At 38.9% G+C, this 72,089-nt stretch overlaps 1 protein-coding gene and 1 non-coding gene across 2 annotated transcripts; one reads left to right on the forward strand and one right to left on the reverse strand.

Annotated features, from left to right (window-relative positions):
• Positions 1-30,391: 30,391 nt before the first annotated feature.
• Positions 30,392-32,341, forward strand: LOC133798405 (expansin-A4). The gene is made up of 3 exons (XM_062236675.1): positions 30,392-30,635; positions 30,796-31,114; positions 31,682-32,341. Exons 1-3 carry the CDS (start codon positions 30,488-30,490, stop codon positions 31,989-31,991), a joined length of 777 nt encoding a protein of 258 aa, XP_062092659.1. The 5' UTR covers positions 30,392-30,487; the 3' UTR covers positions 31,992-32,341.
• Positions 32,342-48,235: 15,894 nt separating this feature from the next.
• On the reverse strand, positions 48,236-48,353 carry LOC133799192 (small nucleolar RNA snoR143). The gene has a single exon (XR_009876387.1). It is a non-coding gene; the product is annotated as a small nucleolar RNA snoR143 (small nucleolar RNA).
• Positions 48,354-72,089: the final 23,736 nt, after the last annotated feature.

The raw sequence follows: 72,089 nt of genomic DNA on the forward strand, positions 1-72,089 counted from the left end.
GTTTCAGTAAGGTATCAGTGATAGAATGAACTCAGGACAGACAGACATGTCAGCTGGCCAGAGTGATCCAGGCCAGAATAATAACAGTCAGGGTCAAGAGTATGACCAATCTCAGATTCCACAGCCAGCACCTGCAAACTGGCAACAGATGTTTGAGGAATTGCAGGCTACAGTGTTAAAACAGGGAGAGGAGCTTCGTCTCCTAAGACAGCAGCAAGTGCCTGTGGTGGCCAGTGTTGTAGAGGCACCTTCTGTGTCGGTGCCAGTTATTGGGCAGCTGCCTGGGGTTGAAAACAGGTTGGAACGTCTTTATGAGCGGTTCAGGAAACAACAACCTCCTATGTTTGAAGGCAGTGCCGATCCTACCAAAGTTGAACAATGGATGAGCATGATTACCACTATTCTGAGGGTAGTTGGTACTGAGAGGATGGCCTGTGTTGCCTATATGTTTCGGGATGATGCCTGGATTTGGTGGTAAGTTGTTGGCCAGACCAAGAATGTTAATCTCCTGAGCTGGGAGGAATTTCAGACTTTGTTCAATGAAAAGTACTATAATGACGCCATTAGAGCGGCGAAGGCTGATGAATTTATGAGGCTACTTCAGGGAAGCTTATCAGTAACTGAGTATGCCTTAAAGTTTGACCGTTTGGCAAAGTTTGCCAAGGAGTTGGTGCCCACTGATGGGACCAGGAGAGAGCATTTCTTACAGGGGCTATAGCCCAGGTTAGCCCGAGATGTGCGCATCACCACTGTGGCAGGAGTTACTACTTATGCATAGGTGGTGGAGAAGGCACTTACAGCTGAAACTGCAGAGACTAAGATCTGGCGTGATAATGCGGCCAGAAGGGATTTCAGGAGGCCATGTCCTCCATTTGTGGGTTCTGGTAGGGGTGTTGGCCCCAGTGATCAGAAGAGGAAGGTTCCTAACACCTTCCCAGTTCTAGGTCCTGACAGACGGCCCCGTGGTATTACTGTGGGTCGTCCAGGTGGTAATGAAGCCTGGAAGTCTTATCCCGAGTGTCCTAGATGCAAGAGGCATCACTTGGGAGAGTGTAAGGCAAGGGCCTGCTTCTCTTGTGGAGCAGTGGGTCATCTCAAAAAGTATTGCCCTAAGGCAAGAAAGGAAGAGCCCAGGAAGGCAGACAGCTCGGCCCCAGCGCGAGTGTTTGCATTGACTCAGGCAGAAGCTGAGGCTTCCCCCTCAGTTGTTACAGGTCAGCTTCTTAGTGCTGGAACCGCTTATAATGTATTGATTGACTCTGGTGCTACACATTCCTTTGTTGCTAGTAGTGTTATTGATAGGTTGTGTAGACCTTGTGATTTCTATGCTGTGGGGTTTGGTACTTTGTTACCCACTAGGGAGTTGGTTGTATCCAGGAGATGGGTCAGATCTCTACCAATGATAGTGGAAGGCAGAGATTTGTCAGTGGATCTTATAGAGTTGGTTATGAATGACTTCGATATGATACTGGGTATGGACTGGTTAGCTAGGTATGGGGCAGCCATTGACTGCAGAAGGAAGATGGTCACCTTTGAGCCTGAAGGTGAGGATCATTTTGTGTTTGTTGGTGCTGTGCATGGACCCCGTATTCCTATGATTTCTGCATTGAGGGCTAGGGATTTATTGCAAGGGGGTTGCATTGGATTCTTAGCCAGTGTGGTTGATACCACCCAGGTCGTGCCAGTGAGTCCAGAGGATACTAGACTTGTGTGTGAGTTTCTGGATGTGTTTCCAGAAGATTTTCCAGGGTTGCCGCCACACAGGGAGATTGAGTTCGTTATAGAACTGGCCCCAGGGACGGAGCCAGTGTCTAGAGCACCATACAGAATGGCCCTAGGTGAGTTGAAAGAATTAAAGGTACAGCTGCAAGAGCTGTTGGATTTGGGTTTTATCAGACCTAGATTTTCACCTTGGGGTGCGCCAGTTCTGTTTGTGAAGAAGAAAGATGGTTCTCTGAGGATGTGTATAGATTACAGAGAACTGAATAAGTTGACAATTAAGAACCGGTATCCTTTGCCAAGGATAGATGATCTGTTTGATCAATTGCAGGGTAAGACGGTATTCTCTAAGATCGACCTTCGTTCTGGTTATCATCAGTTGAGGATCAAGGAGGGAGATATACCGAAGACCGCTTTTCGTACTAGGTATGGGCATTATGAGTTTCTAGTTATGTCATTTGGGTTGACTAATGCCCCTGCTGCTTTTATGGACATGATGAACAGAGTGTTCAAATATTATTTAGACCAATTTGTGATCGTCTTTATCGATGATATTCTGGTATATTCTCAGACTGAGTCAGAGCATGAACATCATCTAAGGTTGGTTCTACAGAGATTGAGGGAACACAGATTGTTTGCAAAGTTCAAGAAGTGTGAATTCTGGTTATCTCAGGTGTCCTTTCTTGGGCACATCGTCAGTAAGGAGGGGATTAAAGTAGATCCCTCACAGATTGAAGCGGTCAGAGATTGGCCAAGGCCGAAGAATGCTTCTGAGATTAGGAGTTTTCTTGGATTGGCAGGGTATTACAGGCGTTTTGTGGAAGGGTTCTCAAAAATTACTACTTCGTTGACTGAGCTGACACGCAAGGTTCAGAAGTTTGTGTGGTCAGATAAATGTGAGAACAGCTTCCAGGAGTTGAAGCAGAGGTTGATTACAGCTCCAGTTCTGAGTCTTCCAACCGATCAAGAGAAGTTTGTGATATACTGCGATGCTTCTCATCAGGGTTTGGGCTGTGTTTTGATGCAATCAGAGAGAGTTATAGCTTATGCTTCTCGTCAGCTGAAGGAGTACGAAAAGAGATATCCTCCCCATGATTTGGAGTTAGCAGCTGTGGTCTTTGCTCTGAAGATTTGGAGGCACTATCTCTATGGAGAGAAGTGTGAGATTTATACAGACCACAAGAGCCGCACCCACCGAGTAGGGGGCAACGTCCTTCTGCTAACAGAAGGAACTCAGAGACAGGCTCTGTAGTCAGGGGCCCACCACGGCATGACAATGCATGGGGACCCACCGACCAACGCAAGCCTCCCCCTAACGCTCGGGAAGTTCCTACCCAAGGAGGCAACCGAGGAAACAGTCGGTCCCACCATAGCCAGTCGAGGTTCAAAGATGGCCACGGTTACAATGAGGCCGACTCGGAGAGAGGGAATGCTGGTCGAAGAAATGAGGAGAGAGGTGGAGGCAGAAGCCCCCCACCTAGAGAAGACTCACATGCAGGACATAATGCTGGGGGCAGCCCAAACAAAACAACGTCTTTAGCCGGCTCGGAGCCAGCAAGCAGCGGCGAAGAGACGATGACCTAAGGGATGTACTCAACGACCGCCGAGAAAGGCACGATGAGTACATTCCCCCAGCACCAAAGGCCCCGGCAATTCCTGAGGCCGTCCAAGCCCAAATAGATGCCCTGAACCAAGTAGTGCAACAGCTGGTCGGGGGAAGAACGTCTCATATCGAGTACGACAGGAGAAGGGGCACTCCTTTCATACAAAGGATCACCATGGCTGAAACCCCCAGTAAGTTTAAAATGCCCACACATCCGAACTTTGACGGGTATGGTGACTCGGTATCTCATGTCAACAAGTTTGAGATACAAATGGACATTTAGAAGGTGTCTGAAGACGCTCGATGCAGGATCTTCCCTGCAACACTTTCTGATGCTGCACATGAGTGGTTCTTTAAGTTCCCTCCTGCAAGTATAGTATCCTGGGAGATGTTCGTAAAGGAGTTCTACGGACTATTCTACGCGGGTCGTGTGCACCCGACTGAGGCAAACCAACTGGTCGAGATACGCTAGCAAGAAGGAGAACCACTGAAAGATTATGTCCAGCGTTTCATGCGAGCGGCAGCCGGGGCCAAAACAGTGGGAGACGAAGGCAAAATGATGGCCCTAACTGCAGGAGTTAGGCGCCGTACGCCCGTTTGGAGTAGCCTTAGGAAGCATGGGGTTAAAACTACCCAAGAGTTCTTGGATCGAGCTGATCGATACATCAAGCTCGAGGATGCAATTGCCAACGAGGGAAAGACCCCCAATAAGGATAAAGGGACTGAAGACCCCACCAAAGCCGCCAATGGGTCAAAGCCCTACGGCAACGGCAAGAATGGGAGAAAACGGCCCCATAACGATCCCTCTACCTCCGAGAGCAAGCGCCCTATGGGCAACTGTTATGAGCCAAGGTTCACCAACTATACCGCCCTTGTTGAGTCTCGAGCAGAGGTGTATCAGGCCACAAGTTTCAATGTACCCTACAAAAGACCCACTCCCATTCGAAAGGATATTTCGAAAAGGGATACAACCAAGTTCTGTTGCTTTCACAATGACTATGGACACGATACGAATGAATATAATCAGTTGAAGGACGAAATCGAGCTCCTTATTAGACAAGGACACTTGAGAAAATACATGCGAGCCGCGGGAGCTTCCCAACGAGAGGCTCTGGGTGGCAACGAGCAGGCGCCTGCACGCCAACGCTCGCCACCTTTACAGCCTGATCCCGTGGCAGGTACCTTACTCACCATCTGAGGAGGCCCGCACCTCGCGGGGAACAGCGGAAAGGCAAGGGAACGATACGCTGAGACCCTGCGCCATGACCAGGACATCGAGATGATGACTGTGGAGGATCGAGCAACGAAAACGGCTCGAACAGAGGACGATGTAATAACTTTCTCTGATAATGATGCCCAGCATGTCCGATTCCCACATTCCGATCTGCTGGTCGTGGATGTTCAGATTGCCAATATGATGGTGAAAAGGGTACTGGTCGATACAGGAAGTTTAGTTAACATCCTGTATAAATCTTCGTTGAAACGAATGAAGTTGTCCACAAAGGACTTGGAGCCTTGCAACCAAACAATTTATGGTTTCTCTGAAGAGGGACTCGCTCCAACGGGGTCAATCAGGCTTCCAGTGACCGCAGGTACTGCGCCCGCCAACAGGACATCACTCACTACTTTTATAGTAGTTGATTGTCCTTTGGCCTACAATGCAGTGATTGGAAGGCCAATACTGGTCGACCTTCGGGCCGTCACCTCTATATGGCGCTTGGACATGAAATTCCCAATAGACGCAGGGGTAGGACGCATATTGGGAAACTAGAGGGAAGCAAGGGAGTACTACAATGCCTTAATCACTAAGGCCAAGAAGGGTATGTCGAGGAGTGCTCCCCCAAAAGAGTTGCAAATGGCCATTGATGTACAAGCCCAATCAGGTGATGAAGTCACCAAATAGGGTGTTGCCCAAAGGGAGGATAGAGACTTAGATCCTCGCTTTGGGGGTTTTGAAGAAGATATAGGACCTATCGAGGACCTTGAAGAGGTCCAACTCGACGAAGAGTATCCGACCAGAGTTATGAAGGTCGGCAAAAACTTAGAGACAACAACCAAATGCGCACTAGTGGAATTTTTGAGGAAGAACCAGGAAGTTTTCACCTGGTCGCATAAAGACATGGTTGGGATAGATCCTGCAGTCATCAGCCATGTCCTGAACGTTGACAAAAGCTTTCCACCTGTGCAACAGAAAAGAAGGTTGCTCGATAAGGACAGATCAAGAGCCTTAAAGGAAGAAGTTGAAAAACTGAAGGAGAATGGGTTCATCAGGGTGGCGTTTTATCCATCATGGGTCTCTAATCCAGTGCTAGTTCCCAAGCCGAATGGCAAATGGCTGACCTGCGTGGATTTCACAAACCTTAACAAAGCCTGCACTAAAGATTGCTTCCCACTCCCGAGGATCGATCAGCTGGTCAATGCAACTGCAGGACATGAGATCCTCTCTTTCATGGATGCATACTCAGGGTACAATCAGATTAGTATGCATCCCCCTGATGAGGATCACACTAGCTTTTGGACCGATACAGGGCTATACTATTACAAAGTAATGCCCTTCAGATTGAAAAACGCTGGTGCGACTTACTAGCGACTAGTTAACAACATGTTTAAGGAGTTGATCGGGATAAACATGGAGGTATACGTTGATGACATGCTGGTGAAGTCAAAAAAGGCAAAAGGACATGTGAAGGATTTACAAGAGTGTTTCAATGTTCTGAACAAATACCAGATGAAGCTAAATCCTCTCAAATGTTCCTTTGGAGTAGGATCAGGGAAGTTCTTGGGGTTCATTGTCAATTCGAGAGGAATCGAAGCTAATCCCGAGAAGATCAAGGCCCTGATCGATATGAAATCGCCAATGAAGATCAAAGATGTGCAAAGTTTAACTGGAAGGATTGCCGCACTCAGTAGGTTTATTTCAAAATCAACAGATAAGTGTGTTCCTTTCTTCAATCGACATAGAGGCAACAAGAAGTTCGAGTGGACTGAAAACTATGAACAGGCTTTCCAAGCCTTAAAAGCCCACATAGCGCAGCCTCCCACCTTATCAAAGCCTGTAGATGGGGAAACTTTATTCATATACCTGGCGATCACCGAATATGCTGCTAGTGCAGTGTTGGTAAGAGAAGAAGAAGGTGTACGAAAGGCGGTATACTATGTGAGAAAGAGGTTGATCGGAGCTGAATTGAGGTATCCTCCCATTGAAAGATTAGCCTATTGTCTAATTTTGGCCTCAAGGAAGTTACGTCCTTACTTCCAAGCCCATCCAATCACAGTCTTGACTGACCAGCCCCTTCGGCAAGTTTTGCAAAAGCCAGAGGCTGCAGGTCGTTTGTTGAAATGGGCAGTCGAACTCGGGCAGTTCGATATAACATACTCACCACGAGCAGCAATAAAAGGACAAGTCTTGACTGACTTCATTGCTGAATTCACTAAACTCCTAGATAACAAGCAGGGTGAAAAACCTAATGCACCTGAGCCTCAAGTTGAAGTTCCTTCTTGGAAACTAGTCACAGACGGATCATCCAACGAATCCCACGCAGGAGCAGGAGTGATATTGATAACGCCAGAAGGGCATCAATTTCACTACACAATTAGGTTTGATTTCACCACTTCCAACAACGAAGCTGAATATGAAGCCCTACTCTCTGGATTAAGGTTAGCCAAAGACATGAACATATAAGTGCTGGATATTTACACCGGTTCACAGTTGGTAGTGAATCAGGTCTTAGGGGAGTACCAAGCACGAGGCCTAAAAATGGTGGCTTATCTGAACAAAACAAAGGATTTATTGGCACAATTTGAAGAATATACCCTCCAGCAAATTCCTCGAGATCAGAATTCAAATGCGAATGCCTTAGCCAAACTCGCAAGTACAAAAGATGCTGACACTTTAAATATAGTGTCAGTTATGCGGCTATGCGCACCTAGCATACGACCATACAAAACCAGTATGGTGATCCAGTTATTAGATACGTGGATGACACCATACTTAGAGTATCTCACGAACGACACACTACCAGCAGATAGAAACAAAGCCAGGACCCTTCAGATACAATCTGCAAGGTTTATTCTGGTCGATGGTATTTTATACCGAATAGGATATTCAATGCCACTGCTTAGATGTGTTACACCTGAAAAGGCTAAAGAGCTTATGAAGGAGGTACATGAAGGCTTCTGCGGAGACCACGCTGGGGGTCAAGCCTATCGAAAAAGATCCTAAGGCAAGGATATTTCTTGCCAACGATGAATGAGGACTCGATGGAGTTCGTGCGAAAGTGTGATAAGTGTCAGCGGTTTTCCAAGATCCCATGAGCAGCTCCCAATGAGTTAAAGCAAATGAAAAGTCCATGGCCCTTCGCAGTATGGGGTATAGATTTAATCGGGTCCTTGCCTACAGGGAAAGGTGGTGTGAAATATGCAGTGGTAGCTGTCGACTACTTCACAAAATGGGCCGAGGCGGAACCGCTAGCAACCATAACGACAAAGAAAGTACTTGATTTTGTTATCAAAAACATTGTTTGTCGATATGGATTTCCAAGAAAGATTGTATCGGACAATGGCATCCAGTTTGATAGTGACTTGTTCACAGACTTCTGCGAAAGACATGGCATCATCAAGAGCTTTTCTTTAGTTGCTCACCCCCAAGCAAATGGGCAAGTCGAAGCAATTAATAAAACATTGAAAGATACACTGAAGAAAAGGCTCGAGGAAGCTAAAGGAGCATGGCCAGAACAGTTGCCTGAAGTCCTTTGATCGTACAGAACATCCCACCGAACAGCAACAGGTCATACCCCATTTTCCTTAGCATACGGGTATGAGGCCATGTTGCCTGTCGAGTTAGATCTACCCTCGCATCGCAGAATAACATACGACCAAGACCAAAATAGTCAATTGTTGATGGAGTCCCTAGACCTAGTCGAGGAGAAACGAGAAAAAGCCCAGCTCCGAGTAGCTGCGTACCAGCAAAAAGTTGCTCGGTATTTTAACTCCAAAGTAAAAGAAAGAAAGTTCAACGTCGGGGACTTAGTACTTCGAAGAGTTTTCTTAAGCACCCGCGACCAAGCTGCTGGAGTACACGGACCAAACTGGGAAGGACTTTACTAGATTGAAGAAGTCCTTCATCCACGCACTTACAAACTTGCACACTTGAATGGAGATCTCGTTCCACGTTATTGGAATGGAGAACACCTGCGTAAGTATTATCAGTAAACAATCTTTCTTAAAAGACTGGCTTGTATTTATTTTTACTTTTTACAAGTTTTTGAAAAAGGGTTGGTCATGAGATATGGCTAATCACTTATAAGTGTAAGATCTTTTTTAAGATCACTCGTAAAGACATGTTTAGTCCATTTAATATGAGAATTATAAGGGACTGTCCGCAGTCAGTCATTCTTGCCAAACTTTGTAATTTTTTACAAGTATTTTCTCATTACGTGTGTTGTTTTGCTGTATTACAATTTTCATGTTATATACCGAGCAGTAATGTTCGTACAGGTTTTGGTCAAGGAAAGTGACCAAGGACCTAAAGCTCCTCGATCACTTGGGGGGCATATAAGGTACATAGGAAGCAAAGCATACCAAAAATTATGTAAACACATGAGCAAAATAAGTGAAAGCATGCTACGATACTTAGAGTATTTTTCAAAATTTTATATATTTTGTTAAGTCAAACCAAAGTACTATGCTAAGTTCGGTCATGCAAACAGATGTTATAATAAAGTAAAAATATTATAATATCAAAAGAATTCTTTTACACCGCGAGCAGTACTGCTCGGATGTAAATGTTAAGTTTAAAAGAAAAAGCTGCCCGTGTAGCAATAAAAGAAAATAAATATTGTCTTAACTTCATGAATCGTGAGTCATGTAAGAAAAATAAAACAAGGAAAAATTAGCTAAGGGGCAGCAAGAGGATCTTGGGGAACATCTTGGTTGACCGTGTCTTCTATAGCTTCCCCTCCATCCATCCCCATGGCCAACGAAATTTCAGGGGAAGCAGGAACTCTGACCCTTTCTTCGGCAGCCAGTCGAGCAGTGCAGCAAGCCAACTCAGAAATTTTAGGGGAAGCAGGAACTCTGGCCCTTTCTGGAAGGTAGTCTAAGTTGGCACTTTGGTTATGCTTCTAGAAATCGTAGAAGCATCGAAGTGTCGTGTTCTTGTACCTTTCCAGGTCTTTGGCATTCGCGAGCTTGAGTTGCTCCACTTGGCTCTTTAGGCTGGCTATGCTCTTATCTTTTGCAAGATTTTCCCCCTCGAGCCTTTTGACTTCACGCCAGTGGATTCGGATGGCCTCCTGGTACTCCTATCTCTGTTTTCTAGCACTTTCCAGGGAGGCATGTTTCTCCACCAGATCCGCGACCAAAGAGTCCTTCTGCTGGGTCACCACTTCCAGCTCCCCTGCATGCCTTGCCTCCGTGGCTTGAAGCTCCTCCATCAACTTCAACTCCCGAACACGGGACTGCTCGATGCTGGCACCCGAGCGCAGAAGGGCAGTCGTTAAAGTCAACATGGCCTGCACAAAAAACAAGTGTTAGATAGACTTCAGGAAAATCAAATTGTAAATAAAGAAAAGTAAGATGCTTACACTGGCTGTCTCGTTCAGGGCCCTGTTGATGATCTGGTCGACCACCATTTCCTCTATCCCTGCCATGGCCTCTTTGCAGCGGTCATGTTTAAGGATTTTGGCCAGGTGGTCTTTGGCAGACCTCAGGGCACGGTGTGACAGTTCCTTCCCAAGAGAAGCCCCCCTAGCCTGTTGTGTTTGTTCGGTAGGGGCTGGGGGTGATGGAGCTTTGGCAGCTGGAGCGTTTGAAGGTGGAACCTCCTGCTCGAGAGGACGCTGGTCGGCATCTGGGGCAGGAGACCCGTCTGCCGAAGGGCCCGAGGCTCGATTCCTCTTAGCCGGGGGCATTTGGCTAGACTCCCCATTATGTCGCCTGGACGACTTCCTCCTGCGAACCAGGGGGACTTCTTCTTCCTCCTGAGTGTTGTAGATATCGAAGACATTTGTAGAGGCCATTTCTGCAAAAGAGGAAAACATGCGAACAGTAAGCCAAAAATAGATAACAAATTATGTTGTATCACAAAAGAAATAAAGAAAAATTGTAAAGTCCAATACCCGAGCTATGACTACTGGTCTCTATACTATTGACTCTACTAGTCATACACTCACTCTCTAGCATGAAGAAGTCTGGCCCTAGGTTTGGAGTATATGTAAAATTGTCGTCCCTGTCAAATAAGTGACAGGGAATTGGCAAGCTATCTAAGAATGAAATAACTGTACCATTTTCGTCAGAGGACTCGTCTAAGTCTATGATGGGCTCCGTCGCCTTTTGTTTTCCCTTTCCTTTGAGGGCAGAAGACCTTTCTGCTAAGTGGGTGCCAACGGGTTCCCTGATTATAACCCCAATTGGTCTCCGTCGAGGAGGAGACACTGGCGGTTGCGGCTCGAGATTTTCCTCGGCAGTGGCATTTCCTGCCGCGGATTCCCTCACATCCTAGTGAGGGGCCAGGAGGCCAACTAGCCTCAAGTTGGCCTCGATGACCAGATATTTGACGATCTTCTCAACGTCCGTCATGCTGGCCAACATGGAAGACCTCAACACCATGTCTGGTGTTGGGTCTGGTCGCAACCATGGGCCTGAAAAACACAAGAAGTTTCAGAAAAATGCAAGGAAAAATGCTAAGTAAAAACAGCGACCAGTGGAAAAAGACTTTTACCTCCTCGAGTGAAGGCCAGGTTATTCGCAACCGTGTCAGTCGTGAGGAAATACTCCTGACTGTATTTCCCTACGTTTGAAATGTGGGTTGTGTCACTCAGAAAGGTTCGGCTAGTCTCCTGGTGACAAAAGTGAAAGAACCCTGTACCAGACTGTTAGGGGTTGGACTTAAGGTCAAAAAGGTAATTGACCTCGTGAGGGGTAGGCTCTGGCCATTTTTTTTTTATTATAAAGGATATAGAGTGCAGCAAGCATTCTATATCCATTTGGTGTGATTTGAAAAGGGGCGACTCCAAAATAGTTCGCCACCCCCTGTAAGAATGGATGAAGAGGAAGAGTAGCCCCAGCCTCTATGTGATATCTCGACCAGGCGCTAAAAATGCCTCCAGGAAAATTCGCCCGCTCGTCCGCAATAGGAAGTTTGAGGGTTACCCCAGAAAGGCCGTATTTTCTGAAGTAGTTGGCTAACATCCTAGGGGTTACATGACTGAGTGGGGCTAGATACCACTTGACGTCGGGAATAACTGAATACCAAGGATGGGCTCTAACTTGGATGTGAGGGTCAGCAACATTATTATCCCGACCACTGGTCGAGGGAAACCCAGCCTGTGAGCCAGGCTAGGCTGGTGGATTTGAAGGGTTTTTCTTCTTTTTGGCGGTAGACTTGGTACGAACCATGCTGATGGGAGTTGGTTGAGGTCTTGGAGGAGAAATTCGCAAAAAGGGAATCTCTTGAATTCGCTGAACTGGTTGCTCTTCACCCTCGAGCAGCAGTGCAAGCAAGTCGTCGTCTATCGGCCTCTCACCTTCCCACAAGTCTGCATTAAAAGCTGCGAACAGAAAAAGGGGGAGGCGAGGAGGAAGAACCTAAGAAGATGGTTAGAATAACGATGTTCGTGTATAAAAGTCTAACTTTTATACAGTTGCATTCTAACGAAAAATTGAAATTTGTATACGAACAATTTGAAAAACAGATCAAAAAGTGAAAGTAAAAAGTTTTTTCTGAAAAAGCTTTTTCAACTCCAGTAAGGGCTGGAAAAACCAAGTTTTTCAACTAGCCTAAAAATCGAATTTTTACTTCGATTTTACATCCTAAACCTATGATCTCGACTATCAAACTAATTCATAACCCCTACAAAGCAAGTATGCTCTATCATATCTAACATCAATAGGCAAACATCCAATTTTCCTATATTTTTACCCAGGAACACGACACTGTTTCAGAGCCTAAAAAGCTAGCATTAATAGACATGCACAGCACAATAAAGGGTGCGAAAGTTCTGAAAGTTACCTATACGAAGATTGAGAAGTCCTGGAGAAACTTCGATTCTAGGCGTGCGAACAGCAAATTCCTGGAACAACAAAGGATGAACTTCGGAGAAAATTCTGGGCTCTGTCTTGGGGGTTCTTGGAGTATTCTTGACAAAGAGATAGCTAGTAAAAGGTGAAAAAGTAATTTTGAAGGCTATATATATTGTCTGAGATATGTTAAACAAGAGACAATCATAAGTTCTCCTTTTTCGAAGCATGGGGAAGTGTGATAGCCGTCAAAAGTTTGCTTGGGAACCAAAAAGGCATGATTGAACGTGAGTAGGTCACTTTTTCCGAGGCACGAACTACTCTGACAGATTTGGTGGGGTAATCGAAGGATCATTTTCCTAAACTTTATTTATTGCTAGTCGTAATAAATAAACTTGGGGGCAAATGTTATCCAAAAAGCAGGTGTGGATGATGTGGCAAATATTTTCAATACGTGGCTGACACCTGGCAGAGGTTCTGTTCGACCATCGATCAGGGATGTTCCCCTGACACATCATTTGAGTTTTATATACGACCAGACTGCTCGTATAATCCGTATATTTATGAGTAATCTTGTAACAGTTGTAATCATATCCGAGATTATTTCCTTTTATACCTGATTATCCGATTAATTAGGTAAAATATCTTTGATTGATTCATGTAACTCACCTTGAGCCTATAAATAGAGAAAAATAGCTCAAGCGGGGGACTTTTGGCTAATTTTTGTTTATGCTTTAGAAGAGAATTTTGGCTATTATCTTTCGATTGTATGACTCATCTCTCTAAGGCTTGTGAAACTCATAGAACCCTAGTTCTTTGATCACCCCTTGGAGAATCCAATATCAATAATAGTCTAAGTGGACTAGGTCATTACCAATTCTTGGGGCCGAACCACTATAAATTGTTGTGTTGTTTATTTTCCTTTCCATTAGATCTTACTCAATATTTTCCATCACATCAAGCATTTGACTCCGTATCAGTTGGCCAAAACGAGGGTCAACACACGGCAATACATATATATGTACTTATAAAAAAAAATATATTAATATATACACATTGCACACACAATATATTTATATATTTATACACAAATAAAAAACTAAATTAATATATAAATACACAAAAATATATATAACGGAAAGAGAAAAAAATTACCGGTGGTGGTCCGACGGATCCAAGAGAATTACAGTGATCTCCTTCTCGTGGTGGTAGTGGTGATGGTGATTCGACTAGCTCTTGGCTGCAGTCGTGGTGGTCGGACAGACCCAATGGTGGTGGTGGTGGTTGTGGTGGTGAAGTGGAGAGAGAGAGAGAGAGAGTGGTTTAGAGATTTGGGGAAGAAAGAGTTTTTGCATTTTTTTTTCTATTTCAAGTGCAAATGATGGAGAAGATAAGAGAATTGGTGTGTGTGTGTGTATATATATATATCAGGGGCGACATTGTCAGTATTAGGGGCGACGCACCCCTGATAATTTTCACTTTAAAAAGTCCACCGCCTAAATTTCCCACCAGCTTTTGGTCAAAAAATCTATTTATCACGAGCGAATTTTTTCTATATTAGTAGCGACACGTCGCCCCGAATATTGTTTCAGAATATTAAGGGCGACTACTCACCTATCGCCCCTAATTTTTTGTATATTAGGGGCGACTCTATGTCGCCTCTAAAATTGATTTTTCTTGTAGTACTACAAATATAAGCTCTATGTGCTTTTTTTTCAACCTTAAATAAAAGTGTAGAGAAAATGTTTGAATGATTCTGAAATATCACATTTAATACACGCCTAAAGAAAAATACTATGATATTACAGTTTTTTTTTTTTTAAATTGCAGTGTAAAGTTTTAATTGAGGTGTGGGGAGCACTTTTCTCTGTGGTTTTAAAAAAAAACGCGGAGAAAAGTCCTCCAACTCTGTAAAACCAAACCCAACCCTTCATTTCCTCACTTCAGCCATTTGCACAGTCCCGCCAAATGGAGGAAACCCTCTTTTCCAGCCACGGTAAGCCATATTTTCACCTTTTTAAGTGTTTTTTTTTTCTTCATTTTCTTCCACATTAACGCTTTAAATCATGTAAATATACATAATATTGATTTATTTTAAAGTTTTAGGGAAAAATAAAGAAATATTGAGTATGTTTAATAGGGTGTTAATGTATGTTTATAGGGTGGTTTTCAAGCATTTTTTAACGTTTTTGGACATTTGTGGAGGATTAGAAGATATTTTCATTGTTCAAAACATGTATTGATCACTTAAACTTAATTTTTTTTATATTTCAGTTTTTTGGAATTTTTTATATTACTTTCCTAACGTATTTATTTTTTAATAATGTTAATTATTAAAAATGTATTGTTTTTTACATAATTTTTCATATTATAATATTATTTTTTACATGCTTTTTTTTATATTATTTACATAATTAATTTTTTGAGTTTATTTTTGTTAATTATTTTAGGAATCCAATAACCATATTTACTAATCATTGTTTAAAATTTTATTGTAGGAAATACTTGTTTGAATTTAAAGTGTGTTGAAATTGTTTAAGATTAATTTTGAAGGTGAGTAATAATTACTAATTAATTTTTTATTTTTCTTTGTGATATTTATAAACTATTGTCAAAGGAGTTTGAATACATTAGATATTCATCTGTAGTGAAGTAGGTTCTGAGAAAAAATTATGTGTTGCAGAGATAATAGAAGGTTGGGAACATGTGTATCTTAGTGAAGTAGGTTCGACGAATTTCGTGTGCTGTGGTGGTTTATGGACGAAATTATGCATGTTAATTGTTGTGTTTTATTTGAATTGAATTTATAGGTAGTAATAATTTGAGATATGCTATAGAAACAAAGGAAACTCTGCCCAATTTTTTTAACGATATAGTAATTGAACATGTTTTATAGGTTAATATATGTAATAATTATGTTTGTTTATGTTGAAATTATAAATACATATGAATTTTGGATATGTTATAAAAATAGAGGAAATTTTGCCCATTTTATTTCAGAATTTATTAATTGAACATTTTTTTGTTTAATTATAATATTAGTTTTATTTTCAATATTGACTTAGGAATTAGGTAGATATTAGTTTTCTTTTCAATATTGACTTACCAATCACCAATAGTGAGAAATGAAAAACAGCTAGAGGATATCGCTAGTTCTAGTCATAACATGACTAGAACATGACTAGTCATAACTTCGTCGTGGTGGGAGGGTTGGTAAGCAACCAGTTTGCTATGAACATGAAGTTCAGATGCTTCTGTCTGACACAAACAAAGATAATCCATTGACATATAGAGATGCAATGGAAGATCCAGACAAAGAAAAATAGCTAAACGCCATGGACCTTGAAATGGAATCAATGTATTCCAATTCTGTCTGGACTCTTGAAGATCCACCTGAAAATGTTAAACTTATTGGTTGCAAATGGATATTCAAGAAGAAGAGAAGAGCAGATGGGAAAATAGAGGTTTTCAAAGCAAGGCTAGTGGCAAAAGGCTACACACAGAAAGAAGGAGTTGATTATGAAGAAACTTTTTCACCTATGGCCATGCTCAAATCTACCTGCATACTCTTATCCATAGTTGCTTGCATGGATTATGAGATTTGGCAAATGGACGTTAAAACAACTTTTCTGAATGGCTATCTTGACGAAACCATTTACATGTATCAGCCAGAGGGGTTCGAAGTTAAAGGTCAAGAGCAAAAAATTTGCAAGCTTCTTAAGTATATTTATGGACTTAAACAAGCTTTGAGATCTTGGAATCTTAGATTTGATGAAACAATCAAAATGTTTGTTTTTGAACAAAATGTTGATGAACCTTGTGTTTACAAACAAATCAAAGATAAGATTGTGGTATTCCTCGTTCTTTACATTGACGATATTCTACTCATTGGGAATGACATAGAAACATTATCAAAGATAAAGAAATGGTTAGCTGAGCAATTCCAAATGGAGGATTTGGGAGAAGCCAAATATGTTTTGGGGATTCAAATTTGTAGAGATTGAAAGAACAAAGTTTTGGCACTATCTCAAGCAACTTATATTGATAAAGTCCTAGAATACTTTGACATACAAAACTCCAAGAAAGGCACTATGCCTACCCGATCAGGAGTTAAATTCTCTAAAGAACAATGTCCACAGACACCGTAGGAAGAGGAGGACATGAGACAGTATCTATATGCCTCTGCAGTAGGCAATCTAATGTATGCAATGTTATGTACTAGACCTGACATCTATTATGCAGTAGGGATAGTCAGCCGTAATCAATCCAATCTTGGATTGAGTCATTGGACATCAGTAAAGAACATTCTCAAGTATCTTAGATATACTAGAGATTACATGCTTGTGTATTTAGGTGGAGACCTGAACCCCACTGGATATATTGATTCTGACTTTCAATCAGACAAAGATAGTTGAAAGTCAACATCTGGATCAGTTTACACACTTGGAGGGGGTGTTGTAGTTTGGAGGAGTATTAAACAATCCAATATTGCAGACTCCACCATGGAAGTCGAATACATAGCAGGTTGTGAAGCAGCTAAAGAGGTTGTGTGGCTCAAGAAGTTTCATATTGATCTGGAAGTTGTTCCAGGCATGGATCAGCCACTTGTTCTGTACTGTGATAACAGTGGGGTAGTAGTTAATTCAAAGGAACCTAGAAGTCACGAGAGGGGAAAGCACATAGAGAGGAAATATCACTTTATTCGAGAGTTAGTCAACCATGGAGATGTTACTGTCTTGAAGATTGCCTCTGAAGATAATTTTGCAGATCCGTTCACAAAGACTTTTTCTATTAAATCTTTTCAGGGTCGTGTAAGAAGCACGAGGTTGAGGGAAATGCCTCATTTGCTTTAGGGAAAGTGGGAGATTGTGCCTTTAAAGCAATTGTAGTTGGCAATGGTTTTAATGAAATAAATGAATGAATTGAATTATTGTATATATATAGCTTATGTACTATATTATTGTTAATAATATTAAGTAAATATCAGAAAATTCTAAAGTTCATCTATGTGGTCTCAATCTCATATTGGTATGAGAGGATCAAGATTGAGATACTGAACTTAAATAGTTCGTAGTAAAATAAAGTTATGGGATCTTTAGATTAATTACTCCTAGTACAGTCCACTAGTATTATGAATACATGTGACCTAGATTTGGGTTACTAGTGTAGTAAGAAACTTTAGTGGAGGTACTTTGCATACTGAGAGTATGTAGAATTGGACCAGATATGATTTAATAATACTTATTTAAATTTCGTTTCGTAGTATTACAAAACACATCAACTGATGATCATATACGAACTAATCTTAATCCTAAAGTTACTATGAACTCCTATATATGTCATTTGATCCTTTGATTCATGCGTTACTGTTTGTCAGAATGATCAGGCTAAGAACTATTGTTTTAGGGATTCAAAGATGTATATGGCTGGGGACATAGCTTAACAGATATGAAATCTATACCTTCTTATAGATTGAATGATGGTTCACTATTGGGTTGGCTTTTGGAACAAAAAATGTTATTGACTTCAAATTCATAATCAGATTATGAATTAACCTTCACTAGTAAAGTCAATGGTACACTAAGAATCAAGATATAATTAAAAGGGTAAAACGGTAATTTTATTTCCACTTAATTATGAATCATCAATAGAGGATTAATTTGTATGTAATGATTATTCAATGGACACTTTATGGTTACAATAAAGTACTCCATAAATATATGTCTTTAATTCTCAAGAGTGCAGTCTAGGGAAGGGAGTCTTGAACTCCATTTGAAGAACCAAGCTAGGGAAGGGAGTCTTGAGGGCTTAGGGTTGTGTTCAACCATTGAAGAGGGTTCTATACTGAGCTTGAGGTAAGTTTTTAACCATTAAAACTCTGGTTTTGCTCTGTTTTTCTATTAGTTTTCAGCTGAGATTTTGAAGTGGATAGTTGGGGATTCAATGAGGTTTTTGGCAAAGATTGACTAGGTTTTGCTGCCAAGGACTTGTATATATGGTTTTGGGGTTCTTTTGTGAGTTTGGGTGAATTTTAGAATATATTCATGAAGGTTGGAAATGGAGAAGTCGAAGGAGGAAAAAACCAGGGCTGAAAACCCTGGTTGTAGCGCTACAGCGCTAGCCAGGGGTCATTCAACTCTGCTTGTAGCGCTGGGGCGCTAGGGGGCAGCGCTAAAGTGTTACCCTGCTTTTCCAGATTTCTATTTTAGGCACTTTTGAGGGTTTTTGGCTCAGGGTTTCAATTCCTAAGGCTCGGGATCGAATCTACTAACCGTTTGGGTACGATTCGAGGTCCCGGGAGTGAGGTTTAGGTCAAGAACCTTTCATTGCTCATTTTCATTGATGGAGGTTATATTTGGTTGTGACTAGGTGGCCACTAAGGAATCTAAGGAATCGATCGTTCTCAAGGGTCGTTCTTGTATTATTTCTCGCTCGAACCAGAGGTAAGAAAACTGCACCCCATATGTGACATGCATGGTTATTAATGAGGCATGTTTACTGATGTATATGTGGACCTTGATTGCATATCAAATGCTTATCAAATCTTGCTTACTTGTGTATGGCACTGACCCATGAGTCAGAAATTGGCACGAGCCGTATGGTATTGGCTTAAGAGTCAAGAACGGCATTGATGTGTTCAACACAAGCCGAAATGATTGGATCTAATCAACATAAGCATTGAATGACTCATCATGAGCATTAATGCTTGACCGACCTCAAGTTCGATGAAAACTAAAAGCGCTTGTCTAGCCTAATGGCTAGTTACTTAGAGTCAGGGCTAGAAGGCTCAGGTGACTGCATCGTCACATGGCTAAGGGTGCGGAGCCCAAACTAGTGACTTACTCATCAGTCACTCGTCTGATTAGAGCTATACGCCCTAGCATGATTATCAGAATCTCGATATTATCTTATTAGGGCTACAAGCCCCAGCACGGTTACCAGAACCTTAAAGTGATATTCACTCATCTGTTTAGGGCTAAAGCTCTGTATGATTATCATGATCATCATTTGATATTGTATACATGGAGTAATGAGTTTTCTTGTTGACCCTTGGCTCACGGGTGCTATGTGGTGCAGGTAAAAGGAAAGAAAAGCTCACCCAGCCTTGAGTGGAGAGCTTAGGTGGCGATGTATACATATGCGGTCGCTTGACCACCACAGCCAAGGTGTTTTTCAGAGGAACTAGAAGTTAACCCTATTTTTGCCGCTTAGGTCGGCGTGTTGTAATTTTTACACTATAATAATGACCATTTAGTATTGTAAACAACTTGTAAACACTTTTATGGGCCCATGTACAGTTTTATGTTTTAAATAAAATATATTCATTCCTTTTGATCAAGTTTTTCACCTTAGCCTATTAATAACACCTAGATGCACGTTTATAACCAAATGACTCGATTAACGAGTTAAGCACGGTTCAAAGCTCACAGTAACGGTCTTGGAGTAACCAGGGCGTTACAGAAACCATCATTTCACTTCTTCATCGGAAGCTATATATGTTCATATCTATGATTAACATTCCCACTCAATTATACTACCGAGTTCCCAAGATGTAAGTATGGACTAGTCCGTAGGGTAAGCTGGTAACGAACAAGTCAAAGAACTCAAATAATACAATCAGTTAGAATACTAACCACTCAGAATTGAGATTGAATTGACCTATGGTCAATTGTATGATATGACTAGAATAGATAGTAACGATATGTTTACTTATCTTATCAACTGTCAATATCGGTCCAGTCTGATGTAACAAATACATCCGATCTTATCTACTTTGCTAATGTTCTGGAAAGAACATAACACTACAATGTGTAAGTAGATCATATCGTAGATTGGCAAGTTAGTGTAAATCATGTGCACTGACTAATCTTAGGACTAACTTATTTTGAACATATAATGATATTTATATTTTATTTTGATTACGTCACTATAAATACGATTAGCTATATGCTCGGGATTTAATAGAATTTTATATTAAACAAATAATCATGAAAATAAAACATATGAGTAAAGTGATTGACCAAGTCAAAAAATTATTTATATTCTTTTATTGATAATAAATGAGATTACAAAGAAATTGGATTTTAATTAGGGCATAAAACCCTAACATTATCATCATTTAGTTTCTTATATTCAAGATCAACATTCATATCATGAACATGTTTCTTTGATTATCGAGAATTGCATTCATACTTTGAATTTGAGTCTTGATCAACATCTAGGGTTTGAAATATTGCATTATTATCATTATTCATTGTTGATTTGCAACGAGTAAAGCCATATATTCCCAACAGAGAATACTTTTTATTCAAAAATATTGATTCTTGTTCTCTATGTGCCCACCCACATCTTGAGGTGTATAGAACGTCTTTGAAGATTTAGGTGTGAGTGCTCTAGCGAGGATAGGAAGATCGAAATATATACGAAAAGATTCAAGAATTCTTGATAGGCTACAAGAGGTAAATCATTTCGTATTAATTTTACATATACATATTATATTGATTAACATATTTCATATTAAAGGATCCTCATATAAAGTTGTTTATATGAAAAAAATTGTTGTATACAATACTACCATTACCGCAATTTCCACTGCGCACTAGGAACTGTTCCTAACACCTTCAAAATTCGATAAATTGGTTAGAGATGCGGATAAGAAATTATTCAATGGTTGTCGAAAACAAAGATTACCAGCGATGGTGAAATTTTACAACATAAAAGCATAAAATGGAGTGAGCGATAAATTTTTTAGTCAATTTTTAGCCGCTTTTAAGGAGATTTTGCCGTTAGATAATTGCTTCCCTGAATCTACGTATGAAGTGAACAAAACTTTAAATTTCATAAGGTTGAAGTATGAGAAGATTCATGCATGTTCGAACGATTGTGTGTCTTATCGTAAAGAGTATGTAGACATGGACACTTGCCGAGAATGTGATTTAGCTCGCTACAAACCTAATAAGAGTAAGGAGATTAGGAAACTTATTCCTCAGAAAGTGATATGGTACTTGCCTTTGATTCCACCACTTAAGCGGTTATATCAAAGTGTAAATGTCTGATTTTGTCGCCTAGGTCGACTGTATAATGGCTTTTGAGTTGTAAATATGTCTTAAACAACGTTTTGGGATCCCACTGTAAATTTTCTATGATTTTAATGAATGTTTAACATTTTTATGGAAATTTTATAAAATGAGTCTTTACTTTAATTTAATCACACTTTTGTGTCTACCACCTCGATTAGCGAGTCAAATATACATTTTAAAACCACATAGTAACGACTCTAGGGTAGTAGGGCGTTGCAGACATAAACGTGTAACTAGAAGTAATTAACGGATTAGGGTTAAAAAATTTGTTCCAAGGAATATTTACTTTCATTGAAAGTGTAAGTTCATACATGAGATCCTAAAATAAACATTTAAAAAGGCATTTACTATCCAAAAGGGTGATTGCAACACAAGCTGGCCTAAGCAGAAAAATTAGGGTTTAACCCTAGTTCCTCTATGAATCCCTGACCGTGGTGGTCGAGCTAATTGCATGTGTACACGCCGCCATTGAAGCTCTCCAACTCATGGCTGGTCCAACTTCCCTTTTCTCTTACCTGCACCACCTAGCACTCGTGAGCCAAGGCTCAGCAAAAAAACTTAAACATGCTCATAAGTCATTGATAACATATTACAGAATTATAATTAGCGTGTCTAACAGTAATAACCATACTCATGCATGCATTCAATCCAAATAAGTGACTATAGAGTCACACCGAGGACCATTGCCCTAGGATAAGTGACTGTAGAGTCACCCTAGGACTCATTGTCCTATCCTCTATATAACCAGCCTTAAAGCTAGCCAAGCGTACTTGACGCTTTATTTTCTAAGTGACCATAGGGTATGTCAAGCGTATACCACGCTCCTAGATAGGCCTAACCATCTCGACCAGCGTTTAGTGCTATTGTCGTCCTTGACTCATAAGTCAAGCCTTTCAATCAAGTAAAACAGATAACCATACATTATATATATTACAAGTATGCACAACACAGTTAACACGTCTAATAAAATAGTCCAAGCATGGTCATAACATGTTCAATAACAAGGCCAAGCCCCTATGACATACTCGGTGCAGTTTTCTTACCTCTGGTCCGAGCGCTGGATAGATAGAAATGACCCTCGAGCATGATCCTGCCCCGAGCCTTAGCGGTAGCCTAGTCACAACCCAAAAATAACATCCTCATTAAGATTCAATTCCATAAACGAACCCCGGTAAATCCCGTGCTCTCAGGACCTCCAATTCCACCAAACGGGGTGGAGAAATCGTCCCCCGAGCCCTGGGCCTATGCCCTAAAAAGTGAAATTTGGACCCCTGAAATTAAGCCTAGCGTTGTGGCGTCCACTGGGCTGCGCCGCGGTGTGCAGAAACTACCCATGCCAAACTTCAACCTAGCGCTGCGATGCGCTAGAACAGCGCCGCAGCGCGTCGTCGCAAACCCAGAATTTATGGGGTTTTCCACCATTTTCTCCGAGCCAAATCTATCCTAAACTCCTCCCAAAGTTGTACCAAGATCCCAAATGAGTCTAATACTCTCAATAACACATAAGCAACATAACCACCCGAGAAACCAAGTCAAATCCTTAACCCAAATCAAAACCCAACCATAAGTTTAAAACTCAACCAAAACTTTAACCATGTCAGAATTTCACCAAAACAAAGCATAGGATCTTACCTCAACTGAGAAATCATGACCCTAAGCGTCCCTTAATCCAATCCCTAGCACCAAGCTTCAAGTTCCCAAGCCTTTCTTCCTCAAAAATTTAAAAGTTTCCCCAAGTATTTTCAAGAGAGAGAGAGAGAAGGGGGGGGGGGGGGGGGGGGAGTGGGAGCTGAGTGTTTTTGATCTTTGGTTTCTTCTGAGAAATTCTAGTAAGCTTAAATCATTCCTTGGTTTCTTCTGAGAAATTCTAGTAAGCTTAAATCATTCCTTGGCATGGAAAGACCAAAGTACCCTTTGGTCAAGCCTTACTCCTTTAATGCCCTCAAGGGCAAAATCGTCATTTACCACATTTCCCACTAATCCTCAAATTACACCATAATTTCTTAATAAATTATAATATCTCCAAATAATCACCAAATAAATTATCATTACCCGATAAACCCCAGTAATGTACTAAATTACTAAAATACCCCTAAGCTCATTCCGAGTCGAGTAGTTAACCCCGTTGTGACTTTTCCGCTAATTTGCTTACTAGGATCACCATGTGCCGAATAACTCAAATATATCCACATAATAATATGTTCTCAACTATAAACACACATATATTTACAATTATACCCTTAACGGGTCAATATTACAAAAATACCATTCTAATAAGAAATTGGCCTACATGCATATTTAATACACTTAAATATGCATAAACAGTCATATCACAATACAACTCATGTAATTCACATAATCATACATATATAATCACAAGATACACATAATATTCCTTTATGCCCTCCTAACACACTAATTAAGGCACTAAGCCTGATTAGCAAATTTGGGATGTTACACCCACCACCGCTGAGCTATGAAGTGCAATTGTGTTCTGATAATATTGACAATGTAGTGGCTAAGGGTTTCATTATTGTACCAAAATTGGGTAATCAAATGACAATCCATGGAGTTATACTTGATGATTTAGTTGTTAGGATTTGGCTTATAGACTTCTTACAAGAAGAAGCTGAGATCCCAACTCCCTTTGGTAACATACGCTATGTTGGGGATGCACAAGACACATTCATTCCTTGGCCAAAACATTTAATTGTAATTGATCAGGTATAAAATTATTTGCTCAGATGTTTAAATTCTATTTTTACATGGGTACATTGTATTGATATGCTAAATGATATTATGTATGGCCCATCGACATCTAAACACAAATCCCTATCACCAAGCCCACATTTATCATCAGCTGGATCTCACGTAGTTGTCCCCGTTGAAGGATCTCAATTAGAACCTTCAAAATGGATAACTGATGACGAATTGAAGAGAATTGATGTTAGTCTAAAATTTATAATGAGGAAGTACTATTCAATTAAAGGATCAGATGGGGTTGTACAAGTACCCATTGACCCGGAGTTTATAGAAGATCTCGAGGCTATCTTTATCACACTGGAAGACGTTTATCAAGAAACCTCCATGGATAATATTGGATCCTTAGCTATGCTGTTTGCACCACCTAGTTGAGGGCATCTATCTGGGCCTGCACAGTGATAGGAATCGCTGTGGCCTCTGTTGTTGGGGGAATGTTCTCGCCATGTTGCTCACGGTGATCATTGAGCACATCTCTCAAATCCTCGTCTCTTCTCCGCTGCTCGCTAGCTCCGAGCCGGTTGAAGACGTTATTTTGCCTAGGTTGCCCCCCAGCGTCCCGTTTACCGGGTTGGTCATCTTGAGGTGGCTGGCTCCTGTTTCCACCTCTTTCGTCATTCCTCCGACCGGCATTTCCTCTGCCAGAATCGGCTTCATCATAACCATTGCCATCTCTGAATCGTGATTGGCTATGACGGGATCGACTGTTCCCTCGATTTCCTTCTCGGGCTGAAACGTCCCGAGCGTTAGAGGGTGGTTTGCGTTGGTCGTTAGGTCCCAGTGCATTATCATGCCGTGGGGGACCTCGGACCGCAGAGCCTAACTTTGAGTTCCTCCTGTTACCAGGAGGATGTTGTCCTCTGTTTGGAAGGTTCGGCTCGTCGCCCCTATGGCGTCTAGGACTGCGAGGCTGATGTCCGGTCCTATTCTGCCTCTGATGCGGGGGATTGCCGCGACCAGCTTGGGATGGAGGCTGTGCCTCAGGGTCCAGTGGGACATCGTCACGGGGCACCTGAGGTTGTTCGGGCCTTTGCGGACTCGAGGGTTGGATAGGTGGGCTAGGATTAGGACCCCTTTGTGTTGGTCCATCCGTAGGTTGATCAGGCTGCGAGGCAGGTGCAGCCTGATTCCTAGCCAATTGCAAGGCTGCCTCGAGGGCTACCATGGCTTCGCTCTGGCGACGGTCCATCTCTGCCTGCCTCTCGCTTAACTCCACGCGCTGCCGTTCAATTTCTTGCTGCTGCCGCGCCATGATTTCGGCAGCACTTTCCTGGCTGGCCCTCAGATTGGCCAGCTCTTCGTGCAACGCCCCCAGAGTACTTTTTAGCGTCGCGTCATCCATTTCTTCCTCCTCAAATTCCAAATGTGGCTCATCCTCAGCCACGTTGGGAGGGGGAGGAGGAGGCGGGTTAGATGGTGCAGCGCCAGCCGCCTGTCCAGTTTTCCTGGTAGTTTTCGCCATTGGTTTTCTCAACGGTGATATATCAAGCTCTCAATGAAAGCACCAGAATGTTGACCCAGATTTTGGCCAATTGACACAGAGTCAAAATACGCTTGATGTGGAAGGATACGTTGAAATAAATGTAATGACGAAAATAATAAGAACACTAGATTTTAGAGTGGTTCGGCCCCAGGATCTGGTAATAACCTACGTCCACTTAGATTTTTATTGATATAAGATCAAAAGGAGTGATCAAAGAACTAGGGTTCAATGAGTTTCACCAACCTCTGAAGAACAAGACAATATCTCAAATAGAATCCCTCTAGTCTCAAATAATTCGAAAGCCAAAAGTCCCTTCCTTGAGCTATCTTTCTCTATTTATAGGCTCAAGGGGGATTACATAAATTTGTTACAGATATCCTTTCCTAAATAATCGGATACTCAGGAGATTGTGGGAGTCAATTTCGGGATTTACAAAGATCTTTATAGAAACATCATGAAACATGCGGAACCCGCGACCATACTGGTCGCAGGTAAGTTTCGGCTGCCTACTGCTTATAATTTGTCTTCTGGTCGATATCCTAGCAGAGTTCCTCCAAGTGTCAGCCACGTGTCCGGGAATCACTTGCCACGTCATCCATGCCAGTTTTTTGGATAACATTAAGTAAGAACGAACTACCTAAAATATTATTACTATTATCTTTGTCTTTTAATCATATAATAATTATAATTTATTATTATTTTAGCCAACATTGAATGTTAGTTCTCGTGATGATGCGGGGGACGACCATAATTCTGGACCCATTGAAAAATCATAAAACTCCACCAATAATAAAGGAGGTTATGGAAATGTATGTTTTTCAATTTTAATATATTCAATGTTAATTTTTTGAGTTGAGAGTATACATAATATGTAGATAATTAATTTTAATTTTTATAGAGCATACACACAATGTTCACAAAATGAATACATTGGAGAATTTGCAAAACTAACAAGAGGTTTTTGTCCAAGACAGCCCGAAAGTCATGAATGTGGTTTTTATGTATTAAGGTATATTTATGATCTTGTAAATACACCAAATCCGGCAAAAGTTATCAAGAAGAAAATATGTTATATGTTATATATTTTTTTTGTTTAAGAAAAACTATATATAGTACTTAATCATCTAATCTATATTTACTTGTCAATTTTGTAGTGATTTGACAAAAAAAATTCAATATCAAGGACGATCTACTCCCACTACAAAGCGATTGGTTAGCAAGATTAATGTCATTTATTTATGAAGTCCAATTTTTCTTATGTGTAACTTACCAACTTTACTTATATGTTAAATGATATTTGTATGTTCTTATTAATTTTTCTTATATATGTATATACAAACTATTTATGTATATATAAATGACATCTTTTAATTAGTAATAATATGTGAATGTTTTTCTTAATTTTAATTTATACATTATGTTTATTTAGATAATAATTTATAAAATTAGATATATAATAATACATTATTTTATATTAAAATATATATGAAAACAAAACAAAAATATTTATATGTAAAAATAATCTGAAATCAAAATATATATGAAAACAAAACAAATAAAAATAATTATAAAAAAAATGTTTTCACTGCTTTTTTTTTTTATAAAAACCACAGTGAAAGGGATGCCTTTTCTCTCCGATTTTTTTAAACATTTATCTGCGGTCGAATACACTACGGTTCCCATTAAGGAAAAAAAACCGCGGATAAAAACCTATTTTCTAGTAGTGACATGTGAATCCCAAATTCATTAATAAATTCACGTATATATAGTAAGCTATAATATAATATATGCAGAATTACTATTCTATAGTAAGGCTACTACTTTTGCCCTTACCGGTAGGGACATCTCTGTTTTCGGCACGTAGAGAAATTATAATTCAATTTTTTTTATATGATGGTGTACATTATAGTTATAGCAAATATCCCACCAATTTTTGAGAAATTCTAAATAATTTATGGTGCAAAAAACATAGTTCAAACCATTAATAGCATGCGTACTTATTTTTCTTTTATCCGCGTACAACTTATTATTTTGAAATCTATTTTTTAGCATTGTAGATTATTCGAAATTTCTCGAAAATTGATGGGATACCTACTACTATAGAGTACATCATCATATAAAAAAATTAAAATTAAAATTTCTCCACGTGTCGAAAACAAAACAGCCCCTACTAGAAGGGCAAAAATGGCACCCCTAATGTAGAGTTTCTATGTAATGTAAGCTCCGCAATGATCATTGTTAACACTCATGCTTATTTGATATGATATATGGATAATGGATAAATAGAAGGATAGTAGAGATAATTAATAATGAAGGCATGACTTGGACTTGAGAAAGGGTGTTTAGTAAAGAAGATATAGACATAGAGATAAAGCTTGGTGTGTTCATCACATGCAATGAGATCAAAATGTAACAGGCGGGGGGTTGTTCAACTAAGAGCTACATTATTTGGATGAGCGATGACGTGTCAAATCTTCTTGATGAGATAGATTTTGTTTGCATAGCCCCCCACCCCTACACACACATGGATCCAATTAATCACTTATCCGTCTATATTAGCTACTCACCGACTACTACTCTCTCCTCCACGTACCTTTAAAAATATAATGACACCAACACTAAAGCAAACCTTCCCTAACTGTACGTCTATACAAAAACACATTATTTATTTTTATTTATATATATATTGTATAAATTGCCAAGTGAGCTTCTTTTGACTTCAAACGTTGACTTATTAAATTACTAATCCTTATTCATCAACTAGAAAATACGAAATTTCCTGTATCCCGAGTATTACTCATATATTACATACAAATATATTATTACACTAAATCTAACACTCAAATGTATTTCTATTATTTTCATGATGTATAATAATGAGGATATTCATTCATTACTCAAAATGCCAAAACCCTTGCGTACGTATATCATAGATCATATCATAATATCTAAATATAAATAATTTTGTTTTACAAATCGGGAATTGTCATTTTTTTTCTTCAACAAATGGGCTTTGATTTTCTTTAAGAACTAAATTAAGTTAAAAGAAAAAATTATTGAGAATAAAATCAACCTAATCGTCTCCCATAGTTGACATATTTTTTTTACTTAATATATATCTAACTCCATATGGGAAGGTGACGTAGTGGAATGCGCAGCATACAAGTGGATTAAGTCTACGCATAACGGTACGGCTAATGCACGGCGTAATACGTGGACCGCTAAATGCGGAGTTGTGGGTGTCCACATCGACTCTTAATTAGTTCTATCTGTCTCTATCCCTGTGTATTTGCCCTCAATTATTTTTCTTAAAGTGTTTAGCGGGTTTAATCCTTACGGCTCTATTTATAATTATAATAATAACTTTTATTACGAGAATATAATTTTAATAAATTAGATTAATTATATTAAATTATCATATTATTGTGTATAATATTTATATGTATATTTAAAGTTAACATATCATTATTCTTTATTAAGGCGTGAAATTAATTTATAGTTTTCATTTCTACATATATTTTTTTGTTCTTACTGCTAAACTTGACAAATTGATGGCTGAATTTTTCCGTTTAAACTGTAAACCATAAAATATATTACATAATTAACAAGTAGAAAATTTTAACTATGCTATTGAAGGAATACAAGCGAATCAAAAAGGACAAAACAGTACACTATTACAAGCAAGCAATCGTACATGATTAAATTTGTAGGCACATTAGATTTGCATAACACCCGTCATTATATACGGCGAGAATTGTGTGAAGAGCGTTAAGATTTAATATATCAATGCCCTGAAAGTGTGATTATTAGATATAATATTATTGGAGATTATTTAGCGAGCGAAGATTGGAGAAAACTTTTATCCGTACTATTTGAGTACAAGCTAACTACCAAAGTCTTACTTCTTATGCGGTCGACAACCCTAGTGTCCAAATTTTCAAAAGAAACGACTCAATAAAAAAAATTAAGGTTAGGAGAAGAACAAAGAACAAAGAATTTGTTGAGAGCCGCAGATAATGGCATAACTTCCAAATGAAGCAAAGCAGTTTCATATCAGCCTTGAGCTCCGACCCTTTTTTAGACACTACCATCATCATTACTTTTATTCATTAAAACTCTTAGAGCAACTCCAATTGGCAAAAGCTATTTAGCTGTTAAACTACCATCAGTACTAAAACTTTAGTACTATATTTTTTTCATTACAATTACTAAAAGTTACACCAAAAAATTATATTTTATATTAGTATAATATTTTATATATAAAATATTAATATAAAAAGAAAAAATAAAAATAAAAAAGATGATTATACAGTGTACAGTGTCCCACCGTAGCATTTCAGGAAAATAGTGGGACATTTGCAATCTGATTCAATGTGATATAGTCTGAGATCGGCACCAAAATAGTAAAATAGTGCTACGCTGTAGTTTCTCTTATTCCTAAACTTATAAAAATTCATTAAAAAAAATCCCCTAAAAAATGAAATTCATAAAAATAAAAAAAACCAATGGCATTTTCGTCTTTCTAACTCAAAAGAGAGTTTGAGGAGTTGAATGGAATTACCGCCAAACAAATAAAAAAGAGATCACGTTTAACTAACAAACGGGAGACCAAACAGCATTAATTAAGGGTGATAATTTCGTACCCCCTCTAAATTTCACTTTTTTGACAATTCTAATTTTTCTTTTCTCTCTGTTTCTCTTTGCATAAATAGCTACCATTTCTCTGCTTTCGTTCCTCACACTCTGCCCTTCGAAGAGCAAAACATAACTCTCTTCTTTTCTCTTTCATAGTGGTCAGTGAGTGAGCCAAAGCCTTAATCAATTATGGCCACTATGAGTGTCCTTCTTACACTTTCTCTCTTTGCATTTGTGTCCATCGTCGACGCCAGAATCCCCGGCATTTACGGTGGCGGGGCGTGGCAAAGCGCGCACGCTACATTTTATGGCGGGAATGACGCTTCTGGCACTATGGGTATCTCATTATAAAACCCAAAAACTCTGCTTAAAACAGATGATTCCTTGCTGCATTTTGTCAAAAATCATTCACTTTTTTGGGGGTTAATGTCGTTTATGCTGTAGTAAAAATTGTTGATCGTTTTATGTTGATAATGTTGTTGTGATAAAATGCGCAGGAGGGGCATGTGGATACGGGAATTTGTATAGCCAAGGCTACGGTGTGAACACGGCAGCGCTGAGCACGGCGCTGTTCAACAATGGGCTGAGCTGCGGTGCTTGCTTCGAGCTAAAGTGCGCAAATGACCCTCAGTGGTGCCACTCCGGCAGCCCCTCCATCTTCATCACAGCCACCAACTTTTGTCCCCCTAATTTTGCTCAAGCCAGCGACAACGGCGGTTGGTGCAACCCTCCCCGTCCCCACTTCGACCTAGCCATGCCCATGTTTCTCAAGATCGCCGAGTACCGTGCCGGCATTGTTCCCGTCTCTTATCGCCGGTAACTAAGTTACCTCCCATTTATCATATAGTTATTATCACATATTTAATTTAAACCAATTCAATTATATCATAAATAACGTCACACGACTTTATTGAAATCACATACTACTTTTTTTTATGTAAAAAGTAAAAAAAAAAACCACCGAACAAAATTTAACCATTTTTACGTGAAATTTTTGAATGATTAAAACATACTCATCAATCCAAAAGTTGTATCCCTTATCACTCTCATGTAATGAGTAATTTAGAAAGTAGTGATTGATCCACTATTATTTTTTAAGTAACAAAATTAGTTTCATAAAAGAATTGACCCATTGGATCAATAATTTCGATTTTAATAGGAAGCTAGTAATCATAACCGCTCCAAATATTTCAATGTGTGTCACTTTTTTTGTCATACACGGGAGTCAGGTCCATACCAAAAAAAAATACAAACCTCAAATATGAAATATCCCTTTCTCTACACTACTCCAAACCGCGTCACAAGTTAAAATAACCCTTCATGTGAAACTACCATAATACCTTTGTCTAATACTTGTTATATATAATTATATTTGAACAACAGCGTGCCGTGCCGAAAGCAAGGAGGAATCAGGTTCACCATCAACGGGTTCAAGTACTTTAACTTGGTCCTGATCACCAACGTCGCGGGTGCAGGGGATATCGTGAAGGTGAGCGTGAAAGGATCAAAGAGTGGTTGGATGAGCTTGAGCCGTAACTGGGGTCAGAACTGGCAGTCAAATGCTATCCTGGTTGGTCAGTCACTCTCTTTCAGGGTCACAGGCAGTGACCGACGCACCTCCACTTCTTGGAACATTGTTCCTTCCAATTGGCAATTTGGCCAGACTTTCACCGGAAAGAATTTCAGGGTCTGATCCCCAATTTCACAAGCGTTACTAATATAATGCCATTTTCGTTTATATTTTATTTCCTTTTTTTGAATATATATACATATATATATATAGGTGAATTATATTGAACTTTCTTAAAAAAAAAAAAAGAAGAGAAAGAAAGAAGTAGTGAGAAAATGAGGGGGAAAAGTTTGTTGGGATTAGTAAAAACTATTTTGACTTTGAGGGACGAGATCCGTGGTTGGTCTTATGATCCTACCAGTTACTTTGAATGTTTGAAAGGAGCTGAAGCGGCTTCAAAGATAGGTGGCCCGCAGCTTTGCTCACTAAGCACCATATGAAATATATAATATTAATTTCTATACTTGTTTTCATATTTTGGTCTATATAGATTTGTTATTTTGCTTCATGTAATTTGTTTTGTCGATTTAATCAACTGATAACAATGATCCAAATTCTAGCTCAAACTAATTTAGAAATTAATTTTTCTGTTGAAAGCACATTATTAATGCCATTTTGCTTATGTGATCCTTAAAGTGAGATCACTTAATGCTAGAGAATATATTATATTCAATAAAAATATGAAAATCAAAATATAACTTTATACTAAAAATACAATAGATAAAATAATATTGATTAAAAAAATATTATAATTCAATTGTATAAAATACAAGTAAATAGGAAAATGTAGAAGAAGAAAAATACAAACTCAAAACAATGATAATATAGTAAAATAAGAACAAAAATATCCAAATAATGAAAATAACAATAATAAGAGCATAAACTTTCACACAACCAAAGTGTAAAGTAGTAAGAATCACTACTTGAACAATGTCTAAAATTTTTGTCCAAAAGTTTTTTTCCCCTATTCTCTAAGCACTAAGAGATTTCTCGAGGAAATAGTTCTCTAGAATTATTAAGTCTCAATAGTGTATTTTCCAACTAAGTGTTTTGTGGATAGTGGTGTGTTGCAAGTGAGTAATAGACTCATATTTATAGAGTTTTGAGACATATTTTGAATTTCAAATTCCACCAGCACGCATGGTTGTTACCAATAATTAATTGATGTTTATGGAATTAAAAAAGAGATTTGAGAGTTATTTGAGTTGTTAGAGTCATTCAAGAAAATTGGAAAAACTAAAAATTGGCAGCTCTCTTGGCCACGACAATGGCATTTCTGGCTACGGTCGTGGCCCTTTGGCAGCAAGGCCACGACCACCAATGCCATTGCCGTAGGCCTTTTTTAGCACACAACTTTTTTGTATTTTCTCCAAATGATTTCAAACAACACCTAATTGATTTTGTAACCCTCAAACACAACAATCATTTCACTTATGACTTTGAGAAATTCAAATCAAATTTGCGTAACAATAAATCTACATAATAATAGGCAATATTTAAAAATTGTAAATTTATAACTAATTTTGTAACTCTAAAATATATTATACTCTCTTGTGAAATAATTTTAGTAAATTTCCTTCAATAAATGTGTACTTTATAATTATTTAAAACATTATGTAAATTTTCAAAGAAAATTCCACATTTTAGACTCATTCTCACCTGTTTTAAACTTTATATTTATTAATTTTGATAGTTATAAGAGTGGCTTTACGGCACTGTGTCCAGCTATACTTTACCGTAAAAAGCAGAGCCGAGAAGTGTAAATGAAAATAATTTAGTTTGACTTTTAGGTATTCATTTATGGTATAACATGATGAGAATCAAGGACAAAAAAAAAGAGAAGAATTTACTCTGTTCTCAAAATGTGCGCCAACACACACCGTCATCTCTCTCTCTTCTTCTTCCTTCTTTTTTTAGGAATTATAGTTGGTAGCTTCTGTTTGGTGGTCAACATTGGGTTGGTATTTTCAAAGTTAAATAAAGAAGTAAAAAGAACAAAAAGTTACGTGTTCACATTTTGCAGTCCGCAGTCCGCAGTCAGTAGTCAGTAGTCAGTGGTCGTTTTGGTGTATAATACAATAATACACAACGAATTCTTGGAAAAAAATAATTGCACACTTTTGCCGAAAGTTTAATTTGTGGATGTGGAAAATAAGATGTCTAAGACTAATTAGACTATAATTGTCGTTTTCATTAGTCTACGTTTGGTGCGAAACTTTGATAAGAGATTAACCGAGGAAAATTGAGTACAATTTATTATGAGAGGATAGGTTTTCTCTCATTGTGTTTGGAGTATGAGTAGAAGAAACAAAAATTTATTGGCACAAGTACCATATTATTTACGATTGATATTTATTTATTTGTATTGTAATTTTATGTAGGTTAATTAGTAGCTTTGCGTCTTTCTTTTTAGGCTGAATAATTATTAACTTTACTTGATTTATATTGTATTAATTTCTTTCTTGCCTACTGTCTTTCCCATTTCAAAAGACGATAAACTGTGAGTCAAATCCTTATCTTTGCCCCCCTATTTTCTACAATTTCTTTAGCTAAACGCGCATATTTAACACTTTACAAACTAAACTCTTCCTCCCCCATTATTGTTTCCTACCAAACATACCATAAACAATGTTGACCTGAATGTTTATACGATAAAATTCTTAAATCAAGTATCACAAGCTGTATGACTAAGCTTATTTCTTGGAAGGGCCAATAAGAGCCAGCAGTAAAATATGTAAATTTAATGATGGCGATCTTGTACCACAAATAAGTAGCATGGTTTGGCTCAAAGACCTTCCTTCATAAAATGGGAGGAATCCTTCTATATGGCGTGCGTTGGTCATTGTAATTCTTTGTGTATGATTTCCACGTACTATTATGGAAAAGCAAGAAGTGTAATTAATGTTGAAATTATATTACTGTGAGCATGCCAACAATACAACATTAACACATTCAATGCTTATTCTATCATCCAAGATCAAATATTTATTTTGAGCATTAATTACACAATGAAGAACATACATCTTAAGCTGTGCATTTCATCTCCTTGAGAAATTATAACCTCCTTGAGCCATGATAACCTCTTTCAATCTTTAGAATACACAAGAACAGCCACAAAGATAACAAATGCTATATAGAATGCTTATGGAGAGAAACCCCTTATCAAATACCATCACACTCCCTTATGCAACTATATGCCTTCTTCCCCTTTTATGCCCTCTTACCCTAAGGGGTATTAGTGGGTTAATTGGGTTCATTATGATAGTGGTGGTTGACTATAGTTTAATGGGCCAACAAATAGTCATTAGGTGTCACCATGTGTCTCTAATGCAATTAGTAAGTGTGAAGCATCTCATTATGCTTATTGGTAATTAATAGGTACTTTGGTTAATAGTTGTGATTATGGAATAATATTTATGATTATATTAGTCCATAATAATAATTTTAACATTCTTCCACTTGGACAATATAATCAAATCACCACAATATTGTCTAACACACACATGACAGTTAAATAAATCATACATAATATCATCGATAGTGTTATCCCCAAAAATTGGAGATCGATGACGTGGCAATAGATGTGACAAGTGGCAGTGCATGGTCAGTAAAAGACACATTAATAGTCAATAAATATATTGGCTCCTCAGAGTTGTGATAAAATTTTGACTGGCTTGAAAAGTGTCATGACCGACCAGGTATGACATTGTCCTACCAGGTATGACCTTGTCCTACCAGGTATGACTTTGTTCGATCAGGCATGAACTTGGCCGGTCGGGCATGACCATGTCCTACCAGCCAAGTACATGTCCTACCAGCCAAGTCCATGTCCTACCAGCTAAGTCCATGTCCTACCAGCAAGTGCATGACTGTCCAAGTAGAGATATGGCATGCTAGACCAGAATGCCATGTTAGACGAGGGACATGGCATGCTAGAGCGGAGTGTCATGTTAGACGTGAGACATGGCATGCTAGACCAGAGTGCTACCTTAGGCCCGAGGAGATGCATGGCCAGCCGCATGCATCCAAGTAGACGTGTACTTGGGCCAGGGGTGTGCCTGGTTGAACGCATGTCCGAGGAGAGACAAAGGCCTGGTCCGTATGCATGTCCAGCATGCATGTGTCCGATCAGCACCTGCATATGTCCAGCATGCATGTGTCCGACCAGCACTTGCATGAATGGTCAGTAGGGGTATGGTCGACCAGAAGATGATATTCATCAACCAGGTAGAGCAGACTACGTCAAGATTCCCAGAAACGGCTTCAACAAGAATCGGTCTGGGCATACGCGGGAATCTCTCATTCTTCACACAAATTGGGGGTTCTGTTGCATTTTAAATATCTTTTGTAATTTAAATATAATACGAATAATAAAATATCCCGATTCTAGGGGATATCAGATGTATGATCCTAAGCCTATAAATATATGGCTTATGGGATTAGAAGGGGGGCTTCTTCTTCTTTTTGGACTTTTGGGAAATTTTGGGTCTGAATTTTCTAGAGAGGGAAAGTGCTTGTATCTGAAAGAATTCTTGTATTCTTGTAATCTGTACTGAAGAAACTCAGTTGGCTCAGTTCATCTGATCTTGAGTACAGATCTATAATTACAACTCTAAGTGGATTAGGCTATTACCAACATATTGGGGCTGAACCACTATAAAAATTGCGCGTTTTATTTATTTTCTTTTTAAACCCGTCTGTGTCGTTTAATTTCTCTTGAAGGCTTTATCGTTTTTGACGTTCTCACGTCGTTGGCCAAAAACGCGGTCAACAAATAGGATACAAATATTACATATGACTTGGCCCTGTAGACATTAAATATCATAACAACCATTAACTATCAAACCAAACATGCATGAGGTACGACAGATTGAGACTATGCGCATTCATCTCCTTTTGTACATGTCACTTCGATGAACTAATAATATATATATATATATAAACATATATATGTAATAATAACAATAAGAAGTGACTTCAATTATCATTATGCATGTTCAGAACAAAATACAAGATATAAGCAATCCATACAAAATACTAGCATGTTCAATACATAAATAACAAAAACTCCCACTGAGCTCAACAATCTAGGTTCCTGACAATCTCATTCGGGCAACGTGCTCTAAAAACACACATATAGGTAAGCCTTTCGTTAGTGGGTCTGCTAACATGCTAGTGGTAGGCGTGTACTCAATAGAAATGAGGGACTTAGCGACTTTCTCTTTAACAAAATAGTACTTTATATCAATATGCTTTGAGCGAGAAGTACTCCTAGTGTTCTTAGAGAAAGCTATTGTTGCGGAGTTGTCACAATACAATTTCAACGGCCTCGAAATAGAGTCTACAACACTCAATGCTGAAATGAAATTTTGCAGCCATATTGCTTGACAAGTAGCCTCATAACACACCATATACTCTACCTCCATCGTAGAAGAAGCTGTGAGTGTCTGCTTGACACTTTTTCATGAAACAGCTCCTCCAGCCATCATATAAATGTAGCCTGAAGTGGACTTTTTATCATCCACGCATCTTGCATAATCGGCGTCACTGAACCCAACTATATCAAGAGTGTCAGCTCGTCGGTAAGTCAACATATGATCCTTTGTATCCTGAAGATACCTCATGACTTTCTTAGCCGCTTTCCAATGGCTAAGTCCATAATCACTCAAGTATCTGTTGGAAAAACTTATACAGGATCTTTATTTATTTTCATGTATATCTAATATTAAACAAATTAATACGAGATAGCCTAAAACATGTTTCTAAAATTGAATTCAAAGAGAAACAAAAATAGAATACTTACAGTATACGCAGCGGAATTAAGAGTCCTTCCTTCAGTTTCTCTAACCCTTGTATCCTCTCTGTCGCAGAGTATTATCAAGAAACTGAACCGATCTTCTATTTTCTTCACGATCTTCCAATGTATCCTTAGAATCACCTAGACTAGTGTGGGAAATTCTCAACACATGAGATAGATAGATATAGAGAGAAGAAGAGAAAATACAAAGAGGCTTAGAAAAGGACTTGTGTTTAGAGAGAATATAAAACTATCAGAAAATCTGACTTATCAAAAACCCTTTTTTAACTTCTCTATAAGCACTCCTTTTATAGACTCAATTAGGCCATTTAATTTAATTAAAAAATCAATAAAATAACAGCCATTTTGAAGCCCTAGGTCGAAATTATCATGGGCTATAGGCCCGTGAAATTTCCCATTTGATTATAAGCCCATTGGACTTAAAATCAAGGCCTGTGTTATTTTCTATTGATTTAATTAATTAAATAATTATTTAAATCCTTTATCAAATTAATTATTTATAATTTGAACCTTAATTTAAATTTATTTATTAATTTAGATACCAATTTATCTTAATTAATAAATCTGCCATAATTTCTCTTTTCTTCTCAAAATTACACAACTCTGTGAAACTATCCAAAATTGACCTGGTCAACTTTGATAATTCTAATTGATGATTAAATCAATTAATTGAGACTATCTAGATGATTTTATCCAAGGTACAATGGGGACCATGGGCCTATGAAACCAAGCTCCAATAAGTTATCATAAATCTAACAAATAAATTTACTAACTTATTAATTCCCCATGACTCCACTATAGACTTGGAATTGCACTCTTGAATTCATAGAACGCTCTATAACAAATATAGATACGCTATTAATTATCCATTGTTACAACCATAATTGTCACTCAATCCTCTATAGACGGTCTACAATGAGATAGGACTAAAATACCGTTTTACCCCTCATTGTATTTTATCCTTAAAACACTTAGTTCCTTGTAAATGATATTTCAGTAAACTAATTTAATTACTGAAATGAGATCTCTATCATTTAACACCTTGAACCAAACTAAAAGGAAACCATCGTTTCACTTCTTCATCAGAAGCTATAGATGTTCATATCTATGATTAACACTCCCACTCAATTATACTACCGAGTTCCCAAGATGTAAGTATGGGCTAGTCCGTAGGGTAAGCTGGTAACGAACAAGTCAAAGAACTCAAATAATACAATCAGTTAGAATACTAACCACTCAGAATTGAGATTGAATTGACCTATGGTCAACTATATGATATGACTAAAATAGATAATAACGGTATGTTTACTTATCTTATCAACTGTCAATATCGGTCCTGTCCGATGTAACAAATACATCCGATCTTATCTACTTTGCTAATGTTCTGGAAAGAACATAACACTGTAATGTGTAAGTAGATCATATCGTAGATTGGCAAGTCAGTGTAAATCCGGTGCACTGACTAATCTTAGGACTAACTTATTTTGAACATATAATCATATTTATATTCCACTGTGATTACGTCACTATAAATAAGATTAGCTATATGCTCGGGATTTAATAGAAGTTTATATTAAATAAATAATCATGAAAATAAAACATGTGAGCAAAGTGATTGACCAAGTCAAAAAATGATTTCTATTCTTTTATTGATAATAAAATGAGATTACAAAGAATTTGGGTTTTAATTAGGGCATAAAACCCCAACAGTATCTACCCAACACACCGACAACAAAAGCAATATCAGGGCGTGTGCATACATCAAGCTACCAACCAGTGACGCATAAGGAGCGACTTTCATTTCATCTCTCTCTTTATCATTTTGTGGACATTGAGTCTTTGAGAACTTGTCACCCTTCACTATTGGTGCCTTCCTAGGAGAACATGCATGCATATTGAATCTTTCCAAGATCTGATCAATGTAAGTCTTCTCAGACAAATGAAGAATACCATTAGCCCTATCCCGAAGAATCTGAATCCCAAGCACATAGGAAGCCTCACCAAGATCCTTCATATCAAAATGCCTAAACAAAAGTTGTTTTGTCTCAGACAACAGGTCAGAATTATTAGATGCAAGCAGGATGTCATCAACATACAATACTAGAAAAATAAAGCTGCTCCCACCAACCTTCATGTATTTATATTGATATACTACATTCTCCTTGAAGCCATTTGTAGTGACAATCATATCAAACTTGAGATACCATTGCCTCGATGCTTGTTTAAGCCCATAGATAGACTTCTTGAGCTTACAAACCATGTGTTCTTTCCCAGACATCTCAAAACCAACAGGTTGAGTCATGTAAACATCTTCAGACAAATATCCATTCAAGAAGGCGGTCCTCACATCCATTTGATTGAGTTCTAGATCAAAATGAGCCACTATAGCCATAATGATTCACAACGAATCTTTGGTAGAAACATGTGAAAATGTTTCTTTAAAATCAATACCTTCTCTCTGATTATAGCATTTAGCCACAAGCCAAGCCTTATACCTTTCCACTTGCCCATTCGAGTCACGTTTGATCTTATACACCCATTTGCATCCAATGGGTCTGAAACCTTTGGATAGTTCAACCAACTCCCAAACTTCATTTTGTGACATAGAACTCAATTCTTCTTTCATTGCATCCATCCACAGCACAGAATTAGGACTACTCATGGCTTCTTGATAAGTGATTGGCTGAGAAGTATCTCCCACATCAAACTCATGTTCCTGCAAATAGATAAGATAGTCATCAGGAATAGCAAACCTGCAGGTTCTTTGTGATCTTCTCACCATAACTTCATCATTCCCAACATCAAGATTTTCACCTTGTTCTTGATTTTGAGGTTCATCATGAGTTTCTACTGGAATCTATTCAATCATAGGTCATCAATAGGAGCGGAAGCGACAGGTACATGGACAAAAAAAAAATTGTAATAAAGCTTGTAATACATATCACTTTATTTTGATTTGTCTCTCTCACTAACAAACATGTCATTATTACTATTTATTTATTGATGTCATGCCACTTACGGTCCGGGCAACAATATATGTTTCACACGGTAGATAGATCAATCTCTCTCGCTAGATGGAAGTATATTTTATTAATTAATTTAGATTAGTCTATTAGTATTTGATAAAAATCTGATTTGAAGAAGTCGGCATAGATTCTGTCAAAAAAAATAGGACTTTTAAATACGAGAAATGATAAATGCACTTTTACTTTAATTTGTATACTCAATTTACACACCATGATATGTAAGCAATATCAATTATAGATATTTTTAAGTGGGTTCTACATAATTGTATAGTTGAGATATAATATATTTAATTAAATCTCAACCATAAAATTATGTAGAGCCCACTTAAAAATATCTATAGTTGAGATTGCTTACACATCATAGTGTGTAATTTGAGTATACAAATTAAAAGTACATCTATCGTTACTCTTTAAATATAGAGAATTGCTAAGGCTTCTTGATAAGTGACTAGCTCAGAAGTATCTCCCACATCAAACTCGTGTTCCTGGAAATAGATAAGGTAGTCATCAGGAATAGCAGACCTGCAGGTTCTTTGTGATCTTCTCACCATAACTTCATCATCCCCAACATCAAGATTTTCACCTTGTTCTTGATTTTTAGGTTAATCATGAGTTTCTACTGGAATCTATTCAATCATAGGGTCATCAAAAGGAGCGGAAGCGACATGTACAGGGACCCGCTGAGGGTATATATGTGATTGTATGATTGAGACCATATTATTATGTAGATATATTTGATATATTCGGCAAGAGTCAGTCCTTTGGAGCAAGATACCAGTTTAGTCACAATGGGGATTTATACTCGGCTTGGGGCGAGTGAATGGGTATTTTGGTAATTTGGTGAGTTATCGGGACTCATTGGAGTATGAGTTGTATTTTGGAAAAAAATAGTGATATTCCAGACTTGGCGGAATTAATTGGGAATTATAATAGTTGGGTGAGACAGGAGTGTAAAATGACGATTTGGCCCTTAGTGGGCTTTGAGAGGGAAGTATTGCCTTAGGGGAATTTCGGCCTTTTAGACCATTATATTTACTTGAGTTGGCTGAGTTTATTTACTCATAAGCAAATCACTCTCTCTCTCTCTCTCTCTCTCTCTCTCTCTCTCTCTCTCTCTCTCTCTCTCTCTCTCTCTCTCTCTCTCTCTCGTCTTTACACTTTGAAGCAAACTTTAGAATTCTTGATCCTAAAGCTTGGAAGCAAGTTTGCCAGGGAATTGAAGTGGTTCTAGGTAGAGTTTGGCAGCTTGGGAACTTAGTAATCAGTTGGGAAAATGTTCTTAGCTGAGGTAATTCCATGTCTCTAAGTTTTAGTTTTAGTTTTTGAAGTTTTATTGGATTTTGAGTTTTAATGGAGTTTTGATTGAGTTTTAAAGTGGGTTACTATGTTTCTCAGTTGCTAGGACCATTTTTGTGGTCGGAATTTGTTAAAATCGTTTGTTGGGGTGATTTTGGGAAGATGGGTGATTCATAAAATCTTGGAAATTTGACTTTGTAGGGTCGCGTCGTGGCCCTGTTCTTGTGGTGTTGCAGCCCAGATGAACTCCCCTGCCTCAAACCGCCTTAGCGTCGTGGTGCAGGTGCAGGGGATTTTGGGCGCTCTTTGCCTAGTTGAGCGCCACGACCCTTTTAAGGGTGCGTTGCGACTCAAATGGAGGAAAGTGACCAAATTGTATTTCAGGTTGTGAGAACCCAAACCTAAAGGCTCATGAATGATTCTACTACCCGGTTTAGTAGAGTTCAAGGTCCCGAGGTCTAGGACTCAGTCCGGAAGCCTTTATTAGTTCGTTTCTTGATATGTATTTCTTGTTATGATTGTGACTAGGTGAATCGTTAGGCTCGGGAGGAAAGGACCACACTTGAGGTCGTCATATGCTATTCACTCTAGACCTGAGGTAAGAAAACTACACCCAGTATGTGATTAAGGCTTGGCCCGTTTATTGGACATGGTTATAACCATGCTTAGAATGTTTTATTAAACATGTTGATTGTGTTGTGCATACCTGTGTTAAATAATGAATGTTATCTGTTATGCCGGATTGAAAAGCTCGACTTATAAGTCGAGGGTAATTTGTTATATCTAATTAAGAGGCTCGGCTTATAAGTCGAGGGTTTATCGATTATATTTGATTGAAAATTGCGGCTTATAAGTCGAGGATTTATCTATTGCATCTGATTAAAAGCTCGGTTTATCAGTCAAGGGTTTACCTATTATATATATGATTGAAAGGCTCGGCCAGCTTACGAGTCGAGAGTGGCAATAGCGTGTTGAACGTAGACCGATGTGGTTAAGCTAACCCAGAAGCGTGATATACGCTTGGACGACCTTATGGCCGCCTGAAATATAAAGTGTCAGGTACGCTTTGCTTGCCTGAAGGCTGGTTATATAGGGAATAAGGCAACGGGTTCTGGTGTGGCTCTATAGTCACTTATCTGGATTTAATGTATGCATGAGTAGGGTTATTACTGCTAGGCATGCTAATTATGATTCTGTGATCTGATGAGTTATTACTTAATAGTTTGATTATGTTTTCTTGCTGAGCCTCGGCTCACGGGTGCTATATGGAGCAGGTAAAGGAAACGACAAGTTGGACAAGCCATGAGTTGGAGAGCTTCAGGGGCAGAGTGTACATATGCGGCCTGCTCGACCACCAGGGCCGAGGGTATCTATTAGAACTAGGGTTGGACCCTGATTTTGCTGCTTAGGTCGGCCTTTTTGTATTCATGTTTGGTCTATAACAGTTATAAATCATTTTGGGATCCCGTGGAATAACTTAAATCCTTTTTAATGAAAAGGTTATTGTTTGACCAAAAATTTTAGTACCTAAACATGTTGTTAGTTTCAATTACACGTTTTAAGTCCAAATGGCTCGTTTAACAAATTAAGCTCTATTTTAATTACATAGTGTAACGGTCCTGGATTGTTACAATTTTTGTCTCCCCATTTCAGCCAAAGAGATCTAGCCTTCAGTAGGCCTCTTCTTTTTCCACCAGACACTTCAGCTTTGCCTCTTCTTTACCCCCACAAGTTAGGGTCGTTAGTAATAGAGAGTTCACTCGGCCTTTTTCTATTCTGCCAGAGTCTTTCCTAATTCTTTCGTCTGAGGCGTATTCCATAAATGTAGAGAATTGCCACAACTTCTAATCTTTTGTTTGATATTTATGGTCGTACTTTCCACCTCTCCACTGTTTCAACATTCTCCACAATTTCCTTGCATTATTCATCTTCACACCAAGTCTCTTCGAAATGAAACTTGTTGTTCCTCTTCTTTGTTCTGCATTTATTATCAGAATCAAGAATTGGACAATCAATGAGTAAAGGTTGATGATTTGAGCCCCACCAATCTAATAAGGACACCTCTGCTTTGAGAAACATGTTGTTCCAATCAGTGTTGCATAAGCATCTATCTAATCGTTCCATTATTATGTTGTTCATTTGACCATTGCACCAAGTTAGCTCCCCTTTTATGTTGCTAAAATCCATCAGCATGCAACTATCAAGAGCTTCTCTGAATCTGTTCATTGTTGTAACTATTCTATTATTTCCTCCTACTTTCTCATTGACATTAACTATTTTCATTAAAATAACCAGCAATCATCCAAGCTCCCTTCACCTATGATTAGAATCTCTGGTTGGGGTCCAGATTTCCATAAAAACCTGTAAAAAAAAATACAACGCAAGAAGCCTTTCTTAGAAACCATTTCTAAGATATGCCCCATTGACCAAGAGAAAACCTCAATTATTACATTCTCCTTCCACTTGAGGATAAGACCACATGCAAGACCTCTTCTTTCCACAATCCAACAATTTTCATATCTAAAGTTACTCACCAAATTCTCCGCCTGACTTCTCAACATTTTAGAGTCAGATAAAAAAAATAATGTCGGGTTTATGCTCTTGTATGTGGGACCTACTGAATGTCCAGGGCTTCCCCATTCCTTGGACATTCCTCAATAAGAGCCTCATTGCTCCCAACGCCCTTGTGTAGCAAGGGTTGCCAACGTGATGGTCGAAGGTGGGAGTGAGCCATCCATTTGCACAGAAGAGCCCATTCCTAAAATGTTAAGAGTTTCCCAAAGAAGAAGAATTGCATATATGAATGGAGTCATTATCTGCAATACCTCTCTTTGCTTCCTTAGCCCTAATCTAATTTTGTATCTTGCTTGCGATTGATGACTCAAAGTCGTCATCACTCTTGTTTTGATGATATACAATATTTGGTTATGATGTCACTAACCATTCTTGATTTTGTAGCAAAAAGTTTATCTTGTTGGAAACAAGTTTACTCAAATGATCAAGAAAAAGTGGCATTTTCGTAACCATAAAGTAACAAATTTGTAACTACAAAATCCATAATTTATTACCAAAGCAGAAATAGTCCCAACCCTGAAATTACAAAGGTCGGTCGATCGACCTATGCATGTCGGTCGGCCGGCATGTCACAGATGGGGCCCATTTGCTTTTCTGAGTGTGTTTTCAACGGTCATACACGGCTATATTGGCCAGTCGATCGATTGCTCGCCCGACTGAAGTCAAAAAGCTCCAAAATGCCCCCAACGACTCTATTTTGCTTCCCTCTATAATAGACTTACTTCTACACTCAATATACACTCAATATCAATTTTATATCATAGTATTAAGTTAGAGAACTTGTTCTAAGCTCTTACCTTGTGTAAATCATTCCAAAACATTCTTCACATACTAGAGCAAAAATTGTAAGAATTTATTTGTAAGTCTGTACATCTCTCTCTAGGTTCTCAACTAGTATTTATCATTCTTAGAGAGAGTGAAAATCATTGTACTTCATCTTTTCTATCTATCTTTGTAAAGTGAGATTGACACTTCAACAATCCGCAAGAGAGATGAGGTTGGCACCGGAATCACAACAATTCGGCTTAGGTGAGGTTGGCACCATAATCACAACAACTCAGCGTGGGTGAGATTGACATTGAATAAACAATACGTGTAAGAGGTTTGGGTGCACCTTGGTGAAAATTATTCGGTTGTAAAAAGATTAGTCAAGTCCTTTAACTTGGCTTGTTACTAGAACTCAAGGCTAGGCTTAGTTTTGAAGACCAAGAACGTCGGTGACTTTAGTTCTACCGAACCTTGTAAAAAGAGAATTTGCATCCATATAACCTTAAACTCATTTACATTTATGCTTACTTGATTATTTACATTGATTCTATCTATTTATTGCATGAAAATTTCACTAAATTACTAAAAATATATAGTTGAGTTTTAAATTTCGCAATTAGTTGTAAATTTCTAATTCACGCTCTATTGGGAGCCAATCTTGGGCTAACAACGATTTCTCTCTAGCCCTGATCTTGAGTGAGACCTTTCTCCTTTGCCCATCTTTCCCTTTGCTGGAGGTTGAGGAAAAAACAAAACTCCTCTTGTGTTAATTCTTTCCTCTTCCTTTGTTTCTTCTTCATTTTCCAGACCCTTATTCTTCGTTTTACTTTTAATTTGCTCTTGTCGAGGAGCCATTTCTTCTCTTTCTTCAATCTAAATTTGGTATCTGCGTTTCTTCCCCTCAACCAGTTCTGATTCTCTTTTTCCTCTTTCCTCAAACGACACATCCTCCTCATGTCGTCTTTTATTAATTGACGTGGCTGCATTTAGCCCACCTGGCCCTTTCCCCTACCACGTGGACCCTTTCTTTGCAATATCAGACCCAGCTGTAAAACTTGGCACACTACTATTTTCTCCTGCCTACGACCCTTTATTTTCTCTTAATGTTTCCCCCACATTTTGGCCTAGGGAATGATCAGATGCATCTCGCTTTTCCCCTCCACCAATCAATTGTTTTGAATTCGAATCATCCCTATTGCATTGAATGTTCGTCTTCTCCATGCTACCAACTGCCGCTTCTTTCCCGTCTCCGACAACTTTCTTTGTGTCCCTTCTTCCCCTTCCGGTCACCTCTTCCATTTCTAGATATTCATGGGTGTCCTATTGTTCTTCCTCTCCCCCTGTTGCACATTCTTGTTGATTTGCTTTGTTTCTATTATCAAAACAGTTTGCTAAGTTATTGTCATCTTTCAGCCAATGCCCATAGAGCTCATACATTCTTCCATCAACATTTTCCACCATAACTTTTTGCTCATTACGTTTTTTTTATCATGACCCCACTGCCCATAGTTATAGCATAGCAACGGGAGCTTCTCAAATTTGAATTGTATCCACTCCTTTTTCCCATCTATTTGAATAGACTTTCCCACAAAAATGCTTTTGTCAGCAGGAAATTTGATTCAAGTTCTAACGTTGTTGTTGAGAAAAACTCTTCTGTTTGCTTGCTTGCTCACTTGACCTCCCATCCTTTTAGCATTTGCGGTGTTGAGAGCTGCTAATGGGAATCCCATCATTTTAATGCAGCAGGGAACCCCATCCAGTTTTGCATCTTCCTACTTGCCAGAGTTTGGCCATTCTTCAACTATCATCAACTTCAACCCACCTCCAAAGTTCCACGACATTCATTCCAGCACCTCTTTCGAATCATCGTCATCATCAAACGATAGCCTGACATATATGCTTCTGTTATCATATTTCAGAATCTTCACTTCCCATTTTGCTATAGTTTTCCATTTCCGACCAAAAATGGACCTTAGAAATTTACTGTTACACTGCTTTTTAGCAAAAATTCTACCCACCAAGGATTTCCTTCCAAAGTCCTCTGCTTCCTCAGTGTTCATTACCCAATCAAGCTTGCTTGTTTTTGACACTAGAACTTTCAAAGAATCCCCCATGTCACCTGTTGCCATAGCCTTGAAACGCAAAAGAACCGATAAATGGAAACCAAAGGTTACAGCGGACCAGGAGAACCTATCACTCACCAGTGTCAGCTGACTAATCATCTCTAATAATTTATTGGTAAGCATTCGTCAAGCATTTATTTACCAATTCAAATCCTTAGGCTAGATAAAAATGTTATCTTAAAATATACTCGGTAACAAGCTCAGAAATGATCTGGTTCTTCCTTGTTCGAGTAGCTGCGACTTCCATTTTGATATAGGAAATGTTGGACTGATGATGTTGTTGGCCTTAAATAATTTGTACTTTGGAGTCTAATTTACCTTGTAAGTTTTGTTTCAGTGTTTAGTTATTTCATATTTCTCCATATGATTCGAATATGTTCTTACATATCGCGGGCATCTTTGGTTCAAAGGTTCCGTAGGGTATAGATATTTCAGAATAACAATTCCATGAAATTTTTCCAGCCTATTTCCCATTACTAAAGTAGATAAAAAAACAAAAACGATATCCTCATTTTACAGAGTCAAATTCTAGTATCCATCCAACCAATAATATTGATTCCAAAATTTTAGCAAGGAAAGATTTAGATGTTCCATTAAAATTAATAAATTTTTGTAAAGCAATTTCCCAAAGTTCAAATTTTCAGCCTATAAAGAAGATGTAAATTTCAGCGGGTGTAAAATTAAACAAAATAATTCAAATATGTTTTTCCTTCTTTGTGCATTAGAAAAAAGAAACGAATAAAAAAATGATAAGAAGATGGAAAATGTGAGATGATTTTAGTAGACAAAGGGATGAAATTAAGCCCTTCATCTGTGGAAATCATCTCTACGGTTGTCTGGCCGCTGCCTGATCTCAAGTCCTCTTTGTAAATATTTACAAAGTGGTAGAAAACAGACGTTCTCTATCAGCACTGTCGATTCGGCGAGAAAACAAAAAGATTATTTTCTCACCATCTAAACTCAACAAGTGCAAAACTATAAAAGATAAAAATAAATGAACAAGTTAAGCCTGAAAGGGCTCATATCAAGTGTATATTAATAGGACCGTCACAGTGGTGAAAACCCATTTCGGAAAACAGAATAAAGAAAAGAGGTAAAAGAATTTTCCCAGGCGCCAAACAAGCCTGCCTTTTAGGTTTAAAAACTAAAAAAAGGGGCGGCAGCCATGGGTACCTTCTTCTTGTTCCTCGATTCTCCTCTGAATACGCAAGATGGGTAATCATGGAACCCACTCGAGCCTCTCTCTTTCTAATCACCGCCCCCCAAATACAGAACTAAACATTGCAATAGATGGTTTGAGAAAATAGTTTGGGAAGGCGGAGATCTGAGATTATCAGAGGAATGGGCTTGCATTATATAATGAGATTTGTCCAACGTTAGGGTTTGCAGTCCCTCTTAAAAAAAGAGGAGAGAACAAACAAATGTATAAAACGACACCGTCTATACCCATATATGATATTTAATTTCCCGAAACATGTTTAAAACGACGCGTCTTTTAGACCAAGCAAAAATGACATATCTATCATCTTTTACGTTACGTATTTTTTCAATGGAATTCTAACCTAAGCTTCATCTTTCATCTAATAATTTGTTTGTCCTATGTTTTCTTTTTCTTTTTTCAAAAAAAATTTCATGTCCCATTTATTAAAAAAACAATATTTACACATATGGTTGTTTTTCAAATTTTATATACAAAATTACTTAAGAAATTTTATTTACAAATATACTTTGTCACATCATCAAAATGTACCTGAATTCAAAATAATATTTCTTAAAACTGGGAATGAAAGATTTTGTCAACTCAACACGGAAAAAGAGGCACCAATCTCATTGTCCACATTTTTCTATTTTTTTTTAGTTTTCAAAAGTAATATTTTGGTTGCTTACGATACCGATAGGATACCAATTGGTTACTTTTTTTCATTAAAAAAACTTCATTTTTACATCATATTATTTCATATATATTTTGGTTACCTCCAAAATCTATTTGTAGAAAATTAGTTATCTTAAAATAACGATTAGTTACCTTTAAAAATATAGCTTCATTTTTAAGTTATATTTTGGTATCTTATTATTTAAGATTCTTTTACGTTATCCAAAACTCACTTATAGAAAATTAGTTATCTTAAGACACTATTAGTTACTTTTTTAAATTCATGACTTTATTTTTAGGTTATATTATGGTGTCTTATTATTTGAAAGACCAAAATTTGTATTTTTAATTATTATTCGAAAGTAATTTTTTTTGTTGATAAAAACTTATATTACTCACATGTAAATTATATGAGTAACCAAAAAGTATATTAAAACTTTTCATTCAAAAGTTACCATATGGTATACTTGTTGGGGTTTTATGCCCTAATTAAAACCCAAATTATTTGTAATCTCATTTTATTATCAATAAAAGAATAAAAATCATTTTTTGACTTGGTCAATCACTTTGCTCACATGTGTTTATTTTCATGATTATTTGTTTAATATAAACTTCTATTAAATCCCGAGCATATAGCTAATCTTATTTATAGTGACGTAATCACAGTGGAATATAAATATAATTATATGTTCAAAATAAGTTAGTCCTAAGATTAGTCAGTGCACCGGATTTACACTGACTTGCCAATCTACGATATGATCTACTTACACATTACAGTGTTATGTTCTTTCCAGAACATTAGCAAAGTCGATAAGATCAGATGTATTTGTTACATCGGACAGGACCGATATTGACAGTTGATAAGATAAGTAAACATACCGTTATTATCTATTCTAGTCATATCATATAGTTGACCATAGGTCAATTCAATCTCAATTCTGAGTGGTTAATATTCTAACTGATTGTATTATTTGAGTTCTTTGACTTGTTCGTTACCAGCTTACCCTACGGACTAGCTCATACTTACATCTTGGGAACTCGGTAGTATAATTGAGTGGGAGTGTTAATCATAGATATGAACATCTATAGCTTCTAATGAAGAAGTGAAACGATGGTTTCCTTTTAGTTTGGTTCAAGGTGATAAATGATAGAGATCTCATTTCAGTAATTAAATTAGTTTACTGAAATATCATTTACAAGGAACTAAGTGTTTTAAGGATAAAATACAATGAGGGGTAAAACGGTATTTTAGTCATATCTCATTGTAGACCGTCTATAGAGGATTGAGTGGCAATTATGGTTGTAACAATGGATAATTAATAGCGTATCTATATTTGTTATAGAGCGTTCTATGAATTCAAGAGTGCAATTCCAAGTCTATAGTGGAGTCACGAGGAATTAATAAGTTAGTAAATTTATTTGTTAGATTTATGATAACTTATTGGAGCTTGATTTCATAGGCCCATGGTCCTCATTGTACCTTGGATAAAATCATCTAGATAGTCTCAATTAATTGATTTAATTATCAATTAGAACTATCAAAGTTGACCAGGTCAATTTTGGATAGTTTCACAGAGTTGTGTAATTTTGAGAAGAAAAGAGAAATTATGGCAGATTTATTAATTAAGATAAATTGGTATCTAAATTAATAAATAAATTTAAATCAAGGTTCAAATTATAAATAATTAATTTGATAAAGGATTTAAATAATTATTTAATTAATTAAATCAATAGAAAATAATACAGGCCTTGATTTTAAGTCCAATGAGCTTATAATCAAATAGGAAATTTCACGGGCCTATATCCCATGATAATTTCGACCTAGGGCTTCAAAATGGCTGTTATTTTATTGATTTTTTAATTAAATTAAATGGCCTAATTGAGTCTATAAAAGGAGTGCTTATAAAGAAGTCAAAATAAGGGTTTTTGATAAGTCAGATTTTCTGATAGTTTTATATTCTCTCTAAACACAAGTCATTTTCTAAGCCTCTTTGTTATTTTATTTTATTCTCTCTATATCTATCTCATGTGTTGAGAATTGCCCACAATAGTCTAGGTGGTTCTAATGATACATTGGAAGATCGTGAAGAAAATAGAAGATCGGTTCAGTTTCTTGATAATACTCTGCGACAGAAAGGATACAAGAGCTAGAGAAACTGAAGGAAGAACTCTTAATTCCACTGCGCATACTGTAAGTATTCTATTCTTTGTTTCTCTTTAAATTCAATTTTAGAAACATGTGTTTAGGCTATCTTGTATTAATTTGTTTAATATTAGATATACATGAAAATAAATAAAGATCTTGTATAAGCTTTTTCCAACAACTGGCCTCAGAGCCTTTGGTAATCTTTATTTTCATGCATGAACATGTTTAAAATTGGATTATTTGATATGTTTGAATAATTGGATGGTTTTCATGTTTTTATGAGCATATTGATTTTATGTGAATTTTAGCAATTTTTAGGTTATTTTGTTGTGTTTTCTATGCTATTAATTTGTATATATGCTTTTTATTTTGTGTAAAACATGTTAAAAATTAATTAGAAAATGGTTTTGGTTTGAAAAATTGCTCAAAAAATTTTTTTGAAAAAATCTGGCCTGGCTCCCATGCGCGCACGCCCGCGCACCCCGCGCGCGCCCACGCACACCAGCACGGTGAACAGTACCACGTGTACTATTCATCAATTTTTTTTTTTTAAAATTTTTTTTTTTAAAATTAAAATTTGTAGAAATAAATTATTTATAATCAAAACCAAAAATATCTTTTTTGTTTCATCATTTATTTTTTTTTAAATAAAGATATTTTTGTTAGTTGAGATTTAAATAATTAGATATTTTCTACAAAGTTTCAAATTCAAATTTCAAAATAGACTAACAATCTAATTTTAAATCTTTTAATATATTAAATATTATAATTATGATATCAGATATTTAAGATATTTTCATTTAAATTCTTGATTTTGTTTTATTAAATCTTTATTTGAAAATATAAATATATTTTTATTCTATAGTTTGTTGACCCACGATTTAGCCAACTGACACGGAGTCAAAATATGAATGATATAGACGAATATATATAGATAATAACGTAATGACAAAAGTAAAGAAAACACAGTAATTTATAGTGGTTCGGCCCCAGGATCTGGTAATGACCTACGTCCACTTAGAATGATATTGATATGGGATCAAAAGTGTGATCAGAGAACTTGGGTTCAATGAGTTTCAACACTCCTCATAAACAATACAAGTTTACTCAGATAAATTCTCTAATCTCTATGATTTCCGGGCTCCAAAAGTCCCTTCCCATGAGCCATCTCCTGCTATTTATAGGCTCATGGAGGGTTGCCCAATATTATTACAGATATTATCCCCTGAATCATGGGATATTCATAAGATTGCATGAGATAAATTCGGGATTCATAAGATCTTCTATAAATGTTGCCTTGCCAGCGGAACCACCGACCAGTCTAGTCGTGGTAAAGACAGTTCCGTCCTGCTTCTGGTGTGTCTCCTGGTTGATACTCTAGCAGACGCTCCAGGTGTCAGCCACGTGTCAAGAGATTACTCGCCACGTCACAAATGCTAATTTGTTGGATAACATTTGCCCCCCAAAGTTTATTTACCACGAACAGTAAATAAACTTTGAACGAACGACCCTTCGGTAACCCCTCCTGACGTGTCAGAGCCCTTCGTGTGTTCTTGAAAAAAACAAACCACTCCTGTCTAATCAAGGCTTTTCAGTTTCCCAGAAACAATCTTGACGGCCATCACGCTTCCCCATACTTCGAAAATGGAAAACTAATGATCACGCCTTTTGAATACCAAAGACAAACTTATATAAGGTTACTTGAACCACTTCTTTCCTTTTTACGCACGCTACCTCTCTGTCGAAAACCCTAAAAAACCATAGCTTTACTCTCTCCGGCGAACCTTCCTTTGTGCTGTAGGATCAGACGGTGAGCTCATTGACTCCTGAAACTCTCACTTCCACCTTCACGACCATTTTCCTTGGTAAGTTACTTTGAAACCCCACGCTCCTAACCTTTCGTGGTGCATGCTTTTAAATGGTGTACTGTTTGAATCTCTTGGTTTCTGGTTTTTTGAACGTCTGTAGATAAGATGTTTTTGTAGGCAAAGTAGGCTTATGAGTAGGTTTAAAACCCAGGATCAGTGCTTTTTAGGACGTAGGATCGAAGTAGCATTTCAATTTTTTAAGCCAGTTAGAAATAATTTTTTCCCGCCGTAAGGGGAGTCGAAAAAGCTTTTCAGGAAAACTTTTCACTTTCACCCTTTTGGTCCGTTTTTTAAAACTGTTTGCACAGAGAGACTTAGTTAGAATGCTGTTATATAAAGGCTTAGCTTTTATACTCGACCAGCGCTACTTTAAGAATCTCCTAGATTCCTCTGACCTCGCCTCCCCATTCTTCTGTTTGCAGATTTTAATGCCAGATTTGTGGGGAGGTGAGAGACCCATCGACGACGACCTCCTCGCCCAACTGCTCGAGGGAGAAGAACAACCAGCCGATCGCATCCACCAGATACCTTTCTCACGAGCCTCTTCCAGACCGCACCCTTCTCCTTCAATGGCCCGTTCAAAATCCTCTGGCAAGAAAAGGCCCGAATCTGAAAGTAACCCTTCTTCTTCTGCCCAGCCTGATTCGCAGGCGGGGGCTCCCTCGACCAGTGGCCGAGAGAATCTTGTTCCTGACCCCAATATCCAAACTAGGGCTCGTCCTCGTCATCGCAATCTGCCAGATGTCGAGTGGTACACTCCTCCAGTCAGTTCGATGACCCCTCGGATGGTCGCCAACTGCTTCAGAAAATACCCCCTAACAGGGGTAACCATTACACGTCCTACTGCGGAGCAGAGGGCTAATCGTCCAGGAGGAGCAAACAGCGCCTGGTCCCGGTATCACATTGAAGCGGGGGCTTATCTCCCTCTTCATCCTTTCTTTGTGGGGGTGGCCAATTATTTCGGCGTCGCTCCCTTTCAAATAACCCCTAACGGATATAGGATGTTGGCTGCACTCTATGTCCTGTACAAACTTAACAAATGGCCAGAACCTTCACCTCATGAGGTTAACTACCTCTTTGACCTCAAGTCCAATCCTCAACACAACGGGACGGGCTTTTTTCACTTCTGCCATCAGGAAACTGGCCGGACGTTTTTGAGTGGCACTACCCATATATCAAACGTGGGACATTACAACAAGGAGTACTTCTTTACTCCGGATATATCCAGTAACAACTTGGCCTTCGAGAGAGGAGGTACAAATTTGTCTTTGCCTTGGTCGATACTTTATCATAGAGTATTTCCTTTCGTCATTTCTCAAACTTGATCTGCTTTTCAGGCCCCTGGTTGCGCCCGACCCCAACACAAGACATGGTGTCGAGGTCTGATACTCTGGCCAAGATGTCTGCCGCAACCAAATGTGTCAAGACCTTGACACTAGAAAAGAATTTGAGGTCGTCTGGCCTTCTGGCTCCTCGCCATGACAATAGAGGGTCCAAAACGGACGAACCCACTGCCGGGGGGGTTCCCGAGCAGCAACTTCCTGTGCCCTCTCCAAGGAGGAGGCCAACAGGAGTTACGATCAGGGAACCCACGGGCAGCCCTTCTGCAGAAAGGCCTTCTGCTCCCCAAGGCAAGGGGAAAGAAAAGGCCACAGGACCAGTTGTTGACTTGGAAGAGTCTTCTGATGACAATGGTAACGTTATTTCGCTTTTAAATGGTCTGCCAATCCCTTGTCACATGTTTGACGGGGATGGTAACTTTACATATGCTCCAAATCTAGGGCCAGACTTCTTCATGCCAGAAAATGAGTATATGATTAATAGAGTCAATAGTGTAGCGACCAGTAGTTGTAGCTCGGGTATTCACTTTATTATCTTCTTTCTGTTGTATTACTTACTTTCACCTTTTTCTTCCCTTACTAACCTCTTGTGTTTATTTTCATGCATATATGTCGACTCCGAATATCTTTGACATGTACCAGGCCGAAGAGGAAGAGGAAGTCCCTCAACTTCAACGGAGGTCAAAGAAACGAACTGGTGAAACCAGTCAAGGCCCTTCGGCCAAGAAGAGTCGACCAGAAGACCTTCCTCAGGGCACACCAACCGGGCAAAGTCCTGCGCCAACTGGGCGAACTCCTACCCCTCCTCCAGCTCCTTCTAAACAGCAAAACACCCCTGCTCGGTCCAACCCTCCACCTGCGCCTGCTAGGGAGCATCTTTCTCGCGAAGAGGCTCATGAGGCCAGGCTCGTGAGCCGTACCATCCGATCCGCTAAGGATCGAATTGAACGCATAGGCAAAGGTGAGCGTGTTGGGGCCGCTATGATCCAAGCTGAAGAGCTACCAGTCGATCAGATCCTGAACAGGGCTCTGAACGAGATCTCCAGCGTAAGTATTTCTTTATTCCTCGAGTCTTTGTTTTTTCAGCCCTCGTGATAAGTCTTGACTTCTTTTTCTTTCGTTTACAGGCCTTACTTTCTGCTATTACTGCTCGTACCCGAGCCCAGGCCTACTTTGAGCAGATTGAGGCTAAAGTTCTCGAGAAACATCAGGTGAAGGCGGCTGAGGAGCTTTCGGCTGCTGAGGCCAAACATGCTAAGGAGTTGGAGACGGTGGTCCGAGAGAGGGATGCAGCGGTGACCAAACTGTCCGCGGCTGAAGCTGCAAAAGATGCAGCGGTTAAGCTGAGGGAAGAGTACCGGTCGTACAACAAAACTCATCTCCGTGAAATCAAGCATCTGGAGGGGGTGGTCAAGTCTAAGGACGAGATTATTGCCACTCTCGAGGGCAAGGTGTAGCAGTCGGAGCTTGACAACTCCAAGAATCTGGAAAAGTACAAAAGGACGACACTCCGATGTTTCTATAACTTCTGGAAACACAATCAGGGTGCTGACTTTAGCTACCTTTCAGAGGAAGTCAGAGTTGCGGAGTTGGCTCGGTACGCTGCTCAACTGGCTGAAGAGGAGGCAAGAGCTGCGACTCCTGCAACCCCAAGCGTCGTTGGTTTGGATGAAGAAACCATCGAGGAAGAGACTGACCAGGTTGTTGCCCAGGATCCTCCTGCCCCCCATGCCTCTTAATTTATTTAACTGTCTTTCTTTCTTTTTGAACACGCGACCCACGGGTCGCAATGTAAAAACAATAGTTTCTTTTTAAACTTTGCTGCACGGGCAGTAAATCTTTTTGTTTGAACAATTACATTCAAGCAGCAATGCTTGCGGTGTAAAAGCTTAACTCTTGGTGCTATAATATTTTTACTTATTATAACGTTTGTCCGTATGACCGAACTTAGCATAGTACTTTGGCATGATTTATCAAAACATATATTTTGAAAAAATACTCTAAGTACTTGAAGCATGCTTTCACTCATTTTGTTCATGTGTTTACATACCTTGAGAGTATGCTTTGCTATCGATGTGCCTTATATGCCCCCCAAGTGATCGAGGAGCTTTAGGTCCTTGGTCACTTGCCTTGACCATGGCCTGTCCGAACATTCCTGTTCGTGCGGAAAAATGATACTTGTAATACAGCAAAACAACACACGTAATGAACAAATACTTGTAAATGTAAATTCACAAAGGTTGGCAAGAACGACTGGCTGAGCACAGTCCCTTATAATTTCGTATTAAAAATAGACTAATCATGTCTTTACGAATGATTCTGCAACAGAATCTTACATATACGAGCAGCTAGCCATACACCGTGGCTAACCCTCTTTGCAAAACTTGTAAAAATTAATAGAAAAATTTGAACAAGCCAGTCCTTTTAAGAAGGGCTGTTTATTGATAATACTTGCGCAGGTGTTCTCCATTCCAGTAACGTGGAACGAGATCTCCGTTTAAGCGTGCAAGTTTGTAGGTGCCTGGGTGAAGGACTTCTTCAATCTGGTAAGGTCCTTCCCAGTTAGGTCCGAGCACGCCAGCAGTGGGGTCGCGGGTATTCAAGAAAACTCGTCGTAACACCAAGTCTCCGACGTTGAATCTTCTTTCTTTAACTTTGGAGTTAAAGTACCGGGCGACTTTTTGCTGATAAGCAGCAACTCGGAGTTGAGATTTTTCTCGTATCTCATCAATTGAGTCTAAGGATTCCAGCATTAGCTGGCTGTTTTGCTCTTGATTGTACGTTAAACGCCGATGTGAGGGGGGATCTATCTCAACGGGTAACATGGCCTCATACCCATAAGCTAAGGAAAATGGGGTACGTCCTGTGGCTGTTCGATGAGATGTTCTATACGACTAGAGGACTTCAGGTAGTTGTTCTGGCCATGCTCCTTTAGCTTCTTCAAGTCTCTTCTTCAGGGTGTCCTTGAGGGTTTTGTTTACAGCTTCGACTTGCCCATTCGCTTGGGGGTGTGCGACTGAAGAAAAGCTCTTAATTACCCCATGCCTTTCGCAGAAATCGGTGAACAGGTCGCTGTCAAATTGGGTTCCGTTGTCTGATACTATTTTTCTGGGCAAACCATACCGGCACACAATGTTCTTGATGACAAAGTCGAGAACTTTCTTGGTTGTGATGGTTGCGAGTGGTTCAGCTTCGACCCATTTTGTGAAGTAATCGACTGCCACAACTGCGTACTTTACTCCTCCTTTTCCTGTTGGCAGTGATCCAATTAAATCTATTCCCCATATTGCGAAAGGCCACAGGCTCTGCATCTGCTTTAGCTCGTTTGGAGCTGCTCGTGGGATTTTGGAGAACCTTTGACATTTATCACACCTTCGTACGTACTCCATTGAATCCTCGTTCATCGTTGGCCAAAAATAGCCCTGTCGGAGAATTTTTTTCGCCAAACTCTGCCCCCCAGCGTGATCTTCGCAGAATCCTTCATGCACCTCTTTCATGAGTTCCTTAGCTTTTTCTGATGTAATGCACCTGAGCAGCAGCATTGAATATCCTCTTCGGTACATAGCACCGTCGAGCAGTATGTACCTAGCAACTTGTCTTTGCAAAGTTCTGGCCTTGTTTCTATCTGCTGGCAATGTCCCATTTGTCAGATATTCCAGGTAAGGCGCCATCCATGTATCTTCTATTCGAATTTCCATGCTGACTTCGGTCGCATCAATGCTTGGTTCACTTAATCTCTCTACTGGGACTATGTTCAAGGTGTCAGCATCTTTAGCACTTGCAAGCTTGGCCAAGGCGTCTGCATTCGAATTTTGGTCTCGCGGAATCTGCTGGAGGGTGTATTTTGTAAACTGTGCTAGCAAATCTTTTGTTTTGTTAAGGTAGGCCATCATTTTTAACCCTCGCGCTTGATATTCTCCCAGGACTTGATTCACGACCAGCTGAGAGCCGCTGTAAATATCGAGCGCTTTTATGTTCATATCCCTGGCCATTCTCAGTCCAGCGAGGAGTGCTTCGTATTCCGCTTCATTGTTTGACGCTGCGAAGTCAAACCTGATTGCGCAGTGAAATCGATGCCCATCGGGCGTTATCAATATCACTCCCGCTCCAGCGTGAGATTCATTAGATGATCCATCTGTGAATAGTTTCCACGAAGGAGTCTTGTCTTGAGGCATGGGCGCCTCAGGCTTTTCGCACAACTCGTCGCTGGGGAGTTCGGTGAACTCCGCAATAAAATCGGCTAAGGCTTGCCCTTTTATTGCTGCTCGCGGTGAATAAGTTACGTCGAACTGTCCCAATTCGACCGCCCATTTTAACAGTCGTCCAGCCGCCTCAGGTTTTTGGAGGACTTGCCGAAGGGGCTGGTCGGTCAGAACCGTGATAGGATGGGCTTGGAAGTACGGTCGCAACTTTCGAGAGGCTAGAATTAGGCAATATGCTAATCTTTCGATCGATGGATATTTTAATTCTGCACCGATAAGCCTTTTGCTGACGTAGTAAACAGCTTTCTGCACGCCTTCTTCCTCCCGTATTAGTACTGCACTAGCAGCAACTTCGGTAATCGCCAAATAAATATACAAAGTCTCTCCCTCGATTGGTTTTGATAGGATGGGAGGTTGCGACATATGAGCCTTTATTGTCTGGAATGCTTGCTCGCAGTCTTCCGTCCATTCAAACTTCTTATTTCCCCTAAGTAGATTGAAGAATGGAACGCACTTGTCAGTTGATTTTGAGATGAATCTACTAAGGGCAGCTATCCTTCCGGTCAGGCTTTGGACATCCTTGATCTTTTTTGGCGACTTCATATCGATCAGGGCTTTTATCTTGTCGGGGTTGGCCTCGATTCCCCTTGAATTCACTATAAACCCCAAAAACTTTCCTGACCCGACTCCAAAGGAACATTTAAGGGGATTCAACTTCATATGGTATTTGTTTAACACATCAAAGCACCTTCGTAAATCCCTCACATGTCCTTTAGCCTTCTTGGATTTTACCAGCATGTCATCCACATATACCTCCATGCTTACTCCGATCAGCTCCTTGAACATGTGGTTGACCAGTCGTTGGTAAGTCGCACCTGCGTTTTTTAGTCCAAAGGGCATTACTTTGTAACAATATAAGCCCGTATCGGTCCGAAAGCTGGTATGATCCTCATCAGGGGGATGCATGCTGATCTGATTGTAGCCTGAATACGCATCCATGAACAAAAGGGTCTCATGCCCAGCAGTTGCATCGACTAGCTGGTCGATCCTCGGGAGTGGGAAGCAGTCTTTTGGGCAGGCTTTATTGAGGTCTGTAAAATCCACACAGATCCGCCATTTGCCGTTAGGCTTAGGGACCAGCACCGGATTGGAGACCCACGATGGATAAAACGCCACCCTGATGAACCCATTTTCTTTAAGTCTTTCGACTTCTTCTTTCAAGGCTCTTGATCTGTCTTTATCGAGCAGCCTTCTTTTTTGTTGCACCGGTGGAAAGACTTTGTTTATGTTCAGGACATGGTTGATCACTGCAGGATCTATACCGACCATGTCTTTATGCGACCAGGCGAAAACTTCCTGGTTCTCTTGCAAGAATTCCACCAGCGCCTGCTTTGCGGTAGGTTCTAAATTCTTCCCAACCTTTACGATTCGGGTCGGGTCTTTTTCATCGAGCTGGACTTCCTCCAGGTCCTCGACGGGTCCAACATTTTCTTCAAAATCCCCAAAGCGAGGATCCAAATTTATATCCTCACTTTGGGCAACACCCTATTTGGTGACTTTTCCACCTGATTGGGTTTGTCTGTCTTCCGTCATCTGCAATCGTTCTGGGGTAGCGCTCCTCGATGCTCCACTTTTTGCCTTTGTGATCGAGGTGTTATAGCACTCCCTGGCTTCCCTTTGGTTTCCCAAAACGCATCCTACCCCTGCGTCCGTTGGGAACTTCATGGCTAGATGCCACATGGAGATGATGGCCCTCAGTTCAACCAGTATGGGTCTTCCAATAACGGCGTTATACGCTGAAGGACAGTCGACCACTACAAAAGTGGCGAGTAATGTCCTCGAGGCAGGCGCAGTACCCGTTGTCACTGGGAGTTTGATCATTCCGGCTGGTGCGAGTCCTTCTCCCGAGAAGCCGTATATGGTTTGATTGCAGGGCTCCAAGTCCTTCACGGACAGCTTCATGCGTTCCAGCGTTGATTTATACAGGATGTTCACTAAACTTCCTGTATCGACCAGTACTCTTTTTACCATCATATTGGCCATTTGGATATCTACGACCAGCGGATCGGAATGTGGGAACCGGACGTGTTGGGCATCGCCCTCAGAGAAGGTTATCCCGCACTCCTCTGAGCGGGCCTTTTTTGGCGCTCGGTCTTCCACAGTCATCATCTCAATATCCTGGTCGTGGCGTAGAGTTCGAGCATATCGTTCTCTAGCCTTTCCGCTATTTCCTGCGAGGTGCGGGCCTCCACAGATGGTTAAAAGTGTTCCGGCTACGGGGGCAGGCTGTAATGGTGGCGAGCGTTGGCGTGTGGACGTCTGCTCGTTGCCACCTGGAGCTTCTCGTTGGGAAGTTCCCGAGGCCCGTACGTACCTTCTCAAGTGTCCTTGTCTAATGATGAACTCAATTTCGTCTTTTAGCTGGTTGCATTCATTAGTGTCATGTCCGTAGTCGTTATGGTAACGACAGAATTTGGTAGTGTCTTTTTTTGAAATGTCTTTTCGAATGGGCCCAGGTTTCTTGTAGGGCACACTAGAGCTTGTGGCCTGGTAAACCTCTCCTCGAGACTCAACGAGGGCAGTGTAGTTAGTGAAACTAGGTTCATAACGATTACCCTTGGCTCGTTTATTGTCGGAGGTGGAAGGCTCATTGTGTGGCCGTTTCCCACCATTCTTGCCATTATCGTTGCCGTTTCCGTTGCCGTTGCCATTTGGTTTGGTGCCATTGGTGGCTTTGGCGGGTTCGGCAGCCTTCTTACCCTTGTTCGAGGGTTTTCCATCATCGGCAATGGCTTCTTCGAGCTTGATATACCGATCAGCTCGGTCTAGGAACTCCTGGGTGGTTCTAACCCCATCCTTACGAAGACTTTTCCATAGGGGCGAACGGCGCCTCACTCCTGCGGTTATAGCCATCATTTTTCCTTCGTCCCCGACTGTCTTTGCTCCGGCTGCCGCTCGCATAAAGCGCTGGATGTAATCCTTTAGTGATTCTCCATCTTGCTGGCGGATCTCAACCAGTTGGTTTGCTTCGGTCGGGTGGACACGACCTGCGTAGAACTGTCCGTAGAACTCCCTTACGAACATTTCCCAGGAAACTATGCTTGCAGGTGGGAACTTAAAGAACCATTCCTGTGCGGCTTCAAAAAGTGTTGCAGGAAAGATCCTGCATCGAGCGTCTTCGGACACTTTCTGAATGTCCATCTGGATTTCAAACTTATTCACATGTGAGACGGGATCCCCGTATCCATCAAAGTTTGGGAGTGTAGGCATCTTGAACTTGCCGGGAGTCTCTGCGTTGGCTATTCTTTGGATAAATGGAGTGCCTTTTCTTCTATCGTGATCGATGTAAGAGGTCCTTCCTCCGACCAGCTGTTGCACAGCCTGATTTAGTGCGTCTATCTGGGCTTGTAACGCAGTAGGAATAGCTACGGTCTCTGCTGCTGAGGGGATGTTCTCACCATGCTTCTCTCGACGATCATTGAGTATGTCTCTTAGATCTTCCTCTCTTCTCCGTTGCTCGCTACCTCCGAGCCGGTTGAAGACATTATTTTGCCTGGGTTGCCCCCCAGCATCTTGTCTATTTGGTTGATCATCTTGAGGTATTTGGCTCCTGCTCTTACCTCTATTTCTGTTCCTCCCATCAGCATTGTCCTTGCCTGAGTCAGCCTCATTGTAGCCGTGGCCATCTTTGAACTTTGACTGGCTGTGGTAAGACTGGTTGTTCCCTCTATTCCCGTCTCTGGCAGAAACACCCCGAGCGTTAGAGGGTGGCCTACGCTGGTCGCGATGTCCCCGTGCATTATCATGCCGTTGGGATCCACGGACCGCAGAGCCTAACTCTGAGTCTCTCCTGTTACCAGGAGGGTAGTGACCCCTGTTCGCTTGGTGTGGCCCATCATTCTCGCGGCGTCTAGGACTACGAGGCTGTCGCTCGGCCCTATTCTGCCTTTGCTGCGGGGGATTACCTCGAGCAGCGTGGGATGGGGGATCTACCTCGGGGTCCAGTGGGACGTCGTCATGGGGCATCTGGGGCTGTTCAGGCCTTTGCGGACTTGAAGGATGGATCGGTGGGCTAGGATTGGGACCTCCCTGGGGTGGCCCATTTTCAGGTTGATTAGGCTGCGAGGCAGGCGCGGCCTGATTTCTGGCCAACAGCAAGGCCGCTTCAAGGGCTGCCATGGCCTCGGTCTGGCGGCGATCCACCTCCGCTTGCCTCTCGCTTAACTCCGCCCGCTAACGATCAAGTTCCTGTTGCTGCCTTGCCATAGTTTCTGCGGCAGTCTCTTGATTGGCTCTCAGACTAGCCAACTCTTCCTGCAACGTGCCCAAGGTGCTCCTCAAAGTCGCATCGTCCATTTCCTCCTCTTCAAAATCTAGCTGCGGCTCATCTTCCGCCATGCTTGCAGGGGGAGGAGGAGGTGGCGGATTCGACGGTGCAGCGGTGGCGGTCTGAGCAGCTTTCTTCCCTGCTTTCGCCATTAGTTTTATCAACAACGATGAATCATCCTCTCAATGAAAGCACCAGAATGTTGACCCACGATTTAGTCAACTGACACGGAGTCAAAATATGAATGATATAGACGAATATATATAGATAATAACGTAATGACAAAAGTAAAGAAAACACAGTAATTTATAGTGGTTCGGCCCCAGGATCTGGTAATGACCTACGTCCACTTAGAATGATATTGATATGGGATCAAAAGTGTGATCAGAGAACTTGGGTTCAATGAGTTTCAACACTCCTCATAAACAATACAAGTTTAGTCAGATAAATTCTCTAATCTCTATGATTTCCGGGCTCCAAAAGTCCCTTCCCATGAGCCATCTCCTGCTATTTATAGGCTCATGGAGGGTTGCCCAATATTGTTACAGATATTATCCCCTGAATCATGGGATATTCAGAAGATTGCATGAGATAAATTCGGGATTCATAAGATCTTCTATAAATGTTGCCTTGCCAGCGGAACCACCGACCAGTCTAGTCGTGGTAAAGACAGTTCCGTCCTGCTTCTGGTGTGTCTCCTGGTCGATACTCTAGCAGACGCTCCAGGTGTCAGCCACGTGTCAAGAGATTACTCGCCACGTTTGTTGGATAACATAGTTTTTAATATTTAAATTATTTGAAATTTGAACATTGTTAGTTAGATATTTTTATGGATATTTGAATTTGTTTAACTATTTGAGATATTTTAGGGTTGTTATAACTATTTATATTTTATTTTTTTAATGGTTAAAATATTAGCTAATAGTTATAACAACACAAGATATTTTGGAAAATAGTTAAGATATTGATTTTAAAATTTAAAATTGGTTAAATTTTGAAAAATATTATTTCTTATTCAGCCAATTAATAATTTTTTTTTAATGGGATTTAAATTAACTTTGGTTAATTGTTGGTAAATCCTATTTAAATTAAATTAATATTTTTTTTCAGATTAACCTAAAACCAAGTTGATTGTTGATAAATGAAATTTAAATTAACTATTATTAATTGTTGATAAATTTCATTTAAATTGACTTATTTTTTATAAAAATTTAATTAATTTGAATTTTTTTTATAAATTGTAGATAATTAATTGTGGTATTTTTGCAAATGAAATAAATTGTGGTATTTTTGCATAAATTCATAGAATTGCTCATATAGTAACATGATTAGGCCCATCCAATTATAACATGTCTGTTTGCACTATATGTGGTATTTTTGCAATTGGGCTTAGATGCATATAGTGGCCCATATGTTTGTTAGATATATGGTATTTTGCCAAATAAAATATTCATAAAATGATAGGTTTTATTTGGGCCCATTAGAAAATGTAAAGTTTAAATTCCTCTCTTGTGGGTGATTCCACTTGTGAAGGCCCATTTGCTTTGCATGACTATAGTGGGCCTAATCAATTAAAAACAATTAATAAAACGAAGGTTTAAATTCCTGTCTTTTGGACCTTGTATGATAGATATGGGGCATTTGTAGTGGGAACGACATACTGGACCCAGTCCTCCTCCATACAAGCCCAATTGTTAAGGCCCATTTACCTGAGTTGGACTTAATTGTATAGGTTCATTATATTAGTTAAACCTAAATATTGATTAGCAACAAATTAATTCTAAATTAATTGAATTTGTTTCAATGTGACACTTTAGAATTAATAAGAAATTATAGGACTTTGGTTTTAAAAAATTTTAATCTGTTTAATTTTTTTTGAAAACCATAGTCATTAATTTTCTAAAAATAAATAATAAAAATACTAATTTTAATTTTATAATGAGCTTATTTTAAGAATTTTATTCGATCTCCACCGTTGGTTTAACATAGTCAATAGCTTAATGGGGCCTCGAGGCGCTTTGATTCGTCCCCCTACGGAAGGTGTTCATTAGTTATTTTGACAAGGTTAGATTTCGAAAGATAGATAATTATAGGTCAAATTCTACTAGACTCACCCCTACGGTGACTACTAGGACTAAATCTATGATTATTGAAACCGTGGGTCTAGCTCATAAAATAAGAGATTTTGTTTTCTTATTTTGATCGAATAGTAGGTTGTTAATAATGGTGTCCATTATTAAATGAGTTTACAAATCTATTTAACTAGTGGTATTTTTGACTCTCGCCAATCGGGACAAGGATATCATAGATTAGTTAAAAACCTAAAGAAATAGAGATATGATTGTTTTTGGTATTTTTTTCTCATATCTTACATATTTTTGGTATATGTTGTGCTATTTCTTGAAATTTGTGTGAATAGAAGTTTTATTGAGCAAATGTGATTGATTTCTATTTTATTGATAATTTGTATTTTTAAGTTAAGTAGTGTCTGTGTATACTCCCATCCTTTCTCAACTTTCGATGGAGAAACTCACTGGAGAAAACTTCCTTAATTGGAAGCAGAACATCAACATAGAGTTGATTGGTGACAACTCTGAATTCGTCATGATTGAGGAATCCCCAGAACGAGCACCGTGTCCGCACGTTAGTGATGGCACCGTCAATGCTCGTGATGGTACCGTAAATGCTTGGATAGCACCATCTCTGCACGTTCGTGATGGCACCGTAAATTCTCGGATGGCACCGTGTCTGCACGTTCGTGCTCAACTCAACTATGGTCTGACGCAGCTCATGAACGAGCTTCAGATTATTGAACCTGTCATGGGTGGACCTAGTAAAGGAGGTGAAAATAAGACTATTGATGTTGTTGCTCATCTAGCTAAGGCTGAAGCTAACCAAGCTTCGTCTTTGAAAGCTGGAAGCAAGAGGAAAGGTGGACAAATAAACAACCCCAAGCCTGCAAAGGCTGCAAAGACGAGTGCACAACAAAGTGCACAGACGCCTAAGGGGAAGAACAAGAAAAACAAGAAAGGTAAAGATAAGTGCTTTCACTGCAAAGAGAAGGGGCATTGGAAACGAGATTGCCCTAAGTTTCTAGCAGCGAAAAACAAAGGTAATGATTATAGTTCATTTATCTTGGAAACATGTGTTTTAGAGAATGATAAATCCGTTTGGATTAATGATTCTGGAACTACTAACCATGTTTGTAACTCTTTACAGCTTCTTGAATAGTGGGAGGAAGTGAATGAAGGCGACTTAAAGCTTAGAGTTGGGAACGGAGTGTTTGTTAAGGTCCAAGCTAGATGAATAGCTCGTCTGAAGTTCAGAAATAAATACTTAATTTTAAAAGTTGTATTTTTTATTCCGGATTTCAGTAGAAATTTAATTTCAGTTTCCATGTTGCAATTAGAACGATTTGTTATGACTTTCACAAGTTTTAATATATCTATTTCTTTCAATGGATCACAATTGTGTATTGCATGTTTGGAAAACAGGCTTTATATTCTGCGACCTAACGAACTCCTCACTCTTAACAATGATTTATTCAAAGTAGCTAAACTTAGGACCAATAAACGTCAAAAGACCGATAACAAAAATATGATGTATTTATGGCACTTGAGACTAGGTCACACTGGCTATGATAGGATTCAAAGACTTACAAAGGACGGACCTTTAAGGGAACTCACCTTTGGTGAATTACCTGTCTGTGAATCTTGTCTAGAAGGTAAACTGACCAAGCGTCCATTCTCTGCAAAGGATGATAGGGCCAAAGAACCACTTGGTCTTGTGCATTCAGATGTTTGTGGACCTTTGAATATACTAGCCAGGGGTGGTTTTGAGTATTTCATCACTTTCATTGATGATTACTCTAGATACTCATGTCTTTACCTAATGCATAGGAAATCAGAAACATTTTCAAAGTTTCAGGAATTCTTAGCAATGGCTCAGAACCAATTAGGTAAAAGGTTAAAGATCTTGCGATCTGATAGGGGTGGAGAATATTTGGATATGCAGTTCCAAGATCATTTAACTGAACTTGGGATTTTATCACAACTTACTGCCCCAGGTACTCCGCAACAAAATGGTGTAGCGGAACGCCGAAACAGAACTTTATTGGAAATGGTTAGATGCATGCTTAGTTACTCAACTCTACCAACTTCGTTCTGGGGACATGCAATTGAAATCGCAAATGACATTCTCAATGTCGTGCCGTCAAAATCAATCCCCAAAACACCTTTAGAACGCTGGAATGGTCGTGAACCTAGTTTACGCCATTATAGAATCTGGGGGTGTCCCGCTTACATCCTGAGGAAAAAGGAGGGAAAGCTAGAACCACGAACTGAAGTTTGCATGTTTGTTGGCTATCCTAAAGGTACTCGGGGTAGACTTTTCTACAGTCATTCAGAAAAGAAAGTGTTTACTTCTACAAATGCTACTATTATGGAAAATGACTATGTCCAGAACTTTAAACCTCGCAGCAAAGTAGTTTTAGAGGAGATGGTTAAAGAATTGACTCCAACCAATGTTCCATCGTCATCAACGCATGTTGATGATGAAATTCCCACTCTTCATGTACAACTGACGCAAGTCGATTTAAATGAAGAAAGTACCACTGTTCCTGAGCAAACAGTCATGGAGCCTCGTCGTAGTGGGAGGGTTTCTAGAAACCCAGTTCGCTATGGTTTGGATGGTGAAACCAATATGGTTGTTGGTGACACTAGTGATGATGATCCATTGTCTTTCAAACAGGCAATGGCTAGCCCTGAAAAGGAACTATGGCTCGAAGCCATGAAACAGGAAATGGAGTCTATGTACTCAAATTCCGTCTGGGATCTTGTGGAAGCACCTAGTGACTTTAGGGCCATTGGGTGCAAGTGGATCTACAAGAAGAAACGAGGTGTTGATGGAAATATCGAGACTTATAAAGCTCGATTAGTGGCAAAGGGTTATACCCAAAGAGAAGGCGTGGACTATGAGGAAACTTTTAGTCCGGTAGCCATGCTCAAATCCATTCGCATCCTCCTATCCATAGCAGTCGCTCTCGACTATGATATTTGGCAAATGGACGTCAAGACAACTTTTCTTAATGGAAAGCTTGACGAGGTCATTTATATGGATCAGCCAGAAGGATTTAAAGTATCTGGACAAGAAGGAAAAGTTTGTAAGTTAAATAGGTCCATTTATGGACTTAAGCAAGCTTCTCGTTCCTGGAATCTTAGGTTTGATGAAATAATCAAAACCTATGGCTTTGAACAAAATATTGATGAGCCCTGTGTTTACCAACTGAAGGCAAATCAAATAGTGGTATTCCTGGTTCTTTATGTAGATGATATCTTACTCATTGGAAACAATGTTAAGAAATTATCAGATGTGAAGAATTGGCTGAGCACTCAATTCTAGATGAAGGATTTGGGTGAAGCAAGTTATGTTCTAGGTATCCAGATCATCAGGGATAGAAAGAACAAACTTTTAGCTCTATCTCAAGCAACTTACATTGATAAAGTTCTTGAACGTTTCTCAATGACAAATTCCAAGAAAGGGCGTTTACCGTCCCGCCATGGAATTCATCTTTCAAAGAAGCAGTCTCCCCAGACTCCTGAAGAGGAAGATGCAATGAGAAAAGTTCCTTACGCATCTGCAGTTGGAAGTCTGATGTATGCCATGTTGTGTACTAGACCAGATATCTGCTATGCAGTGGGAGTAGTGAGCAGGTATCAGTCAAACCCAGGACCGGAACATTGGATAACAGTTAAGCATATCCTAAAGTATTTGAGATGGACTAGGGATTATATGTTAGTCTACAAGGGTGGTGTTCTGAACCCTATAGGCTACACCGATTCAGATTTTCAGACTGATGTCGATGACAGAAAGTCTACTTCTGGAATGGTGTTTACTCTTGGGGGTGGAGCTGTGATTTGGAGAAGCGTAAAGCAGTCTGCAATCTCATATTCCACCATGGAGGCTGAGTACATAGCTGCGTCAGAAGCAGCTAAGGAAATAGTCTGGCTAAAGAAGTTCTATTCGGATCTTGGTGTTATTCCAAAAATGGATAAACCGCTTGTGTTGTTTTGTGACAATACAAGAGCGATACCCAACTCGAAAGAACCTCAAAGTCACAAGAGGAGTAAGCATATAGAAAGGAAGTATCACATTATTCGAGAATATGTGGCCAGGGGAGATGTGAAGGTTATGAAGATTGCAACTGAAGACAATCTTGCGGATCCATTTACAAAGACACTACCAGAAGCTACATTTGATAAGCATATCAAGGAGATGGGATTAGTAGAATTAAGGCATTAGTTTCAATTAGTGCAAGTGGGAGTTTGTTGGGGTTTTATGCCCTAATTAAAACCCAAATTCTTTGTAATCTCATTTTATTATCAATATAAGAATAGAAATCATTTTTTGACTTGGTCAATCACTTTGCTCACATGTTTTATTTTCATGATTATTTGTTTAATATAAACTTCTATTAAATCCCGAGCATATAGCTAATCTTATTGATAGTGACGTAATCACAGTGGAATATACATATGAATATATGTTCAAAATAAGTTAGTCCTAAGATTAGTTAGTGCACCGGATTTACACTGACTTGCCAATCTACGATATGATCTACTTACACATTACAGTGTTATGTTCTTTCCAGAACATTAGCAAAGTAGATAAGATCAGATGTATTTGTTACATCGGACAGGACCGATATTGACAGTTGATAAGATAAGTAAACATACCGTTATTATCTATTCTAGTCATATCATATAGTTGACCATAGGTCAATTCAATCTCAATTCTGAGTGGTTAGTATTCTAACTGATTGTATTATTTGAGTTCTTTGACTTGTTCGTTACCAGCTTACCCTACGGACTAGCCCATACTTACATCTTGGGAACTTGGTAGTATAATTGAGTGGGAGTGTTAATCATAGATATGAACATCTATAGCTTCTAATGAAGAAGTGAAACGATGGTTTCCTTTTAGTTTGGTTCAAGGTGATAAATGATAGAGATCTCATTTCAGTAATTAAATTAGTTTACTGAAATATCATTTACAAGGAACTAAGTGTTTTAAGGATAAAATACAATGAGGGGTAAAACGGTATTTTAGTCCTATCTCATTGTAGACCGTCTATAGAGGATTGAGTGGCAATTATGGTTGTAACAATGGATAATTAATAGCGTATCTATATTTGTTATAGAGCGTTCTATGAATTCAAGAGTGCAATTCCAAGTCTATAGTGGAGTCACGAGGAATTAATAAGTTAGTAAATTTATTTGTTAGATTTATGATAACTTATTGGAGCTTGATTTCATAGGCCCATGGTCCCCATTGTACCTTGGATAAAATCATCTAGATAGTCTCAATTAATTGATTTAATTATCAATTAGAATTATCAAAGTTGACCAGGTCAATTTTGGATAGTTTCACAGAGTTGTGTAATTTTGAGAAGAAAAGAGAAATTATGGCAGATTTATTAATTAAGATAAATTGGTATCTAAATTAATAAATAAATTTAAATCAAGGTTCAAATTATAAATAATTAATTTGATAAAGGATTTAAATAATTATTTAATTAATTAAATCAATAGAAAATAATACATGCCTTGATTTTAAGTCCAATGGGCTTATAATCAAATGGGAAATTTCACGGGCCTATATCCCATGATAATTTCGACCTAGGGCTTCAAAATGGCTATTATTTTATTGATTTTTTAATTAAATTAAATGACCTAATTGAGTCTATAAAAGGAGTGCTTATAGAGAAGTCAAAATAAGGGTTTTTGATAAGTCAGATTTTCTGATAGTTTTATATTCTCTCTAAACACAAGTCATTTCCTAAGCCTCTTTGTTATTTTCTTTTATTCTCTCTATATCTATCTCATGTGTTGAGAATTGCCCACACTAGTCTAGGTGGTTCTAAGGATACATTGGAAGATCGTGAAGAAAATAGAAGATCGGTTCAGTTTCTTGATAATACTCTGCGACAGAAAGGATACAAGAGTTAGAGAAACTGAAGGAAGGACTCTTAATTCCGCTGCGTATACTGTAATTATTCTATTATTTGTTTTTCTTTGAATTCAATTTTAGAAACATGTTTTAGGCTATCTTGCATTAATTTGTTTAATATTAGATATACATGAAAATAAATAAAGATCCTGTATAAGCTTTTTCCAACAATACTAAAGTAAAATTTTCTAATAAGTTATATAGTAATTTGCTATACTATATGACAACTTATTTGTTTCTGAAATAGAACTGAAGATAATCGAAAAGTATCTTAAATAATAAGACACCATAATATAACCTAAAAAATGACAAATTGATATCTTAAGATAACAAATTTTCTACAAATAAGTTTTGGAGGTAAGCAAAATGTATATGTCATAATATGGTTTAAAAATAAAGTTTTTTATGAAAAAGTAACCAATCGGTATCTTATTAGCATTGTGAACTTTTGAAAACCAAAATGTTACTTTTGAAAACCCAAAAAAATAGAAAATACGGGATTCCATGATCTTCTCCATTCCAGGTGTATTATTTTTTAAATCCAATATTTGTTTGATGATGCGACAATGTATTTTTATAAATAAGAATTTTAAATTATTTTATATTTTATGTATATATATGAAAAAATACCTTAAATAAATTCTACATACAAAATTATTTTGGGTGAATTATTTTAGGACAATCATGTGGTGCATCTATTAACATTACAATAGAATTAATTTTACTAATACACTAATTACAATTTGAATAGACTGTTAGGGTTGGTGCCCTACAAATATGTGAAAAGATAATTTAATTGATTTAAATAAAAATATATTTTTATTATATTTGATTATCGTAATTATTGTTTGAA

The sequence above is a fragment of the Humulus lupulus genome, chromosome 8 (genome assembly GCF_963169125.1).
Source record: "Humulus lupulus chromosome 8, drHumLupu1.1, whole genome shotgun sequence".
NCBI classification, from domain to species: domain Eukaryota; kingdom Viridiplantae; phylum Streptophyta; class Magnoliopsida; order Rosales; family Cannabaceae; genus Humulus; species Humulus lupulus.

Bases quoted from the DNA above. Each gene is read 5' to 3' on its own strand.
- LOC133798405 (XM_062236675.1), top strand. From the start codon at position 30,488: ATGGCCACTATGAGTGTCCTTCTTACACTTTCTCTCTTTGCATTTGTG. The intron at 30,636-30,795 runs GTATCTCATTAT...TAAAATGCGCAG, and splicing joins TGACGCTTCTGGCACTATGG to GAGGGGCATGTGGATACGGG. The intron at 31,115-31,681 runs GTAACTAAGTTA...TTTGAACAACAG, and splicing joins GTTCCCGTCTCTTATCGCCG to CGTGCCGTGCCGAAAGCAAG.